The sequence below is a fragment of the Anser cygnoides genome, chromosome 1 (assembly GCF_040182565.1).
Source record: "Anser cygnoides isolate HZ-2024a breed goose chromosome 1, Taihu_goose_T2T_genome, whole genome shotgun sequence".
NCBI lineage: Eukaryota > Metazoa > Chordata > Aves > Anseriformes > Anatidae > Anser > Anser cygnoides.
Genome location: NC_089873.1, coordinates 179,575,876 through 179,636,823, shown reverse-complemented (window position 1 = coordinate 179,636,823; position 60,948 = coordinate 179,575,876). Strand labels below are relative to the sequence as shown.

Here is a 60,948-nt window from a genome sequence, read left to right as displayed (position 1 = left end):
TTAGTTTATGTCAGATAGAGAAGTGGAGGAAACCTCCTACAGACAATAGGAGTCTATTGTCAGCCCTCTGACGTGTAAGTGAAGGCTTTTATTCTTTAGGCTGCAGTGTGTGACCCTGGTGTACCCATACTCCTGGGGTCTCCTCAGTGCCCCAGACCCCCAAAAGAGGAAGGAAGGCAGAAGCGGGAGGCGACCACAAAATGGGGGCTCGAGCAGCTCCCCTCCCGCAGCCGCCTTCCTCTGCGCCGCAGCAGCGGCCAGGCTACAGATGCAGCCTCAAAACCGGCTCAGAAATTTAAAACCAGAGGCTGCGGGAGAGCAAACACCAAGGGGGCTGCGTGGCAGGAGCAGAAGGAAGGTGTCTGCAGGAGGTCAACGGGGTCTAAGCGGCCGCCATCTTCCCAAGCGCCAGGCGGGGCGGGCGGAGCCTGCGGGGGGGGGGGGGGGGGGCGCTACCCGTCAGGCCTCGCGCGCGGGGCGGCCTCGGGGCGCGGCGGCCGCGGCCTCTCGAGAAGTTTCCTGGGGGCAAGATGGCGGCGGCGCCTCCTCCTGCTCGGCCCCCTGCGCCGCAGCCCCCCGTGCCGCCGCGGTGAGCGCCCCCCGGCCCCCCGCCGCCCTCCCCAGCCTCGCCTCGCCCTCTCACGCCGTTGTGTTTCCTCGGCAGGTTCTCGGACGGCGACATCGACCGCGACCCGGCGGCAGCGGCGCGGGTGAGAGGCGGGGAGAGGAGGGGAAGGGGGCGTGAGGTGGCTCTCCCCTGGTTTTCCCCCGGCTTCCCCTCAGCTTTCCCTTCTCCTTTCCCTTCTCCGTTCGACGAGTTGGGGATCCGCAGGGCTCCTTCCCGTCAGGTCCCCCCGAGGTGCGCCCTGGTGCTCCCTGAGCTGAGGATGCAGGAAAAAGGCATAAACAACCCTTTCTGTGCCATATAATTAGACTGTAGTCCAAATTTCTAAGCTATCTACAGTTAGAAAAAGAAGCTTATTGGAGAAACGCCTTCAGTCTTTATTAGTTTTTATCTTCCTGTCTTCTGTTTTCCTCCTCTCTCTGTGTTTTACCTCTTAACTCGTGCTGATGTGTTCTCAAAGGCTATCTTTCTTGAAAGAAACAGAGGTAAAGAGAAGATAGAACTGGCGGATCAAGTCTTTACGTACCTGGAAGGGAGGAGGATGTAAATGCGTAGTTCTGCTCGAGTGCAGTAGGTGGTAGAAGCATAAGGTAATACGGAATTACCTTTCCCTAAATAAAAGGTGCAGCTCAGTCCCATACTTCTCTGGGGTTTCCTCTGTTGCTTGCAAAAGTTTTTCAGAAGATAAATGGCATATAAAAAGGGATTTGGAATAACCAAACATATTTGGCCTAGTGAAAATTAATTTAAAATGAAAAAACACCATAAGATCTTTGGAAGTATTAAAGAGTATCGTCACAATGTGTCAGTTTTTCTCAGTATTAGTATAGGTGCTCCACTTGTCTAGTCCATACTTCAATTTTTTGTGTGTTCAGTGACTTCGAGACTTTTTTGTCAGCTTCAAAATACCATTTAACATTCAATAGTTGTTATTTAATACGTATTGCAGTAGTACTCATGTCACTGGTGTACTTCAGGACTTACCCAAAAGTACTGGTTTGAGCAGGCAGATTGTACTTGGTAATCTCTGAAGTGGTAAGTCCCATGGCGCAGCGTTGCGTTTTGATGACTTGGAAGTTTGGATCTACACGTGGTGCACCGTGCTTGCATGGTCTTAGGTGTGGCTTTTTGGCTCATGTAATTAATATTAATAATCTGGGACGTGACGCACTGTAAATGGGGCCATGTGGAGTCTCCACACTTGACAGGACTTACAGGGGCATTTCTGCTCTGTGTCCTCAGGACTTTGGGTTCCTTTAATTCCTGAAGCGCATGATTTGGCTTCTCCACCTGGATCTGATACAACTGGAAGGTCGTCCCCTGTGTTTGAATACTGCCTGAATGATAAAGCTGCCAAGTCTTTAATGGCTTCTTGTGTCGTTTTAAGTTGAAAAAGTAGTCCACTCTGTGGAATAAGGATGCTTTCTATTTGCTTTTTCCTTAGAAAATGTTTTGCAGTGTAAGTGGTGATGATTTAGGAGAGAGTCAGAAGTAACTTGAAGCAAGCTTTCATCGTATTGTTTTGGTGAAGTGTTGTCCAGTGAGGAAGAAGGGTTGGTGTTCCCTTAAATTCAGGCATAGGTGAGACAGGAAGACTGAAAGCGCTTTTAATTCATACAAACTTAGTGTGGTCAGAGCCCTGTGAATCTGCAAATGCATTTGCAGCTTGGTCACTGATGAGGGCCTGGAGTGAAGTTTCGAGTCAGGAAGCGTACATTTGAGTGCTTGTGAGGGCAAGGTGTAAGCTTGCTCTAAGTAACTCTCGCTGATGTCCATAAGCTGGAATTGGTAGTAGCAGTCAGGTATTTTCTAGCTGCCCCTTGGCTGTCTTCTCAAACAGCTGTGCTATAGGATTCATTTTGGGGAGGGATGTGCACGTGTGTAGCTGAACGAGGTGTGATGACTTGCTGACAAGCCATCCACACAGTGAGATCGAGTGGTTTTTTATGACTGTCTACTGCATCCCTTTCCCTCAGATTCCTCCATGGTTTTAGATTTATGTACCACGCTTATGTATACATTCGTTTATCTTATGCTGATAGCTATTGTGGCCACTTCATTCCTAGTTGGCATAAGTGTTTATGTGACAGCAGTGAAAGAGAAGAGGGCACTGATCTGAATTAAAACTAAGGCAGGCCCTTCTGCTCTTCCTTTTTATCTCTGGCTTGGTGGGACTGCGTTCTGGCAGCTTTGTTGTACTAGCATTTATGCCCAGTTAAAGCCTGTATCTTGGCCACCTTCAGAATTAAGCAAGCATGAGTGGAAATCCAGTCAACTTAGCAGACTTAGTTACTGCACTGTAGTCACGTAGTGTAGTAGCTTCAGAAAACTTGCCATCTTCTAGCAAAGACAAGAACTTTTCTCCCTCATAAAGAGAGAGTTGGAGACGTTTTTTACAGGTATGTGCTTTGAGTCATTGCCATTTTATTGCTATGCAAAAATAATAATCTTTTCTCACAGAGCATAACATGGTTATTTCAATCTGTGTACTCAGTGATTTCCCTAGCAAGGGACTACTTTATGCTTATTTCCACTGTGCAGCAATGTTTCCTGTGAGCCCTGTGCTGCCAGAGTCTTTCGTTCTCTTACTTCTCTTGCTCAACATGCTTCAGAACAATCTCCCATGCTCAATAATACCATGTAAGGTAGAATTTCATCCCGTGTTACACTGCTTTGAGCGTGTTATTCCTCCACAAGCATTTTGACACATTGTGTATTCATTCTGAGTTCGTGACACAGCACTGCTTCCTCAAATCCAGCAGACCTGTGTACAAATACAAGAACTGTAGGAGAATCATAGGAACATACGGGATCACCTGTGCGCTAGACTTCATGTTTAAGGCATTTGAAAGTCTTGTTTTCTCAGAAAGAAACAGACTTCATGACTTGGATATAATTGGCAGGTTCCTTGTGCTTCAGGCTCTGATATTTGAGCTTTTTGGATGAAAGCTGATCTATAGGTATAGATCTATATTCATGCCAGTTCAGGGTATTTTTTTCCCCAAAATCTTAGTTGACGAAGCTTGGTATTGTATCTTCATGGTGACTTTTGAGGTGCCATTTCACGTCTTTCTGTGTCGTTACAGGAACTGACAAGAGCTTTGGAAAAGAATCCAGATGATGCCGAGTGTTATTGTCAGCGGGCTTATGCTCATATTCTTCTTCAGAATTACACTGGTAACATCTTCAGGCAACACTGAGAATCCTCTTACAAGTGTATTATGACACATTCTTTACAGCAGATGTCATAAATGTGCAGACAAATTAGTAATAACAGAAAGCCTTATAGATAACTTAGTTTGCTACTCCTACGGTAGGGCATACTTTAAAAGTTGTCTTCATCTTTGAGTGCTTTGTACCTGCAAAACTTCCAGTGAATTGGGTAGGCTGCGGGCCCAGTTTTTCATTTGTTTTTAGCACACTGCTATCTTGGCAGCATTATTTTTAGTATACTTCTTGGGCAAGCTTTAAGCTTTGTGTTGTAAGCACCTTCAATCCTCGTGTGTTTTTTTTCCTTTGTTAGGGACTGAGTATGGTTGTGGTACGAGGGTGGTAACTGAATAATGCCTGGGAAACAGATTAATGGAATTAATTAAAAAAAAAAGTCCTGCTTTGTCTTTCATGGAGCTCTGTGGCTGAGTGAAGGCTTTGTCCATAGCAGTTGCCTGAATTTAATTAAATAGTGCGATGTGTGCAAGCTAAAAAAGCTAAAATAGTAGTGAATTTTGTAAGGTGTACTCTAAGACTTGAAGTTCACTGCTTTTCGTAACGTGTTATAATGTTCTTCACCTGTAAACTGACTTTCAACAGATGCAGTTGCAGATGCAAAGAAGTCCCTAGAACTCAACCCCAGTAATGCTGTAGCACTTCTTAGGAAAGGGTGTGTATCATCATATATTGTGCTTTGAGAAAATTGTGCTTATCTGTAGGGCAATAGCAGCATTTGAATTATCACTTCATACAAGCTTTTTGCAACCCCATGAATGAGTAAATTCCATGTCGCAGTGCTTCTAAACCACCTGTAATAAAGCTGTGATTATAAGAAGAAATAGTATGGGTTTTTTAAGAAATGTACCTTGATTTTTGGGGTGATTATCTTAACATTTTAGCTGTTTCAAAAACAGATTCCGTACGCGATATAAACTCTGACACGTGTACTTTTAACCGATAGTGTGTGTAATCTAAGGATGTTGTTATCTTCAGGATGTGGATTAGATTGAAAAGTAATTACTGTTTCCTTATGTTTTTCTTTGTTCATGTCAGGTTAGGAGAATATCACATCAAAAACTATGCATCTGCTTTAGAGTCGTTCAAAGAGGGACAGAGGCTGGACAGTAAGTATTAAAATGTGTGCACGGCACTCCTTTGCTAATGTCAACAAAATTGCTCTAATGTGTTAGCAGAAAGTGAAGAACAAGTTGGTGGTTTGTTGGTTTTTTTTAAAAGGCTAATGAGTTGGGTGCCTGATTTTTGAGGTATCTGGAACGGAACTGGCTTTTGGGAAGGCTTGATCAATCCCTACTTGAAAGTATAACACTGTGTAAAAATGTGTATCAAAACTGTTAGCCAGTAAAATCTGATTTTCTTGCCTTATAAAATGGGGGTGTTTCCCTGCTCCCCAGAGGTCTTGCAGATAAATGATGTTATTGGTATGGCAGTAAGTGTCACAGAAAAGTTTCTGAACAGAAAAGGCTTCGTGTATGTAGCTGAGATTTTTAGTTGTTAAACCATTTGGTGGACTGGTCTTCAAAAAGAGTGTGCAACTTGATGGGTATTTGAACTGACAGTGGATTTTTACCTCATGTTAGATACCACTTCATTACAGAAGCATATTTATTCTTTTTTTTTTTCTTAAAGTGTTGGCTTCCCAGCTCCAACTGTGCATGTTTTATTTTGAGGAGGATTAGAGCTTTTAAAAATAACTTCTAGAAGCAGGAACGGAAAGCTTCGGTATAAGATGCAGGGAAGCACACAACAAAGTAATTGCAAGATGGCTGTAACTCCTTTCTCTTCTCCTGTCCCCCATTTGAAATGCAACTCACCTTGTTCTCAACAGCAGGAAGAAATTATAAGAAAAGCACCTTGAAAAGTTACACAGAGCAAAGTGTTCTAAGCTGATAAGCGTTGTGGTGATCTAAGATCTTCCTGGTATGTTATCTGTAACAATGGCAGGGGCCCGAAGCTTTATTAAAAATGTTACTGGCTTGTTGTTCACAAATAAGTAACCTGCTCCTCTGATCTAAAACGTGGGTTTGATGGGAGCGTAAGCTAATGAAAGTTCTTTGTGCGAAGTGGTTGTGCCCCTTCCCACTACTGCACTTGTTCAGCCTCTTCTTTCAGTGCATTAAGTCTGCAGAAAACTGCTCTTTTTAAAGAAAAACATGCCTGTGAACTGATGTGTTGAAACCGACCTCTGAAGGGCCCTGGGTGCTGAATCCAGCAGAATTGAAATGGTGATGGTGGTGAGGTGATGTGGTGGAATTCCAGCAGCTGTAATCTTCAGTTCAGGGTGCTCTGGAATAGGAGCTGAAGGATTAGCTTTAATTGCTTAAAGTTTTTTCAGGTTTGGTAGCTTGGGTAACTGGGTAGTCTCCCCTTTTTGGTACGCTAGAAAGACGGATGAGTTTTCATAATCTAGACAAGTTTTCTTGGATCATCCTGTGAAAGGGAGTGCTTCCTTCTTGTGATTTCTGTAGCTTTCCTTACTTGATAGGTAAGTTTTCTTATTTCTGAAAACTAGTAACTCCTGAATTGAATCTGTAGTCACTTTAATTTCGTGTTAGTGGCTGACAGGGCCAGAAATTCTCCATATTTTTTCATCTTCACCGCAAGTAATTGCTATCGATTTGAGCTTTCTGTGTGCATAGATTTTGTCGCTTTTCTTGTCAGTTGGAGTTGTTCAAAATACATGGTATGCACAAAAACTTCTGAAGCCAGAGCATCACTTTTTCATTCTCTTCAGCCTTGCATCCCACTGACGTTGTAGGGTAGAGCAGCACGTTTAGCTGCAGATGTCTTTGTGGCAGTGAATACCAGCATGCTTCTGGCTAATTCAGAATCCCTGAACTACAGCATCACCTTTTCCTGTGCTGTATCGCATGACTTCTGCCTGTTTGATTTTAACATGTCAATTTTGCTGTTGACCCAGCTGAAATGTTTCTGAAGGTTCCCAGTACTTCCTGATTGCTTCTCATCCAAAGCTTGCTTCTAATGTTCTTTGTCATTACAAATCCCATGGCCTATTGTGAGATGAGGGGTCTCCTGAAGACTTCTTGAAAGATACAGGTTTTTAGGTGATTCTCTTCAATATATTACCCATCTTGTTGGCAAGTTGATGCCAGTGACAGAATTTGCAGTTCTGTGGAATGTTTGCTGGATTCCAAGTGACAATAATTGTGAGCACGAGCATTTTGGCAGAGCAGTTAACTTCCAGTTAAGCACAGCGAGTGCAAAATGAACACAGCACAACGGGAAAATTACCCATGTACCACTAAGCAGGTGATAAAGAGATGTTAGCTGTTGCTGCCTTACAGGGAATTGCTGTGGCAGGGAATTCGTTGCTGACAAGGCTATTTTCTTTGCCACACAAGGGGGCAGAAGTACACCATTACACGTTCCTTGCTGATGTAAGGTCTGTTTTAAATCTTTGTCTGTAATGCTAAGGGAGATGGGCTTGCTGCTTGTGCTCATTACTGGTAGTGCTGACGGGCCCAGGGAACTACAGCAAGCTTCCCATTACCCACCTACAGCGATAGCTAAGTAGGACTTGACACGATGAATTACTGAATGTGCAGAGTTTCTTTCTTTTATAACATAACATTATGAAGCAAGATTTCTTCCACTCAACCATGTGACGACGCATGTGAATATATGGAGTTCACTAATTTGCCTCAGACTGAAAAAGCAGCGTAATCTGCTACTCTTCGGTACATCACGGGGATTTAGGACAATTACACTTGAGAAATGTTCTTGTTTTTTGCTGTGACTACCTAATGGATTTAGTAAAGGTGAATTCTGCCAACTTTTTAAAGAAAATGTCTTGGTAGGTGCAAGTGAAGACCCAGTTAGTCTTTCTGAACTAGAAAGTTATTAATAGGAGTTGTTGTTAAGTTCCTTGGGGGAATACTTTAATTACTGAGTAGTAAATAAATTTGCCTCTAATTGTGATGTGCTGGTATGTAGGAAAAGAGGCAGTGGTTGGCAAGGAGATCTTTTAGGGCAGTAGGGCTGAAAAATGGACCTTTCTATTAAAGTTTGTGTTGCATGGCAATCTTGTCATAGGCTGTAGTTAAAAAGAATTCATCACTTCCTGGTGAAAATCTGAGGTTGGATCAGTGTAGACTTGTCTCAGTTTCCCTTTGCTTTAGGCTCTTGAACCTACTCCATTTCACTTCCATTTTAATTAATAAACTTTGTTCCCAGGTGCAAAAATACAGAGAGCTGTTTTGGGGGGCTGTGGTGTAAAGCTTTGAAAATTACAGAATAATTTTAAGTTTCAGGGAAGCTCTGGAGCTCAGGAAACTCCATGCCCTGGCCAAATTAACTTTAAAGTTTGCTTAGGTTCTTTGACAGCGGAGACTGAAGATGTCACAGCCTCTTTGGGCAATCAGCTCCACTGTTGTACTGCCTTTTTATTGAAAGTATTTTCCTTATCAAATCAGAACTTCGTATGCTGCATCTTGGGTCTCTTTCCTTTCCCTATATACTTGGAGGAGAGTCTAGGTCAGTTGTCCATATGCTTTAGGTATACAGTAGGTAATTGAGGGCAGCTTTTTGGATCCCCAGCAGAACCCTCTGCTTAATGTTGGAGATTTCCATCTGAAAGCAGGTATTTTATTTCCAGGATTTGTTAGGAACATAAAAAAGACTTACCAAAAACTGATTGCCTTGTAATGTCAAGATGGCCGTATCCTTATTTGCGTTTTTATCTTTTCCTAACAGCATCTGAGAGGTTACGTAAATGTTATGTAACTTAAAATTTCAGCAACTTTGAAGATGATTAGCAGGGATGGCAGAAGATAAGAGAGAAATGGTGCTGAGGAGTTGGTAGCAATTTTAAGGCACACCTCAACATTTGTGTACACTTCCTATCTGAAAGGATTGAGGTGAATACTTTGCAGAACTGCAGTGGAGCCACATTTAGTGTTACGAGCATGTTGGCTGGGAACAGCGTGGTGTTTTTCTTTTTTTAAGCTTCCTCAAGCTCTCTGCGGGGATTTTTACTGTGTGAACTCCCTCAATGTGAATTCCTGCTACTGCAAAAAGATAAATTTAGCTAGTCTTAGTAGTTGGTCAGTAATATTGCCACTTTGTTTGTAACGTTCCTGACTGTGAAGGGTTTTTCTGGGAATTCTGCTGAAATGAGATGATTGTTCTGTCATTGTACCGCTACCTTTTTAGCTATTTTCTAGTGAATTTGTTTGTGGAGATTGTTTCCTAGACTTATAAATGTCTTAATAAATTTTTCTGTGGTTTTGATTTGTAGAGTGGAATTGGCATCTACGTATCTCTAACATACCTGAAACTGTAGATGTGTATGTAAAGTATGTGTGAAACCACCAGGAGAAAAGGAAATACTTGGTGAAAACTTGTACCACTTTGGATTGTCCACAGAACAGACTGGTTTTTCTGATACTTCTCTAGAGAGGCAGCATGTGACTGAGTGTTTGGGAAAAGGATTTTAAGGATAATGGAGAAGTGTGTGAAACAGTATTTCTTGCTTTCCAACTGCCATATAAAGGTTGAGCAGGTTGGAAAGCAGTAGTATAAATGGGTCAGTTCAGACAAAAATTTGTGTGCTACAAATTAATTTCAGTTAATTAAATGTAACAGAGTTAAATAGTAGAGCTGTATAAAAATGTTTAAAGCTTAATGGAAATGGCAGAGGTTTTATGAGAAGATACTGGGAAATAATAATCACAATTTAATAAATTGATGCAAATTCAGATGAATTTGTTCCAGCTGGTGGTTGAATGAAATCGTTCTTTATTCAGTGCATGTAGTGCTTGAAGAGTCTTAATGTTACTGTGTTTGATCTCTCCTAGATGTAGATGATACCTTTACTATTTGGATTAAAAGATGTGAGGAAACACTAAACGGTAAGAAAAAGAGCATTTACTTGATGCAGGTTTTGATGTGACCTGTGCTTTGAAGCTGTGTTGTTTATAGCTTGCTTCTTGAAACAGAGTTTTTGTGTTTTTAAAAAAGTTGCACTTTCCTATCCCTTGTTTCTCTCAATTATATGTCCTGAACTCTTCCTTAGTTCAGAGTTAATTTAATATTACAATTTTAATCTAATAATAATACGTGACAGAGGAGTACCTATTTCAAGTTCAGACAATTTTAACTCACTTTCATGTGCTTTCAAGCTTATTTTAAGTGTGGAAGCATGTCAGCTTTCTTTCTAAAACCAACATCAAAATAAGTTCTCAAGTTTTGCGGAAAATAAAGTTGGAAAGAGCAGTGGAAATTTGGTGACATTACTCTTTCATTCTACATGGAGAGTGCCTTCGCTGGGTACTCACTGCTGCTATGGTGTCTTACCGTGGCAGTCAGCTTCCTTTTGTATCTTCCTACAACCTGATACCCCAGGGAAGAACTTACCCAAAGTGCTTAAACTGCCTGCTGGTTTTAATGAGGTATATCAGAATAGCTGACTTTTTTTTTCCTCTGCCTGTTAAAACTCCCCCCCCTGCAGTGTTTATTGGAGAATGGGGCAGTAGAAACAATACAAGAGTTCATGTCAACCTGTTGACTAAAAAATTATTAGAGGAGAACCCTTTTGTGTTATGTAGGAATGTACAAATCTATGCCTGGTGGTACTTTTTACCAGGTTTAGGTTTGTTTGAAGAAACTATATAAGTGATAGGCATGCACTGTCTTACCTACAGAGAGTTATCTTGAGTGAAAACTTTCTCTGCCTTCTTAGAGAAAGAGTTTATAATACACATTTCTCAAATGACATAACTACTTTTTCCAGTTTGTTTTGTTTGGAGAAATGAAATTGCACTGTTTTATCTTGGCTCTTCATTTCTTTTCTTTTTTTTTGAGCTATTTTCTTAATTCTCTGATATTCCAACAACAACAAAAATAAAAAAACGCAGTTTTATTCGTTACAAGTTAAAATTATTTTTTCATTATTTCTACCTTTTTAGGAGTACAGAGTATGAAGGACCAAAGGAAAAGTTGGTTTCTTTTGAAACATTTAATCTGAAACACTGTCAGGATTCTATCTCATTCGCCAGCTGTGGCTGCCTAGTATGACATACAAATTTGATGAGAACTTGGTCCTATTTCTATATATGCGTGACATCCTAGTACAGACTTGTAGGAAGTATTTTTTTTTTTGTGCCGTGGTTTTGATTTCATTAAAAAAGGTTTCTATAGTTCCCTAATAAGGAAAATATGGGAAGCTTATTCCTCCTGTTAATCAGAACATGTTTTGTATTAGTTGTGTCTTTGCAGATGTTGGTGATTGAAATGGGTAGCATGAAGAAATCTTGAATAAAAGTAAAGGGCCATTAAAGCAAAAGACTAGAGGTAGAATTGTCATGTCTTTAACTTTTGAACTGTTGAGAATGGGATAAATGCAAAGTGGCTAGAGTAACTGAAGAAAGATGGAGTAGAAGTCATGTAAGTCAAGTGTTTTTTTCTGAAAGTACAACTTTTTTTTTCCCTGCAGGCTCACAGACAGAAATGGTAAGGTGTCTTCCTTAATATATTTACTGCTTTGAATTTTGTCTTTAATTGCTTTTAGAGTTCTGTGGCATCTTGAAACTTCCAAATGTTTTAAAATAATCTCTTCTGTTGCATATAATTCTGAAGGATCTAAACACGTTGTTTTGCAAACAGGGATGCAAAATTTGAATGCTGAAAACCTAGGAGTGGTGAACAAATCTGGAAATTACTGTGCACTAATTAAAGTCAATTTTAACTTTCTTGTTTGCAGTCTGTGGCCCAATTCTAAACAAATTAACCAGCTCATCTCATCAGTGCCAACTCACTTGTAATTGCTAGAAGATAGCTTCTTTTTCCCCAGTAGCTTGCACATGGTGTTTTTCAGACTTTCTTTGGTTTTGTAATTCAGCAGTGTCTTTTTCTTTTTTTTAGTTGGAAATTAGAAGAAATATCAAAACTGACCCTTCTTGTTTGGTTATTTTTTTTGGAGACCAAGATGTGAAGTTGCTCTGGGTGTTATGCTCCCTCCTTCATAGTTACTTCCATTTTTTATGCCTTAGTAGTAGGATAGAGGAGGAAAGTGTACAGAAATGATGAGTGTATGTAAAGACAAACCTTACCATTAGAAGTATTTTTTTATGTTTGAAAATCGTGCCTGAAGTTCTCAGATCTATTTCAAGTTTTCTTTGTGACTTAAAGATGAGCAACACAGCCACTATGCATCTTTCAGATCTCCTTATTCAGAAAGGAAACGAGTTGAAGCTGAACTCAATTGCTGTTTCTCAAATGTGTGACCCCTGTATTGTAAGATACATTAAATATATGCACTGTCAGTCTGTAAACTGGTAAATTGTTTGAAGTCTGTCATAAATGGCTAGGAGAAGAGTGAAGAGTTTCAGCTTTCTTTTGTACGTTAATGCACATGCATAAGTCAGGAAAAGAGAAGTGATCAGTATGAGAGTGATTTGTGTCTTTATGCTTATATATGTCTGTTGTATTTTCTCTTACTGATACGACTTTCCAATGCAATGTGTTTCAACTAGAGTACACAACAGCAACCTCTGTCATCAAAGATCAAGTAAGTTGACTTTAGTTTTGCTGTGAGAATTAAAATAATTGACATATAACTGTTCTTTGCTGACTTGGGATTGGATATGCGAGATAAAGATTGTAGAAATTCTGCAGAAACTTCAGAAAGTGGCAGTCTAAGTAAAATGTTTCTCCGAGTCATGGTCTTTGTTCAGACTGAAGGTGCAATTCTCTCTCACTGGGAGAGCGAGCATTCAAGCTTCTGTTTCTGGTCCTATTGCTGAGCTTAATTCAAAGACCTGCCCGTAGTGCCTGGTATAGGTAATTTTTTGAGCTATTTAATTTATTAAAGTCCAACAATAATATGAATTGGTTAAGAACGTGGCCCACTTTTTACAAACTTCTCGATTTTTAAAAAAAGATACTCTGTTCTTTAACTACTTGTCAAGTCTGCAACTGTGTTGTTAAAGGAAGGGGAAGAAGTCTAATTTTGTACATCTCTCCCATCCCCCCCCCTTAAACTACACAATAATGTTCTAACTTTTGTGGGTTTTGTTTTTTTTGTTCTTAAACGTATCCTTGCAGATAACTTTCCTGCTTCTTTTTCTGAAGGTATGACTGGTACCAAACAGAATCTCAAGTCATCGTGACTATAATGATCAAGAATGCGCAGAAGGACGACGTCCGTGTGCAGTTCTCAGAGAGAGAGGTGATTTATGTTGGTTATTGATACGCATCCTTAGATTTCAGAAGGTGTAGTTATTAAAAGTGAACATCGCTTGCTGGAACAGCAGGAAAAAATGGCAGAAGTGGTCTTCTGCCTGAGCATTTTTATGTACAGTGAACAGGGAGCTATTGCCACAGCAGGGTCTGTAGGATTTATACACAAGCGTGTTGTGCATGCTGCAGAAGGAACAGCTGTCTCTTCAGCTGCTTGGGTGTTTGGAGGGTTGGGGGAGGAGGTGATCTGAAGTTAAAATGTTTGTGTGCGCATGCATCTGGAATGTGAACAGACAGAAACAAGGTACTCTCAAAATAGTTATGAATAAGTAATATCTTGCTTTAGTACGGTTATGGAAAAACAACAATGGGTGAGTTCATCTTGATTTTCATATCACTACAATTGATAATGGCAACAAAGTGTGTTTCAAGGAAGTACTGTAATCACTGTTGTAATGCCATATGCGGTACTGACAACTGTTTAATTAAGGGTGAATATTGATTAGGTAGGTTCTCAACTAAGTTGGTACTTGGCAAGCTGCAGAAGTGTCTGATACTGTATGCTTTAACTTGCGGCAAGTGCTCACAGCAGTTTAACATAGCTTGCATGTATTAGAAGGGAAGTTGCAAATTGTTTTCATGGTTCATTATAAAAGTGTTGATAGTTCATTTGCCATATTTTTTCCCTAAAGAATGCAGATCAAGCTGACAAGATAATAGGCTTTTTGAGTGCATGCTGGCTAAGAATTGAAATCTCCTGTTCATCTTTGTAGTGTACTGTAAAACACCCTGTTGAATAATGCAATAGCATAGTGGTGGTACCTGAAATTCTGATGCCTGGTGTTTTAAGTATCCTAGCGAAGGCTCGTTAATTTAATCACTTAATCTTGGTGCCAAATGACAATCCTTTACTTGGAAAGGGAAAACTTCTCTTAAAGATGACCAGGGATGTGTTTTTGACTGTTAACAGATGAGTGCATCAGTGAGACTTCCATCAGGTGAAGACTACAACTTAAAGCTTGTTCTTCTTCATTCTATAGTGCCAGAGCAAAGTACATTTAAAGTGCTTTCAACAAAGGTAAGCTCTTCTTAGTGTAAATCATTTCTTTGTCTGTTTCTGACGTTGAAAACTTTTCTGCTCTAATGTCATGTCTCATTACCACAGTCATAATGTCTTGCTTTTCATATAGAAATGTTTTTCTTTCTTCAAGGTGCCTTTCAGCCAGTGGAAAGCTTTCTAAACTTGTGCAAAATTCAGAAATAGTGACGTGATATGTTGCTTACTGAAGTGCATATCACAGTTACGTTGAGGATGCTTTTAACTGTTGCTGTTGAAAGATGACTGTGGTCTACTTGTACATTTTGGGTATTTGGAAAGCGTGAATGATTTTTTTTAACTCAACTTTTAGGAGTCGATACTGTCTTATGGAGTATTGTCATCTTTATGTGCCTAAGAAATAAATGTCAGACCTGTAGGATTTCAGTGTTGAAATAATTCTTGACCCTTTCATGACTTTTTCCTGCTGGTAAAAGTTACTCACTCATAGTTACCTGTTCTTGGCTTTTCACAAGGCTTTTCATAATGCTTGCTTGGAGACACTTGGAAGTTGCATGGCATGAGAGAGAATGCTTTTACCTCAACATTTTGTCTTCCAGAGTACAGGTACAGAAAAATAAGGAACTGACTGTGGTCTGGTGTAGCATATCGTAGCATAATACGTAGACAGACACGTTCAGACTTGGCTCTGTGGACAACCTACCTCTGAAGCAGGAGTAAATGTTTTTGATTCTTCTATTTCAGCAGTGGTTTTGTAGAGCTTTTGAAAATTCCATTGCTTTCTCGTGTTCCACTTTACCTGTTAACTTCAGAAAGGTACCTGTAGAAGTTACTGCATGTTTTCAGGGAAGAGGAACTTCAAGATGACATGAGAAGGTTTCCACAAAGTTGGTCTTGTTTTCCACTCCTCACGTTAAGGAAGCTGGGCAGGTTTTGTGGTTGAATCACATGAATCATAGAACGCTTGGGCTGGAAGGGACCTTAAAGATCATCTAAATCCAACCCCCTGCCATGGGCAGGGACACCTCCCACCAGACCAGGTTGCCCAAAGCCCCATCCAGCCTGGCCTTGAACACCTCCAGGGATGGGGCATCCACAGATTTTCTGGAAAGCCTGTTCCAAAGTCTCACCACCCTCAGTAAATAATTTCTTCCTTTTATCTAATCTAAACCTACCGTCTTTTAGTTTAAAGCTATTCATCCTTGTCCTATCACTACACTCCGTGGTAAAGAGTTCTTACAAAGTGGTAATGGAACAGAGTGCTTGAATTAAGTACAAAGTCTGCTACTCTGTTATTATATATATAAACTGAAGTAGAATGAACCCCTACCCTGTCCAATGAGTAACTGTGAGGTCCTGTTTGCTTTATATTCTTATCTAGCTGGTGTTAGACTTCTCATAGCTCTTGAAGTTTGCCATTACTTCTGTGAAGTATCAGGCCTGTGTCTCAGCACTGTCGAAATTATCACGGCTGTGCCTTCCTATGCTACCATCTGCAGCCTGGGTTAATTATTTGAATAATCTCTAGTAGTCTGGAGCATGGTTTAGGCTGAGATTCTTAAAGTGGTGCGAAAGCTTTAGTTGTGTTCAAGCAGCGTCTGAAGTGTAAGTACTTTGCGTTTATTTCCGAATGTTACAGTTTCCATGTAGTTTTGAGAGAATAATTTTAAGGCAAGGCGGGATAAGTGAGAATACAGGAGGAGTTGTAACAGGTGAAGTCAGCGCTTCAGTGCGTACTTCCTCGTGCAGACAAGAGAAATATAGGGGGGGACATTGGTGAAAACAGTGAAGGAATACAGTTTGAATGATGCATCAGCTAATTCCAGTACTGACCAGCAGATGGAGACTCAGTGAAGAAAATATTTTATAGCAGGCCTGCATTAAGGATGGTTAAGCATGCAAAGTGTTCTTTAAAGACTTAGAATATCTTACTTTGAAAAACACTAAGCGCTGTAAAGGACATGGTGTAGTGTCAGCGTTTGTCTGAATACTAGAAATACTAGAAATGTGAGCAAGATGGAAAATACATAGTTACTACTTTGAATAAACCATCTTATTACTTCTCAAATGTTTTGCAAAGATATGTCATTTACATGAAGTTATTCTGTAAGGACTTGAAAAGGGAGACTTAATTTTATTATCTTCCCAATTTACAAACATTTTACTGTATCGAGTTCTTTGTTAGTGAATATTATTCCTCAAAGTTATGAATAGACTGGAGATGTTGACCCCACAGCCCCCATATACATGAGGGTTGCTGATCTGCAAGATCTTCCATATTTGAGTCCTTGTGTGTCACTAGTGTATCTGAAGCTGTCGCTATTCTTGAGAGTTTTAAATCGTTTGTAATGGAGAATGGGAGGTTGGCCTGTGAGACATCAGGGTCTCTGGCATTGGGACAAGCCTCTGAGCAGTTGGGATAAGAAAGCTTGCTAGATGTGAAAAATTGAGCAATTGAGGTGGATGTTTGAAGTGCTTCCTTCTTAAACGTGCTTCATTTTTCCAAGTAGAGGTATTGAGATCCAATAGGATCTGTTGCAGCCACCTTGGCCATGTGTGCCTTCATTCGTAGTGGTGTGGGAAGACGAGCATTTCCTTGGATATAGTTGAGGGATTACTTCAGACAGGCTCTGGTCTGGTCTGGTGGTCTGAGGCCTTGTTAGCAGTGGGAGCAAGTTAAGTGTGCTCCTGGAATGCATTGTCTTGTTGACTTTCATCCGAGAGGAATCTGTTCACGTGCTCTTAGATGGTTTTCAGTGTGAACCAGGATGGTAAAAAGGAATGCAATGTGAAAGGAGACTCGCTTCAAAAACATGTTCTCAGTTGGAACAAAACCATTCTCTGCCAGGCAGTTTATTTGGAGTACCTCTCCCATCTCTTCTCTTTCTTACTACAAACAAGAAAAATCCACCACCAAAGCAAAACAAAATCCCACCTAGAGCCCTGATAAGAGTCTGCAGACTGGGCCAAGGGGAGGGGAAAGGCTCCCAGAGTGTATGTGCATATCGCAGCTAGATGGGATTTGAAAGACTCAGAGGAGTGGCGACAGGAGGCTGAATCTGGGAGGACTCTTGTCTTTATGGCACTGACAAACTTAGTGAAGTCTGTTCATCTTGCTGTGTGTTGGAAGGTTCTTGAAGACTGTTTAGCTAAGGGCTAGAGAAGGGTGAGATGTTGGTTTTTTTAGCGCTGCTGATAGCAGTGCCTGAGATGTGGGTATTTAAGCTAGCAAGGTAAGTACAGATAAGAGATTAGGACATGGCTGGAAAAAATCATTCTCATGTTCACTGCCTCTGGGATGAGCTCGCTGGCTTCCAGCAGTGGCTTTTTTGTTCTCCCAGAACTATTGGGAGCCACTGGGTTCAGCCAGGGTCTGACTGCTGGGATGGTTCCCTGACTCGCAGTGGTCACTGGCTTCACCTTTTCAATGAACTTAACCCTGCCACAGCTTTCTCAGAGTACCTTTGTGATCTGCTTTACATCGGAAGGAATCCTGTGCGCTTGGAGTAGGCTGTGGCTCCTTCCTGCTTAGCTGATAGCCCAGCCTGGATCTCTGCAGCACAAGGGTTGCAGGATTGCTCCACAGTAAGTCTTGCCCTGTGATTTGTCTGTAGCATGTGAGATGCCAGTTACATCCCGTGATTAGAAGCTTTTAAAGAAACCGTGTTTTCATGAGATAGAAGCAGATGTTTTCCTGTGGATTAGTAATTTCAGATAACACCTGTGTGTGTTCACACAGCTTTATTTTGTATTGCTGTACTGAATATGAGAGGCACATTGCCATTAGCATATTGTAAGTCTTCACTGGGCAGTGAGCAATCTGGTCTTTCTTTCCAACATGATGAAACAGCGTGACACGCAGGCAGGTTTTGCACTGGGTAGACTTTGAGTTTCACATAAACCTCTTAGAACTAATAAATGTAATGGATAGAGGATGGAACACGAGAACTGGCAGACGATAAAGCAGTTGTGCATGTTTTGGTAAGAAAGAGATGCTGGAGATGAATCTCAGTACTGCTTAAAATTCAGCATCACTTGACAAATGCGAAACAATAAAGGTAAAGATGCAAATTCCGGAGGAGAAAATAGCCTTAGTTTTATTTGGAGAACTACAGATCATAAAGTGACTGCAAGCAGCAGACAGAACTTAAAGACTCTGGCATTGGTTCTTTCAGAGAATGTCAACAGTAAAAAAATGCAATTGATACATTAGGTGTTGTTTCGTTGACGTTGTTGGTTAACTTCCAATCTGTCAAAGGTGTCCGAATGCTTGGAAAATGTTACTATGTTAACCTGATAGAGCAAAAAGTAGCAGCATCTCAAAAAGTTACATATAAACTAGAGATTTGTGTCTCATAAATAGAAGCTGGTCTGGTCTTTGAAAGGAGAAGGGATTTTGTACACCGTATGTAGGTAGGATTTGTTGTATTTTGGTGGCCATCCCCAGTTGTGTTCAGGTGTCAGGTGAGGTGGGGAAGACCTGTACCACACTGAAAACTGCATGTTGTGTTCAGCAGTTAACAGAAGGTACCTGTTAGTGGTGCTACTTGTTTTTTTTATTTATTTCCAGCAGAGGGAGCCAAAATGTAAAGGCTCGAACGAGTTCGCTCTTTGGAAGTTGCCTGTGTGGAATTATCCTTCTGCTCCCATCAGAACAGGAAAAAGGCCTTGCTGTGGTGTAACCCTGGCAGGCAGCTCAGCCCCACACGGCCACTCTCTCTCCAGGTGGGACTGGGAGAGAATCAGAAAGGTCGAAGTGTGAGGATGCATCGGTTGAGAGAAAGGCAGATACCAGGTAAAGCAAAAGCCACCATTCCAGCCAAGCAAAACAAGGAATCCATTTGCTGCTTCCCGTCGGCAGGCAGGTGTTCAGCCACTTCCAGGACAGCAGGGCTCAGCACACATGGTGGTTTCTTGGGAATATAAATGCCACCGCTCCAGACATCCCCCCTCCTCCTCCTTTTCCCCATCTCTTATTGCTGAGCGTGACACCATGTGGCACGGGACATCCCTTTGGCCACTTGGGGTCAGCTCTCTGGGCTGTGTCCCCTCCCAGCTCCTGGTGCACCCCCAGCCTGCTCACTGGCAGGGCAGCACAAGGGGCTGAAAAGTCCTCTGCAACAACCAAAGTCAGTGTCTTATCACCACTACTTTCATCAAAAACCCAAAACACAATTATATAAACCTCTGCGAAGAAAATTAACTCCTATCTCAGCCAAAACCATGGCAGGCATACAAGCTTAAAATGAGTGACTAAATACGTTTAAGGCAGAGGAGCTGACTTGGCTCTGTCCAGCAGATAGAGCAGGGAATAGAAATGCCAAGTAGTGCAAGGGTTTCTAATGTTCTGAAACAGTTCTTAGTGCACAGTCAGCCCCGCTTTCTTTTCCCTCTGCTGTTCTATTTGTCAAGCAGTGCAGTTGGGATTCCAGGGGAATATTTGGCTATGTTCTCTTGGAAATGTGTGTTGTGTGAGAGTTTCTCTGGGTCTTCATTCATGTTCGTGATGCTGCTCAGGAATTTCTCAGACTTAGGTGAGGAGAGTGAGGATGAGTGTCTGCTTTTTCGTGTGTCCTTATCCTCTTGAAGGAAACCTGACCTAGTGCTTTCTCTTTTCCTTCTACTCTGCTCTTGCATTTCCAAATAGTCTGGGGACAATTACTGTGAGTTTTCACTTTTTTTAGTGGTTTGGGCTTTTTGCAGACAATGGCGGTTTAGAGCCATTTGAAAAAGTGGCTAAAAGCAGTTTTGTGACCCCAGAACTTTCCTTGAATTAGATATCAAAGTTGTGCTGCAAACAGGGAGGTGTTAGAAATCCTCAGTGTTTTTTCACAATTGACATTTGTTATAGAGGTGTTTGAGGTAGGAGCATACTCGCAGCAGCTTCATGGCAAGAATATGGTAGTTGGTGTGCATCAGGGGAATGTTTCTTCTCCTCAAACCAACATTTTGCTTTGCAAATGCTGAAACACCCAGAGCAACTTTACTGGAAAAGCACACTGATGCTTGTTGCTAAATGTAAAGGGAAAGGTTGAGACTGAAATTGTTTCAAAAGTGTGTGAGTCTTTACTCAGAGGTAGGTGTACACAGATAGATAAACAGAGGGTATGGATTTATTTTAAATGAAATCGGTTCTTGCAGTCATACCCTTAGAAGAGACTTTCTCATTTCGGTTATTTTTAGCCAGTTGTTTGCAGTGGCTTGAATGCACTCTTCCCCACTCGCTTGTAGTTCTTTTCTCTTTGAGGCTTTCATGCAGATTCATATCTCCCTAAACTTTCTGGGTGTTTTCTGTAAACTGTAAACCGATATTTAAGATAGGAGTTGGATGCTTTTCTGAATTTTCTTGCATCTCTTAGGCAGGGCTAGATGGAACAATTTCCTGGCGAGACCATAAAGAAACATTCCTGATGATTGGTGTGATATTACTTGGCTCAGAATAAGTTTAATTTTTTTGTTCCTTGTGAGTGCAGGTGGGTATGGGGCAGATTTAAACTTGTTAATATTGAGAAATATATTTTAAACAAGCGTATGAATCAATGCCCATGCTTTATGTAATGCTGTTACATAAGACTGTAAGAGTTTTTCTCTCTGTCTTGAGAGAAGGTGGATATGAGAACAATTGGCTTTACGGGAAGGATGTGATGGCAAAGAGCTTTAGGCTACCAAATTGATCTGTATTGCTAGCTCCTTCTGTAAAAAAAAAATCTCAAATTCTAACAAGTGGTTGATATATAATGTTAGTGAGGTGGAAACTTTGATCATTGTACACTGTTATCCATGGTATGTTGCTGGCAAAGAAATTGGAAGGTGCATGCTAAATCCCTCCTGTTAGGACACCTTCTCTACAGAACATTTTTTTTAATTATCAGTAATTTGTGGTTACACTGGAAAGTTATCCTAATCTCAGTATAATTTGTTTAAAGTTATGGACAAAAGATTCTGGAATTAAGAATACAAGCAATTTATAAGAGATCTTTGAATAACTAGGATACCAAAACTGTGCATATGATTTTTAGATAGAAGTTTGAATAGGTCATACCTTTTTAGAAGATGGTGATAATGGGTCATCACCTTAGAGTTAGTTTAAAAAAAATGCCGTGATTGCAAAATAACAACATTTTGAATTTACACCTCGGACAAAACTGTCAACAGTTCAGTAATAGTCAACAATTCAGTAAAATAACTAAGGAGATGATTGGAAATCCTGATTTCACGTTTCCGTGTATTTAATACAGCAAAACATCCAAATTTTAAAGGGTATTTTTTTCATGTCTTAAAATCAGTGGCTGAGCTGCTGCTCAAGCTCTGCCAGTTTCGATTCCCTTCATCTATTTGATCAGAGCTCGACACAAATTTGTCAACCAAACTTTCCCTTAGCGTGAATTGTGAAATATAAAATATACTAGGAGTTAAAAGAATTTCTCGTAACTTGTCAGTGTATACCAGATTTTCTTTCAAAGACGACCACCAAAATTCTTTTAATATTTCTCAGCCAAACTGGTGAGATCTGTCTTAGAGCATGAGTTCGCGCAGTTTGTCACAAGTTTGGGTGTTGTTTTTTTTAGCAGTAGGCTTCTACCTAGAATCTTACTGTTCATAACTTACTGTTGTATTTATCTCTAAGGGGATAAATTCTTTCTTAAAATTAGATTATATGCTCTTCTATTCCACTCTTCTTGAAGTAAGATTTTTTTTTTGGTGCCTTTGTACTGCCAATGAAACATTTAAGATTGCTTCTGAGGTCTTTTCTGGCATCTTTCCCATACATAGCACTTGGATTTAGATGCAAACAAATTTGTCTTAATCTGTTGTGTCTTTTTTTAAAGAATGTTACTTTTATGAGTAGAAACTCCTGTATCCTTTCACTGCTCATGTGGTCTCTTCTCGATGATGATTCCTCGATTTGACACTCATCTCAGCAGGATGGGTTTCTCAGACAGAATTTCAAACAAGTATTGCCTGAATTGCTCTGTCAAATTTCCATGTGTCTTTTCCTTTTTACTTTACTCACTTTTAACCCCAAATCTGGGGAACTTAAAACAGGAGAATATAACAATAGGTGGATTATTTCTGCACTTGAACTTTTTACAAATCTGGAGCGTTGTGTCCTATTTTGGGCTTCCCAGTGCAAGGAAGACACCAGTGTAGTGGAGGGCTACCGAGATGGGCAGGTGGCTTGAGGGCATGAGCTACAAGGAGAGGCTGAGGAATTGGGCTGCTTCAACCTTTAGAAGAGGAAAATCTTTATTGAAGAGGAAAAATCTTCCTACTTGTGTGCAGCTACCTAATGGGATGGGATAGAGGAGGTGGTGGAGCCAGCCAGGCTCTTCGCAGAGGTACATGGTGACAGGGAGTGAGACGGTGGGTACCAGATGGGTGTAAAACAGCATTCCTCTGGGAATCTTACTGTCCTTCACTTCTTACTTCTGATGAATGCCAGTGTCAGGGCTTCTTTGCTTTTGTTGCATTCTGTAACTAGCTGTTTCAGAAGGGAGTAACTGTGGAAATGGGACACAGGCTCAGTATAACAGTGCATTGTAGTGTTAATAGACAGTGAACATGAATTTGTAGAATAACCAGGACCTACCTTTTACTTTTTTACTTAAGCTTCATATGCCTGAAGGTTTTGAACCTCTTTTTTTTTTTAGCGGTGTTTTGTTACAGAACAAAGTTCTTGAAGTAGCATGTGATTAAATGGATAACGACCAGAGGCAGCTTCTTAAACTGGCATGCAAAGCATTTAATTTACAATCATTTTTCCTGTCTTATTCTAAAGTTGGCATGAGGCATACGTTTAATGAAATATAAATGTTATGTTAAAGTAGTTGGCAAAACATTGAGATGTATTTCTCTTGCCTGGGTACTGAATTTTTTTCCAAGGAGAGGAAAAAGCTAACAGTACTTGTGTGTTAGGTGTGACATCAGTGATGTGTCACTTGTCTGTGTGATAGCCATCCGTATCCGCTTTAAAATGTTCATTAAAATGCATTTATTGCCATTTGTGCACATAATTGAGACTCAGAGTTGTTTCTCAGATCAAATAAAGCTCTCAAGATGAAGAAATACGCATCTTCACAAGCAGAATTTTACAGCTTTATATTTTGGAGATGTGCTTGTATAATGGTGCACAGCTAATGATTTTGCTTGATTTGCTCCTGCCTGCAACTTTGCCTGAGTGAGTTGAATTGAAGTGGATGGAGTAGATGGGCTAAAGGATTAATTATGTCATAAATGCATTCTGTCTCAGTTTCTCAGCTGTATATACTTCTGGTTTGAAATGTTTAGACTTCAGGAATCTGCATCTTACACTGGGAATTAGTTTGTAGCATTTCCTCTTCCTTGGGGATGTTTGTCATACGGCACCGGCTTAGGGCCAGTTGCGGAGGAAAGTGTAAGAGCTAGCAGAGGAAAAAAGGAGAGGGGGATTATTGGAGCAGCAAAAGTATAAAGATTTTTCTTAAATGTGTGGGCAGAGCAGTCTGAACAGCCAAAGGGATCTTTGAGGAGGGTTGTATTCTGTGAAGAAAACATCCGTGTTTGGTAGTTCACGTTAAACATTATGTTGCATTAGAGATCATTCTTTTCAGTACAGATGAAAGTCTGTGGGGAGATTCTTAAAGATGTTGGTGGAAACCTGGAGCAGGAGGGCAAGAGGAGATAGCAAAGGGAGAAACAAACAAGGAAGATTGAAGTGGTATAGATTTGAGCAGTCTCAGCATTGTGAATTTGCTTTTTTTTTTTTTTGTTAAGGCTGTTCAATGGGGATGCATTGTTAATTAGAGTATTAAAAATTTTGAATTTAAGGCCTCCTCGATTTAAACACACACTGGAGTTGATAATACAGTTGCCACAACTTGATAAGAGTTCTGTAGGAAGTGAAGGAGAGACAGGTTGTTTGAAATCAAGACTCAGTGTTTTACTTCTAGCTAATTAGCGCCTTTGTTAGTGGCTAATTAACTTAAATGTTTGACTCATGAGATCCAAATCCATTCAAAAAAAACTACAAGCCAAAACAAACAAAACCAACCTGCCAGTTCTGGCACTTATGAAACTACCTATTTATTGTATATGTAGCTGTGTAAAAATATTTTAGTTTCTTTATGCTCATCACAAAGCATTCGATTTGTGAGTGTAGCATTCATAAAATGAGCTTTGTGCCTGTAATTTCGGCAGTGATTTTAAGAGAGTCCAGTGAGGGAAGATTTGCTGGTTCCTCTAGTGTTGCTGAAGAGTAATAATCGTTGGCACAGTTTGAATGCTGCTTCTGCACAGTTAAAACAAATCTGTGTTCATAGAGATTAAAATATTAAACTTGAATGAGGGATTTTTTTAGGGGCAGTAGGTTGAGCAACTAGAATAATACAGTATTTTATTTTTCTTTGACTATTTTTGTTCTGTGACTGATACCTTTCCACATTTTGAAAAATTGATACTATGATGCTCCCTTTGGGACTTCAAAGGGTGCTAAAAACATTGGAAATTCAGCAGACATAGGAAGTGGGGAAGTCATCTCCATGTAGTTGTTGTGCTTATTAAGACTGAAGCTCTATCCTGCCTTGAAGGGCATTCATTCTGTGCCTCGTGTCTTAAACTTGTTGTTCTCAGTACAAGTTAGTGGTAGAAAATGTATATTTAAACTTGTCAAGGGAAGTGGTAGTTTCCCCAGGAAAGAAAAAATGGAGCAGTGGTAATTAAATATTCTGTTTCTTAAAATGCAGCATGATTCCAAATATGGCAGCTTTGAAACTTAAATGAGCTCATTTCTTTATTTTTATAAGGCATCTTGGGCTGTTACTCACCAGTGACAGATTTGAAGAATCGAATAAATAAAGTTCAAATTTCAGATCAACGTGATGCTGTGCAAGGAGCGTGCTGCTGGGATCTCTGGGGTTAGCTTTACAGAGGTGCCTTTGTTCTCGGGTCTGCAGGGATCCCCAGGTTGTAGTGGCTTTAGGTAGAACTAAGAACTCCCTTATGCTAAGCTGTGCACAAATAAGGAACTGCTGAAGTTTAGCAAGCAGAGATTTAAGTCAATTGATAGTATCGTAGGAATTTTGTGATGCTTCCTGAAGTGAGTTTGTCATCTAGAAGTGACACTAGACACTCCTTGTTTTGCAGTCTTTGTTTTGCAACTTTGTAATCCTCTGACCAAGGATAAGGTTAATTATGAAAAACTACTTCAATATGGCTGTCTAAAGGGATTACGGGTAGTTGTGAATAGGGGCATGACATGCTTAACTCAATTTCATTTCTCCTATGATAATTGCAACCATATCCCCTTTTAATTGCCAGTTTTGTCAATGAGTACTAGGCAGTTTTCTCTGTAGCAGTGTGTGTTCGTTGAACCAAGTGAATACAGCTTCTGAATTTCTCCAATGGGAAGATGAGCACTGTCCATGGATGCTTCTCTGGTTTGTATATAGCACACATCAAATACGTCAGGTTTTGTTGGATGGGATGTAAACCTAGCACTTGGATTTTGCAGTCATTCGGAAGTACTATTTAATTATTAGAGCTGACTGACGAGAAACAGATGCTTAAGATGCACCTTGGTGCCTGGCAGTGTAGACTTTGCAGCTGATTGTTACTTCTGGGATGCCATGATTTGCAGAAAGTGAATAGTAAGCACAAGGAAGTGGTACTAAAACAAAAGGATGAAACTAATGCAAGAGCTGAGCAGCCACATAAAAGAGTTTAGTTGACGTGTCATTAAGTACTATAACTTCATAGTGTAAGGTAGGTATGTTTTGTTCTAATGCAGGCTTCATGTTAGACACAGTCTCTAAAACCAACCTAATTATTTTCTTACTGCTACAGAATCCAACTAATTTGAACCTATTTCTCAGAACTGTTTGCCATCTGGATTAATTTGTTCTTTGTGTTGTGTTTTGTAGGTTGAAATAAAAATGAAGAAGCCAGAAGCTGTAAGATGGGAGAAGCTAGAGGGACAGGGAGATTCTCCAAAGCTAAAGCAATTTACACCAGGTTTGTTATCTGAAGGAAGTGTTAAGTGCTTTATTTTTAGCAAAGTACTTGCAGATATTAATAATAATTGGTATGTTAAAAGCTGTTAATAAAATCACAGTGTTGTATTTACAATAAAAAGGCTCACTCTTTTTTAATACCAGAAAATGACAGAAATGGTCTGCAGGGCATTACGAAAATTCAGTTAGTAAGGCTAGGCATAACTTCTATTAATCTGATGAACTGTTGAGGATATATGCTTGTCATTAATTCCTTTAGGCTTTTATCTGTTCAGCTGTTTATTTCAGTCACTGTTTTGCAATTCTTTGCATTGTTGTGGGTATATTGCTACTTAAAGAATTAAGTATCATTAAGTATTTCACCTCTCTTGAAAAATAATGCTTTTGCAGTGTTTCAAGGCAGATTAACAAGGCATCTTTGAAAAAAGGTGGACATCCTGATCTACTAATTTCAGATATTTTTGCAGTTTAACTTAAATTTTCCTATGGCTGTAGGCTCTTGTTTTTTTTCCTTCCTGTCAGCCAGTGTCTCCTGCCTCGTTTTGACTTCAGTTATTTTTGTTGTTGTTGTCATCCAGAATTTCTTTGTTGGGTAGCTAAATTATGTAATTATTTACCTGAAAGTAAACTTTGCAGCTGCTGAATGTGGTCTCTAGCATTTTCTTGTTCCCTTTCTATTTTTTTTATTGCGATGCTTGTATCTGGAAGGAGGAATCCATTTGCATTTTCAGTTTCATATTCCATTATTTCAGATTCATTAAATACATACATGTCTGTTCTGGAAACTGCAGCTTTAAAAGTCATGAGGAAATGCTTAGCTAACTAACATCTCCACTTTCAGACACCCAGCACTTATATCCATCCTCCTCTCACTACACAAGGAACTGGGACAAACTGGTAGTTGAAATCAAAGAAGAGGAGAAGAATGAAAAGTTAGAAGGAGATGCTGCTTTAAATAAACTCTTTCAGCAAATCTATTCAGATGGTACAGATGAAGTGAAACGTGCCATGAACAAATCGTTCGTAAGTCTCTATTCTTTGTCTCTAAAGAAGGGTGTCGCTTTGGCACAGTGACTACTGATACTAAGCTTTGCATAAGTCAGGAGGCTTCTACCCACCAAAATCTTGGGCCTCAGATAGATAGATGGCAGTGGTTCAGTGGGAGTTGTTGGTATAACAGGTCTCATGGAAAGATTGTGCTTTGCTGGTTCCTTTGTTTCAGTTAGTGTTATCAAAGGGAATACAGCTTTTGCTTCCTATAAGGCTTGGAATTGTTGCCCAGGATGACAGGATCAAATTCCTCTTAATTGTTTATATATAGTTCCTTTGCAACAACATGACTGAGCATCTAAAAGCTTCTTTTTATCAGCATCTCATAATGTCCAGTATGGAAAACAAGTACTGCTAGGCTGAAGATCATGGAATGATGGCTTTTTCAAATTTTATTCAACATATGCACGAAATTCCTGTGTAAATTGCTCCTATGTGAGTTTAAATTCATCAGGTTTTCCAGAATTCATTAATCTGTTGTAAGAAATGTGACTTCTATATTACTAGCTATATTTACTATAATTCTTCTAGGAAACTAAACAAGCCTTTTCTTATATTGCAGATGGAGTCTGGAGGCACAGTTCTGAGCACCAACTGGTCAGATGTTGGTAAAAGGAAGGTAGAAGTAAATCCTCCTGATGACATGGAATGGAAAAAATTCTAACCCTGTTTTTAATCTCTTACCATCTATGTGTTGCCATAAGTCACGTACTGACCACTGTGTATGGACATAGCGTTCTTGGATTCAAAGCACTGAATGCTCCCCTGGAAACAGGAATTGTCTTTATATTTTGCGTGCTTTAGAAATTCCTTCACCTGCAGATGTTAAAGGTGTATTCAAGAGTGGAACCCTGTTTTCATCATCTTTGTCTAAATTTTGGAGATTGAATCAAACAGTCTAAATTTTCTACCACCTTTATCAGCTCTGCTCTTTGGGGATGGGGTGATCTCTAATGGGCTGTTCAGGTTCATTGCCTTATGCCTGCTATTTCTGTTCAATAACTTATTAGATCTTGGCAACTTTGAGTAAAAACACTTTTCAACAACAGTGTTAAAATTCTTCGCTCTTTAACTCTGCTAAATAAAATTGTAAATATAACTTTTTCTATACAGAAGTTTCTTCATTTCATTTTTAGTAATATTGGGTTTCGATAGAGTGGAATTACTTGAAGCGTACAGCTAAAGTAGTAAATACATTGCTTAAAAACAGAGATGGCTTGTTCAGGAGAAAAACTTGCATTTTGCAAAGAGTGAGGTTGCCCCTATTGATGCAGGTATAAAAAAAATAATCCACTTAGGGATTCCTCCCACCTTGGTGATAGGTTGAACTGCAGCTGTATGTGATGAAAGTCGGTCATGGCTGGAAATTTCTACAGGGGAATGAATCCTCTGTCTGCCTTCTGTATTCAAAAAAGAAGGATCTATTGTAAATTGCCTGAAGTTGAAGATAGCATGCAGTTGCTTTAAATCCCGTTATTTCAAAATATTGAAAATTCCTCATATTTTAGAGAGGAGCATGTGCATTCTTCATTGTTTTTATCAGTGCAGCTTTTTCATCATGGACAAATTTTAAATAACACTTCCAAAAAAAAAAAAAAGCTGAGAAACTTAAATAATTCCCATGCCTGTACCTCTTGGGTACAGATCTGCAAGGGCCCACAGTCACCAGACTTGGAGATACTCGGAAGCCATCTGGACGTGGTCCTGAACAGCTGGCTCTAGGTGGCCCTGCCTGAGCACAGGGGGTTGGACAAGGTGACCTCCAGAGGTCCTGTCCAACCCTAGCCCTTCCCTCATTCTGTGAGGGGATACGGACTTGCAAGGTTGAGGTGCTCTATGTGCTGATGTCTCCTGGGGATTCAGGAGTACCCGAGTATTGTAAGATTCTAGAAAAAGCTGTGACTACTTGCAAATACTGGCAGCCACCTGAAAGCCACTTCATTCCGTGCTAATCATTGATGCAGTTTTTAAATTCACTGCTCTTTTTCTTGCATTCCTAATTACATAGGCTTATCTAGGTTGTTACCTTTTCTTGTTTCCTTATTTGGTATGTTCTTTTGCTGCTGTGAGAATTGGATAAGCCAGTTAAAATGTAAGGGTTATTAGAACAGCTGTTTTAATAGGATGAGTTAAGTCTACAGCTGTTATAAATGTATGTAAAAGTTTATCCACAACTGACTTAGGTTGTAGGAGGAAGAAAGGATGTGTTCTGTTTTCCCTGAGAACTAGGCATTTTGATTTTGCATTGATTCTGTGAAAGCGCAGTGGCTTTTTTTTTTTCATAGTACTGCTCTTGTGCCCTTGGGGATAGCACCAAGATTTTAAAATCTCACAAGTCTTCAAAGAGGGGTTGGTTTTCTACGTATACCATAGCTAAGAACTTCAGAGTGCTGTAACTGGTAGCTGTAGATTATGACTACAGCCTTGACATAACTGCAGTTTCTTGATGCACTCAGATCATGTTTATCCTGTGGTGCAAGCTGGACGGTGACTTTTTTCCAACTACTTTTAGCTTAAGAATTGAATCATATTTTCCAAAGCTTGAATTTGATGACCTTTAGAACTGAACGTTATCCTCTGAATGTGATGAAGGGAGATGGATTGAATTTGGGAAGGCTTTTGAGTGTGTCTTATCCCTGACTCACTAGGTAATATCTGTGTCTTGGAAGAGTTTTTCAAAGGGCATGTGTGTGGCATATTTCAGTGAAGAATTTTTAGCTTCAGTGGGGAGATGCTTGCCCTTCAGGGAATTCTGAGTAACTGGTTGCCCAATATCTAGAGCATTTGCTGTCTATACATGGTGCTAACATTCAAGTTGACTTGATTTGGAACAGGCTTGGACCCGATTCTCCTAGATGAGTGCCTTGCTACTTTTTAGCTATGCTCCGGCAAGCCTCTCTTCCCTCCTTAATGTAGAAGGAAGACAAATGTCTGAGATTTACTTTGTCATAAAATTGGGTTCTTGTCTTCTGGCCAGCCGTGCTTAATATGTGTTATTCAGAGCACTTAACAGTGCTTAGTAAAGACTTGCTATGGGAAAAACCTAGATAAAAATCTCTTAAATAGAAAGGAAAATGTAATTTGAGGATGTTTTCTGCCAGTCAAGTTGTTTTTACTTACTGTAGGGAACACAGCAGGGGGTTCCTCCGTCTACTTTCACTTGCAGAAAGTCCATGGGAATACTTTGTCAGATAAGCACGATATATTATTGTATTAAGTGGGTACTGTTTCACTGCTTTGGCATTCAATTCACTTAGCTTAAGGCAAAAAGTAAAATGAAATGCATTGGTACTTAAGTACTCTTGAGGCATATGTAATGCAAATATAATGCTTTAGCTTCGGGCTAAAACTTGTAGCAATCAAGTGCTAGACCTCCCTGTCCATCTCAATCCTGCGAGCCACGTTTGCAGGTCTAAACATAATAACTGGTATGTTTCTGAACACAGATAATGTGTGTGTGTGTGTTCCTCCTTTAAAACTTAGGTGAACCCATAGTGGCAGCTTTTGTTGTGTTATGGGCAGTTGTTTTTTGGGGGAGGGCTGGGGGGTGTATGTTAAAGGAATAGGTAGAAGTTTCTTGTAAAGTTGGGGATGAGGAAGGTGCTTTGAGCTTTGTGGACAGTGTATATTTTGTTCTTGACAAAGCACAGAAACACACAGAAAGGTTCCAGAAGCTGTTGGTGAACGGAAGGATGGCGGGGAGCTTGGAGGTTGAGTGGAGATGCTGAAGGTACTGGGGACAAAGGGAATTTCCATTGGAACCAGGCAGGATGAGGCAGCTGTTTCAGCACTGCAGCCAGCTCATTGTCAGTGTTTTTTTTTTTGTTTTTTTTTTTGTTTGTTTTGTTTTGTTGTTGATTTGTTTTAGGTGATGTTTTACTTGTTCAGACTTCTTTTGAAATATTTCCTAAGCTTTTTGGTCAGCTGTAGATATACTTTTTAGAAGACCTGGTGAGCTCACCTCAGAACTCTGACTGCAAATCAGAGTCCTGTCCCAAATACTATGGGAACAGGACAGCAAGAGGTAAGAGTAGCCTCACCACAGGTGGGATTACTCTGTGCTGCTGTTTTGGGGATCATCCAAAATGCCTGACTGTTGTAGCTTCAGGCTGACTTTCTCATCTTGGGTATATGTGCAGTGCTGGTAAACGAGGGGGGTGAGCCTCTCGGTGGTGGTGTCACTGGTTCAGTCCAACTTTTTGCCCTGTGCGAGCAGAGATTCGGTCCACCCTGACGTGCAAATCAACAATTCAGTCTTTGCCAACTGTAGTTTTATGCTTCTCTGCATCTTTTTTGAGCTGTATTGAACAAGTAAGCAAATGGCTGTGTAGTGTTTAGCTGCCTGCTGGGTTAAGCCCTAACACTCCAGCCTTCCCATTACTTTCAGTCTTTTTTTTAACCCTATAGTTTTGTTGTCTCTTTTCCTTCTTTTTCACCAGTCTGAGTTTATCCCACTTGTTTCCTCTAATTTGCTCTGCCATCCTAATCCTCCTAGTACACATTCACATGGGTAATTAAATTTTGAAGATAGTAGGATTGCAGTGCTCTGACATTTACCCACCTTTGGTGACAAACATCCATCTTTCTTTCCTTCTTCTCTAAACTTTGGCCAAAGAAAGGATTTGCACTGGTGTCTGCTAGCACAGGGTCAGATTCAGGGAATCCCCTTCCACCACCCCCAAATAAATACAGGCAGGTTAGAAATCTGGTAAGTGTTCTTACTTGTGCATGCTGTAACTCTGTCATGCAAGGAACTATTTTTGTGGTGTCAAGGGGAGACTCATCTTCCGCAACGGTAGTAAATGCTGCACAGTAGTCTGAGCATCCACTGTGGGGAACAGTGCTGCATCTCTTCATACTGTTGGATCATTGGTCTTACTGCTATTGTTATGTTGCCTCAAAACATCTCCTTAAAAAATAGTTGTGTTTAAATAAGACTTTTTTTTTTTCAATCTTGCTGTAGCAAGACCATTAATTCTTTTCTTTCAATATGCTACATAGGTAAATATGTTCGCTTACTTGAAGCATGAGGTGGGGAGAGGACTTTGTTGTGTGTGGAAATGGGTAAGATACACAGTCTATGTAATATGTACTTGGTATTGTAGTTCTGGCAATTTTACCAGTCACAAGCTGTATTACTAGTCTGTCTGCTTCTTCTGTGGCTACTGGAGCTTTCTTGGTGTTCTTGCACACAGAATAGTTGAAGATGTATGTGCCAGTGTTTAAAGCATCCATGAGAAAGATGCTTTTCTTCCTTTTTACTTGCTTTGTGTCTGCCTAAGAAAATAACTGATAGGAGCCTTCTGTTTAGGAAGAATTATTTTTGTTAAGCCTGTATAGACATGAAAATCACCTACAATATTGTTTTTTTTTTTTTTCCCCTGTCTGCAGAAAAAGACTTTTTAAACTGGGGGGACAGGGAGAAGCGAGTCATGATTTGCCTCAAGATGGCCTAATATGCAAAATACAGTGACAGTCTAGTTCACATATGTATAAACATTTCCTTGTCTTTTTAAGTGTTTTCACCTTGCTTTTTCTCTCCAGACAGTTCTTGAACGTGTACTCGAAGGTACTGCTACACTTTCTACATTCAAAAGAGCACAGAAAGCAATTGCTGTTTTTAATGTATCGGTTTAATCTGCGGTAAAAAAAAAAAAAATCTAAGCATATTGAATGATGTACTTGTAAAAAACATAATGATCAAGGTCATTTTCATTTTAAAAAGCAAAAAAACAAATTTAACAGGCCTTGAAATCCCACTCTAAGAAGTTTTTAAAATTTAAATATTTCAAAGCAAGTCTTTTCTTGAGATTAAGGTGAAGCTTATATGAAAAAAAGAAGTTACAATAGAACAAAATACTGAATTCTATTCTCATCTTTTCTCATTTAACACTTTGCTTTTTAGATACGCTGTTTAGCATTCTGCATGAAGTTGTCTTTATTTTCTTTAAGCCACGATTATGTCAAATTAATTCCTCTTTTCTGTGTCATGCAGTGTTAATAACATTACTAGGCTTGCAACATTTCGAGAGCTGTTTAGTCAAAAAATGAATGCTCCAGAAGGCGAATTTAAAGAAAATGGGACCGTTCTGTTTGTGAAGCCCATGTAGATGGCTCCGTAAACTCAGTGGTAGAGTTCAAGACGTGTAATAGGGATGAAAGCAGTATAATACCTCTATTTCTGTTTTCAAAGACTGGGAATCCTAAGTCGTACTGTCTTCACGAGTGTTTCAGCTTAGTACCTTCCTTAAAGATTTAATATATAATAGGATCAATCCCAATAATTACAGGGTTTGCCTGAGCAATAAGGGTGAAGTTAGGAAGCTTTTTTTTCGTCCTTGATTACTGGTAAGCAGTTTCTCTTGTGGGGAACAGAGGTTAGCTTCAGCAGAGCTGGCATGAATGGCTGTTATCTAAGTGGAATAAAAGGGGTTGTAATCTTGTGTCAGAAGTGTCTAGTTCAAGGATTTATAAATACAGGGCCTGTTGTGGGCTCTGAAGGGTCTTGAGACTCTTTGGCCTGCAACTGCGTGTAAATACTTGCGCTATAGTAGCTGGAGAGCAGATAGTTGTTAGACACCGCCGTGGTATCGTGGATACAAGATTCTTGCTGCCGGGGCGGCTTTGATGTTGGGATGTGCGAGGGGTTTTGATTCTGCAGCCACGCACATTCCGTCCCGCGGCCCCTTTTCCTGCCGTTTGTTTCCGATCTAACACAATGTGCGCTTTCCCGCGTCCCCTGGAGCAGCTTTGTGGGAAAGGTATGCTGTAATTGGTTTATAACCATTCATAATGACCTGGCAACTCTGTATGAATAGCAACAGGGAGCAACTTAACTTGTGATTTATTTAACTAAGCTACATGGATGAAAGGTACTCCCGAGTGTACAAGTTTAGCCAGTTGCCTAATTGGACATAAATTTTCACATCTAGCTCAGAGGGTTTTGTTACGAAAGGCTGAATTTGGATTTATGAGCAAGCTTCTAGACTGCTAAACCAGTTTGTGAGCAAAGTTAGATGTCCCAAAACAGACGATACTTAGTTGTTGAATTCAGTAAATGCTAGTATACACTTGCCACTGGCAAAGCTAATGGACTATTAATTTAAGATTTTATTTACACTGAATAACTGACCTCGCTTTTGGTACAGTAACACACACTTTGATTTAAAAGCCAGGATTGGTGATGCCCCTTCGGCCGTAGTCTTTTATGAGTTTATTGTAATGTTTCTGCTTATTCTGACAAGGAACTGAAAGCTTTTTCTCACACAACACCCATGATGCGAGCGACCCACCAGCTGCAGGGCATGATGATTCGGCAGGCGGTACGACAGCCTTGGTAGTTGTAGGGCCACGGGTAGTAGCCCAGGAGAGGCTCGCAGATCCTCTGGCACTGCGTGTAACTCCGCCTGCATTCGATGCAGCACACGCCTAGGTGATCCAGCATGGGGTCAAAAGCCATCCCTTCACCTTCCAGTTGCTGAAATTTAAAATGGTAAATGTTATCCCTGTTATTAAATGTTATAAAACTCTAAGGTATAAATATTAGTGAAGGGAAAGATTTGAAGATAGTCATATGGGTCTTTAAGGTAGATGACCATGTCTGAAGCTTATGCTGCGTTTTTAATGTTTTTTTTTTTAATGCTTTTTTATGGTGTTCCAAGGAAACTCTCCAGTAAGCTCTAACCTGGCAGGTGTGTGTTTTGTTGTTTTCTTTTTTTTAAATTCATAATATTTCTCCCTTGTCTTTCATTCAGCTTTTTTTTTTCCCCCGTGCCACACTGGGTTGGCTTGTGGACAGCGAGATTTCTGCCTGTTCTGTACCTGACATTAAGCAGCTACATGGAGCACAGCACGTATGGAATATTTAAAAGCAGGCTCTTGCTTCTGCTTTCTCTCTTCAAAGTTATTTTCCTCATTTCTGGGGGGGAGGGGGAAGACAAACTGAATATTCTGCTTTTTGAAGCTAATTGGTTCTTTTTCAAGAACACTGAGAAAAGCAGCAAAGAGTAAGTGCTGGCATCTAACTTTGAACAAAAACACTCGGGTCAGAAAACTGGCAGTGCGCTTCAAAGGTGAGGCACAGAAGGGCCTCAGAAAGGTACAGAGCTCAGGCCTTTGGTGACCAGTTCCTTATCCTGATAGCAATTGAGGGTCTTTTTTTTCCCCCCTTGGGTAGGATTCATCTTCCTTTAGTGCAGATACCTGCAGTGTGAACTTCCACAGCTGAGCTCATCATCCTGACTCCCTTTGAGGTGGGTGAAGAGAGGGAGTTCTAGGCATGATTTACTCCACCCTGAAGGGAGGCCCTACAATGTAATGAACGGTCCTTTTGAACCAAATGAATCTGCCTCTAGAGAAAGCCTGGCTACAGGCAATACCTGCTGGTGGAGGTGAGTCCTACCCTAGAGGTGCGGGGAACTGGAAGCTCTGCATCTGGCACAGGGTCCCTCTGGGGCTGCAGCGATTGCTTTGCCTCTGCTCCACAGGGAAAAAAGGTGACTCAGGTCTTTTGGACTTCACGTTGGTAGATGTGAGGAGAAGCTGAATTCCAGTGCCACTGCTACATTACTGACCTCATGAGAGAGTCAATTTAGATCCGCTTTATTTGGAGTGATTAATTTGAGTTTAATTAAGGGATGTCAACTTTGCTGAACGCTGTCACAGTATAATGATCTCCCGCTGTTGCATAAATGTCAAGTCAAAGCTGGAACTTATTTCCAAGGCAGGAGGCATTTATCTTGTGACAGTGCTGTATTAAAGTGACTTACTCCTGCTGCACCAAATGGGGGGTGTAAATTGTCTGGCGCTGGTGCAGCAGACTGGAAGCTGCCTCCTGTACACTCGGTTCTCCTGCAGCGCTGCAGGGACGCGGGGGCAGCTCCTGGGGGCTGCTTCATCTCAAAGAGCAAGAAAATTCCCTGATAGGCATCTTCCACCCGCTGCTGCTGTCTCTGAACAGGTTCTCCTCTGTGAACTGCTTGCCAGGGGGCCTGCACTTAGAAGTAGGCGTGTTTTACTAGGTAAAGGTTGGACTAGATGATCTTGGAGATCTTTTCCAACCCAAATGATTCAGTGATTCAGCTCTACTAGTCTGTGCTTTCTGGAGGAGAACTGAACAGACAGAGACAGTGCAGATTTTAAAACTGTGGTGTGAGTACTTACATTGTATGGGTTGTCTGGATTAAGCGTTTGGTCGCCCTCTTGTCCGACATCGGTTTCTTGTCCAACTGGCCTGGTTTCATTAGACTGCTGATCGAGCTCTCGAGTCAGCTGGGTGGTGGGTGGCCTGGTGTTGACCTCTTCAGTAGCAGCTTCCACGTCTTCTGTATTAAAGGTTGGTTCTGACTGGCGTTTGTTTCTCTTCATTTCTCTCCTTTCCCGTTGCTTATCTGAAAAAAATAATCAGGAAAATAATCATATTTTGAATGAATATGTCCGTGTATTTACCCACAGATTATTCTTTTTAAAGAAAAGCAGGGGCAGTCAGAGTGAAGGCCAAACAGCTTAGTGGAAAACTGGATAAGCATCCCAATCTGGGAACTCCTCGCTTTCCTTGTACTTTCTAAGCAGCCAATATCAGTCCAGAGGGGGGTGAGATTGCCTCTCCTCCCCATTTCCTCCCCTTGAAGCTCAGCAGGAGTGAGGAGATGCTTTTTGACTCACTGTATGGTCACTGATGTTACCTCAGCAGCACTTGCCAGCACTACCAAGAGCAGTCGTATGTGAGTCTCATTTTTGTGAAGTACTTTTGTGACAGGCTTGTGCCCTGCTCCCAGGTTCAGCTGGTGGACCTGGTGGGAACAGCTTCTGGGCTGCCTTGACACTGCTCTTCTGCTGCCCAGTAGGGTGTGCAAGGTCATGAGAAAAAACAAAACATTGGCAAGTTGGATCCACTGGTGCTCTAAATTTTTTTTCTCTCATTGAGGGTTTTAATCACTGGTCTGAGAAGGTGTAAATCTTTTCAAGCCCTCTCCTCTCCTTCCAGGCCTGGAAGTTACCTGGAGGAGCTGCCATCTCCCTGGTAACTCCTGAACACCTTTGCTAGGCTTGGCTGCATGTGACAGCAGTACTTCAGCCCTGGGACTGCCTCCAGGACCTCACAAGCTTCATCTACCAGTCACCAAGCTAAAGCATATCGTCCTTGCACTCCACTGAAATCCTCTTTAGAAGCAGGTTGGGAAAGGAGACATGGTATGGTCCTCAATCAGGACCTTGGTGGTCCCCAGTCCAGCTCTTGGCCAGGTATGGTGTTCCTGCTGCCTGGTGTCAGCTGCCTGAAAATTGTAGGGAGCTGGTTAGAGCTGTTGTCTTGTCCTTCTGTAGTAGGAATCTGACCTCTGTGGGAGTGATTTGTCTTGGAAATCCCCAAATGGACTACATAAATTGAGTAAAGGCAGGTATTGAAGACCAAATGTCTAGGTAAGTGTGGTTGATCTCCACAGAGTCTTGACACCAATGAAGGGTGTAGGAAGATGGGTGGGAGCTGATGAAAGGATACTGCTGTCCTGCATGGGTAAATCGTGGGGCAAACCTCATTGGGAAAGGCATTTAAGTGAAGGGAAGGATAACATACTTTTCAAAAGCGAGAATTTTTACCTTTGGGATATGTAGGTCGAAGCCAGAAAATTGGAAGATCCCCACACAGCTCTAAAATCTTGGGACTTAGGAAGCCGTTATGCTTGATAGGTTCATCTGCAGCCACCCAGATAAGGGAGTTTTCATCAAATCTAACAGGCATGATTTCATCTTCCTGGGGATAGAAGAGCACAAAGCCTTTGCTAGTTGAGTGAACAGTCATGGGCCTACCTGCTGTTAATTCCTGAGCATCAAACTGCGTAACCGTCAGCTGCAACTCGTACCACACATCCTTTTATTTCGTATGAGCTGATTGTACTGAGACAAATCAGGACCAACGGCTGCCACCACTGAAACGAGTGGCAGAGCTACTGTCGGGTTTTGCTGGGGCTGAGATTTCACCTCTCCTAGGCTTTTTCCCTGTTTACTAGAGATCTCTCAGTCCAAAGTGCCAGATTTTCAAGTGGTAAAAACTGAAGCTCTACCACTTTCAATAGGCCAGCTGAAATGAAACCCTGATCTTCTGTCACGTCCTGGTCTCATTCGGCATGCTCCTGAGATAGAACTGTTTACAAGAGAAGAAAAAAACCCAACACCTTGTTCAGAAGTGTCGGAGTGGATTATAGTTGGAGAATGATTCCAGCTTCCAGTTTTAAGTCAGTGTGATCGGCCCGATTAAAGGTCTTGTTCAGTAAAAGCAAAATTCAATTGACCAAAAGCTTGAAGTGCAAGTTAAAGGAGCCTGCCTTTTTGAAGTGTACCCTGCAGGTTTTTGGTTTCTATCTTCAAAGTAACGTAGGAAAATGCCAGTGATTGATTCTTTAAAGTTGTTAGTTCAAAGTATTATTTTACATAAAATGTGTAAGTATTCTACAGCAACAGTGAAATATTAAAAGAAAACCAACTAGTGAATCATGGAAACCAGTATGATTTCAAAGTTAAAATTCCAAATTGCTTCCATAAAAGTCATCAAAACTTGTTACATAACTGACTAGATCAATTTATTCTGTCAAGTTGTTGTTCCTTTAATGTGTTTATTGATTTCTTTGTAGGTCTCGAGTCATTTAAGTTCACTATCCAATCTGTCTAGTGAGAACTGCTCTTTATTTATTTCCTCCCAGTTTCGTTTTTATTAGCATCAGAAATAACTGAATCTAGCTTTCTGAAATAAAAATATCCTTTGTTCCTGTTTGCCTGCTTACAAGCCAGGATGACTTCAGAGTTTGGGTATTGATGCAAATTTATTTTAATCGACCGTTTTTATAGGTAACGCTGGTTATACGTATTGTTAGAAAACAGCATGAGTACTCACAAGTAGACGTTTATCAGAGGGAGAACTTACTCTAAGTAGAAAAATAAATACTACTTTGCTATTCCAGTCATACATCTAGCCAGGAAAGTCAAGCAGCAGAGAGAGGTTAACATTCCAGCAATGCCACCTCTTGGTTTGTCTGCTACCGCGAGTTGTATGCAGCGAGATGTGGTGCATCTTCGTAGGAAATGCCCAGAAAACAAGGCAGGAAGGAAGTTTGTTGTAGCCAGGTGGAAACTAGAAGTAACTTTGGCCTGCGTTAAGGTGATCGCTTCAGGACTGCAACCTTATTCTTTAATGAAAAACTGGAACGTGGGGTTTAATGCTAATTAAGTCAAGAGCCCTAGTCTTCCTTTAAGGTAAGGTGGAAAGGATGTGGGTCTCCGACCACCTGGAATTGGGGTGGGATCTTTTTGCCATCGTAGGGAAAATCACACCAAAATCAGGGAGGGTTTGATATGGTCTCCTGATGCTTTGCTGATTTGTGTTTAGAGGGAATTATTTCTTCATTTTTAAGTAGACGTTCAGCAGTCACAGCATGTAGGTGCATCAGGAAGGGCAAGAGGAAGATATCGAAGAAGGTGTTTCCATGTCTTCTCCCCAGTTGTATAAGGTGATGCTGGCGTGGGAGCTGGGGCTGTGCAGCAAGTTCACTTGCAGCAGGCTGCAAAAGTCCCTGAGACGTGGCGGTGAGGTTATCTCAGCCATGGCCTCGCAGTGATGACAGCAATTCCTAATCCTGTCCTGCGTTTCCCATCCAAGGAGAACGATAGCCCAGGTGAGCAGGGGTGCCCTGTACCAAGTATTTCAGCCTGGGAGCGTGCCGGGCTGATGTAGCTGGCAGATTTAATCCAAAGGGCCCCAAGTGCTCTTTATAAAGCTGGATTAGCTGGGACTGCCTTTGGTTTAAAAAAATACATATGAAAAAAAAATTAATGTGCCTGGATATCCATATAGGATATTTTAACTTCAGTCGCTGCTGTGAAGTCAGGATTTATCAATCTATATTAAAATTGCTGTCATGGCAAAGCCCGCTCTGCGCTGCTGGCAGCGCTCTTTATTTTAAAATAGCTTCTGCTCCTCGTATCATGGGAGCACGCCAAGGCGTGCTCGGGACCGGCTGCGCCAGCTTGAAGCCATGTTTTCTACCCTGGGCCCATATTCTTGCCCCACAGAGCTAGGGACTGGTGTGTAGTGGGGGACACAGGGCAGTGGGGCTCGTGCCTGCAAGGGACGGGGTGTGCGAGCCATCTGTAGCACGACCCAGAGCTAAATCCTCTCCCTTTGCCTGGGGGACGCGTCCCAAGGGAGGCCCTGACCTCCTCCATCCCCACGTAGCCGTGTCTTGTTGCTCTTTGTCAAGTGGAAGCTACTGAACCCTGCGCTGTAAGCTTGTGGACAAGCACTGATTAGCTTTCTGCCTTTGCCTGAACGGTGCCTCTCTTCCAGCGGGTTGTGTCAGCTCCTCTTTTACTGAGAGCGGAGCAAACACGGAGGAGTGGGCTGTGGGTCTCGCGTCTCCCGTGTGCTCCTGCCAGGCTCTGAGCCACGAACCACTTGGCTGTACTTGAATAACTGGAGTGGGAAACTCAGGTTTCGTGCACCTAAAGCAAGAGGCTTCATATGAATGAGGTGGGGAGAGGCTTGGGCTGGTGTCTGGGTGAGAGTTACAGCTTTTGTGATATCTGATGTGAATTCCATGAAACGTAGTTGACGTGATGTCATAAAGCGAAATCAGATGTAGGCTAAGAAGGTAAATTATTAATAATTTTTTACCGTTACTACTTCTGAAATGAATTTTTGCAATAATGTTTTCCCCGTATTGATTATTTCCAAAGACTTGGCTGCTGGAGTTGCCGCTTGTGCTGATAATGGGTAAGTGTTGGTAATTAATCTGTTGGGATCTGTCCCTAACCCCCTTGTAGTGACTAAAGCCACTGCTTCCTCTGTGCTTTCCCATCACAGCCTTGTGCACGGCCTGATATCAGGCAGATCCTCGTAGCACTGATGTCTCCTTGCATCCTTTGCAAACAGGACTGGGGCTGGCCCTGCTCCCCTCCTGCCATGCCCCTGACCATGGGGTGATAAACGCCCCTCTGACACCGCTCTGGCTGTCCTTACCTTTCAAGGACCCGTAAAGATCAGCCACAGACCCCTCAACTGTCCAAAGATGACTTGCTCAGTGGTGTTCATACCATCTTTATTTGCGTTTAATATCCCTCTAAGTCCCTCTCTACACAAAGCTTTGCCTTTGAAAACAAAAGGGTTAGCCCTTACCAGGTCAGAGGAGAGGCTCGCCTTGGTCATAGCGTCCACCTCAGGGACGTGAGCTTTCGGCTGGGCTTTGATGTAACACTTCTCTCCTTCAGCGAAGCGGATGCCGGTTATGCCCTACAAAAACAGGACGCACGTGGTTGGGCACAGCCCTCCGCCTCCCGGCCGCCCCGGATAGAGCACTCGAGCTGGGCTAAAATTGCCACCGACTTATTTTTTTTTTTTTTTCAGCCGGAAAGTTGAATCTTAATTAAAAAACAGATGAGATGCTCTTCTCATAATTTTAGCGTTGTAGTTTTGGTGAAACAGGGTCTGGGAGTTTTCGCTCTGTTTCTGACAAACGGAGGAGTTTTATGTAAGTGCCTCCGTGCCAGCTCCGGGCAACTTGGAGCAGCTCTGCCGAGGAATTAGTTACAGCGATTTGAACTGTGCCTTAGCACCCAACGTGGGCAGCCTTGAAGTCGTGCTAGCTGGCTGCATGGTACCCCCAGCACCTTGACACGGATCCGTGCAAATACGTGGGCAGCTGGGTCCGATGTGTGCGCTTGGAACGGCTGTGACAGTGAGGGGGAGCTTGTGGGGGGGGCTTGGGAGCAGGAATCTGTTCGTGGGGCTTCCTTCAGCTGGGCTACAGGGGTGAAATGCAGTTCCCTAACCATGGGTGTTGAGTTTTGAGCAAGAGAAGGGCACCCCAGCACCTCCAGGGGCTGCAGGTCTCCTGCAAGTCCTGGGTCGCATCTGCCAGTACCACGAGCACTGCATTTGTGCAGGTGAACCCTGTCTGTCCTTGCGGTGTTTCTGCTGTAGGTTTTGGGGTACCTGTAAAAGAGCTCTCTCTCCTGCACGTGGACAGCCATCAAAATAAAATGACCAATGCCGGAGCAGCAAGAGAGGGGATGGCTGTGCAGGGCTAGATGCACAAAGGAAGGAGACTTCGCGGTGCACTGAGCACGCTAGGAGCGTTTCGGTGTTGCCAAATCCAAGTCTTTGCTGACTATGCAGCCAATGGAGCTGTGCCAGTCCATCCCAAGCTGCTAATGGAAGCACTTGGCCTTTGGCAGTGCCTGCCTTTACTTTATTTCTCCTTCGTGTGCATTCTTGGCCCCAACCCCAACTGGCAGCATCCCTTTGCTCTTGCTGAGCCCGTCCCTGCAGTTACAGGCAGGCACCACCCCTGGCAGGTGGCTCTGGTGGAGCTGGGGCTGATTTGGGTTGTGCTGGGTGTTATCTTAACCGGCAGCACGTGTGGAGGTGATGTGAATTTGGCATCGATCCAGTGGCACGGTGCTTTCGTACAGATGTGAACAGCAAAGGCAAATCGTAAGAGCTCGTCACAAGTGCCCTTACTCAGCTGCTAATTAATGTTGCTATGGTGATGTTTGCGAGGGCTTCATCGAGGCTGAACCACAGCTGTTGGATACGTCCGAGTCCTGTGTCTCCTGGCATGGATTTGCTTGTGCTTTCGGAGGAACCAAGGAGCCAAATTTCTCCTTTCTAGGCTCAGCAGGTGGGGACTGGCTGCTCCAGAAGCCCTGAGCAAGTCCTGCTGGTGCCCTTTGTTTGAGGTGCTGCTTTGGCTTAGGACTTTGAAGTGGAGAGTTTTGCACCTGAGGTCGTTAATCGCAGGACCTGAGCCCTGAAAATGGGTTTCTGCAGCACTGTGTGGGCAGACCTTCCATGCAGTGAGGGGATGGAATGGGCCTTTAAAGCTCATCTAGTTGCTTGGGCAGGGGCACCTTCTCCTACATCTGCCTGACCTTTGGTTCCTTGGGTGTGGTAGAGCTCAAAGAGCTGTTTAGCTTTGGGATTTGGCATCCGCTAGCCCAGGCTGGGTGCTGAGCTGCTGGGGTTACCCAAAAGCGTTTGCTGCTGGACCACCTGTCTAAGCACAGTGCGTTTGGCACATGGATGCATCAGCTGTGCTATAAATGCCTCTGTTCTGGGGCTGAACCCAGGCCAAGCAGTGGAGAAGAGCTCCCATCCTTGAGCATCTTGTGTTGGTCTGTCCTTGGTGTCTGCTTGCCTTATGGGGTTGACCCTTAAATGGTGATGTTTTGGGTGGGTGGCGGTGCTTTTCCAGTTCAATTCCCTGTGTCACAGCCTGCCAGAGGGTTTTTCTAGCACAATCCTGAGGGCACATGTTGCAACCCTATTTCAATGTTTTGGAAATGCAAAGTGTTGCACGGAGCCAAACCTGTTGCAGCCTAATCCATACTGGGATGGACCCTGGCAGGAGCTATCATCTCCAAAAGGCATTTGGACTTTGTTTTGGAAGAAACTCTTTGGCTTCCTGTGAAAGCAAGCCAGGAGGGCATGGATATTTGTGTGGGCAGCTGGGGGACAGGGAGCTCAGATCAACCAGAGCGGAGAAGCTGGGACAGGGCAGTGTAGAGACCAGTGCTGGAGCATGTTATGTGGAAGACCAGAGTGGAGGTACTTACAATCTGAAAATCATGGACTTCAACAGCCTCCTCACTCCCGCTTCCTGTTTTGAATGTCTCCAAGTTGTTTCCAGCATCTATTTCCATTGATCCATCTTGTACTTTTCCGTTAATGCTCATGGTATAGTGAACATTGTACACCTGGGATTGATAGCAGAGCAGTAACACTTCAATAATTGTGCATTGCCTTCTTCCTAAACCACGTGATGGTCAATCTGGCCATCATATCCCTATTCAGGGGATCACAGCATGGCTGAGGCTGTCAGGGAGCTCTGGAGGCCCCCAGCCCCAAGCCCTGCTCCAGCAGGGCCCCCCAGCGCAGGGTGCCCAGGACCCCGTCCAGGCGCCTTGTGCCGCTCTCCCAGGAGGAGACCCCGCAGCCTCTCTGGGCAGCCTGGGCCAGTGCTCAGCCGCCCGCCCAGCACACAAGTGCTGCCTGGTGCTCAGAGGGAGCCTCCTGCCTGCCCCTTGGTGCCCACTGCCCCTGGCCTGGCGCTGGGCACCCCTGAAAAGAGCCTGGCTCAGCCTTCAGCTCTGAACTTTTAGCTCTGTAGGTATTTGATAATGTGGTCCTCAGCTGAGGATTAATACACTGCACTTCACCATCAGGGCAGTCCCCCTGTGGAGTAGGTCGCCCAGAGAAGTTATGCAGTCCCCATCCCTTGAGGCTTTCAAGGCTTGAACAGATAAAGCCCTGAGCACCGTGCTGGGCTACAGCCCCCCAGGGGGCCTTGGACCTCTTCCTACTGCCTGGTTTCCTTCAAAACCAATGTGGGCTGAGTCCGCATCCAGGCTGACTCCAACTTAAAAACCTTCTAGTTTATAGTTGAGGAATTGTTTCGTACATTGGCATGATTCCCAATGCGAGTGAATGTCCTACTCTGCAGGAGACCAACCCGTATTTATTCCTTAGGATGTCCTGCTGGGGTGCAGCAAGGACAGGTTTCCCTTGAATACAAACACGCTTCCCAGCTTGTAATGGACGTGAGCTTTGTTTAAATTGGGTATAGAGGTATATAGATTTGTCAGCATATTTGCTGTTACCCTGTTATTGAATGAGGAAAGCAACAGCCTGGTTTATATTTTCTGTATGACCACAATCGGTGGGGAGGGGATTTTGTCCCTCTTGTGCAGCCTTGCTAAAAGTGCTACGCAAGCGGTTTACTTTTGTTCTTAAAAAAAAAAAAAAGCCTCACAGCATTTTAATGAAAAATTTACACTGACAGCTAGAGACAAATTTCTTCTTCTCTCACCTTCTCTCAGGAAAATCTGAGGTGCTAAAGATTTATGGTTCCTCAGTCAGACACATTCAGTCCCATATTCTCTGCTGTCCTGGACTCCTACTGAACGTGGTACCATAAACCCAGACCTTTGTACATGGTGTTCCCTCCTGGGGGCTGAGCCAGAGCTGAGGGCTTTTGTTACCACTGTCAGTTATGGGAGAATGTGAAGATTTAAACTAAATTTATCTTGTTTACCTAATTAAAATTACCTCTTTTTTTTTAGCATTGCTTCTTAAATGCTTGTAAGTCTCAATGTAGTTTTTTGAGCTTGAAGGCAGCTTGGAGAAAGGCCTCCAGGCTTTCCCAGTGTCTTCACCTAGAGATTGACTCTGAACCTTAATGACAACCATGTATGTGACAGACTTTGCAAACCAGAAATCAGATGGTTGGAGCAATAAATAAAGGCAAACTTTGTCCCCAGATCCATATATGCATTGCACCCCCTTCCTGGCTCTGTACCTGCTTACATCCCTCTCTCCTTTCAAAAACCCAGAGCAGCAGATAGCACTTGCAGCTGTTCCAGAAGGTCAGCAATACGTCTTTTTTTTTTTTTTTGTCTAAAACCTCGCACTTTCTCCGTGATTATCAGAATTATTCCTACGTGTATGCATGTATTTCACAGGGGACTTCTGCTCTGTCTGCTGGGGCTTGCACAAGGCTCTCCTTGATGGTAACTGGTGCGGGGCTGGCAGCAGCACAGAACTGCTTCCAAAGCAAATCCTGCACCTATGGAGCAAGTTAAATTCAAATGTGCACAAGCATCTTTAACGTGTTCTAAACCAAAATCTTAGGTAAATAGAAAGTAAAATTAATATATAAACACAGTCCAATGCTTGTAATGTCTCTGAAGGTTGATCCTTACGCTGATCAGCAGCTTCTCAGTTTTGTCCTTGCATACAGGCTCTTTCATGTACCCCAGAAAATGTAAATAAGAGAATGTATCATGACTTTAAAAATTGTTCCACAGCTGTTAACCACACATGCCTGTGTGTATGCACAGCCATACCAGCCACCAATGAGAGGACTGATCATGCCAATTAATGGGTTAAATATAGCATTACACGTCTGAGGGTCCAGGTAGGATCCTGCCCAAGAATGCAGCTGATGTGAAGAAGGAATGCATGCCTTTCAATGCTTTTTTTGTCCTGAGAGCTGGGGTTTGCCCGGGATGTGAATCCCTGGGGAGGAGTTGGGTTTGAGTTTGCTGGGAATTTGTGAGCAGAAATCAATGTAGTGCCTGTGCTCTTGGAGATACGCTTCACGTTCAGTAACAAATGTGCTTCAGGAGGCTCCATCCAAACCATCCAAACAGCCAATAAAGGTAATGACTATGGTGTGTGTGTGTGTGTGTTTTTTAAGGCATGGAAAAAAATAAAGATCTGCTTACAGACCTCTTTACCGACCTCGCAAGGAAAGTTTCTACCCCATGCCTCTACTTATATGCAAACAGTGCACAGGAAGGGGGCTTGCTGTACCGGTGTGTTTCCGTGCTCACCTGCCGCTCGGTGGCTTTCCAGAAGTAGAAGGCGCCGATGGCCCCGGCCAGGAGCAGGAGGGCCCCAGCGATGAGCACCGCAGCCCCTGCCTTCAGCAGCCGCCCTGGCCCTGGAGGGGGCACTGCTGCCGTGTACGCCTGTGGGGAGTGAGGTGCTGGGAGTGGGGCAGGGACCCCAGCCCAGGGAGGGTCCCCCAGCTTTGGGTGTTGGTTTGGACCCTTGTCCCATCCTGACCTGACCTGTCTGTTCTGCTGCATCCCAGTCCTGACCCACCCGACCCATCTGGTTCTGATCCAGTGCATCCCATCCTGACCTGTCCTGTCCTGATCTGACCCATTTGCTCCTGATGCGGTAAATCCCGTCCACACCCATCGCTTTCAATCCCAGTCCCATCCCGTACCACCCCACACCATTGCGTCCCACCCTGATCTGACTGGACCCATCCTGACCCGCTTGTTCTGCTGCATTCTGGTCATGACCCACCCGACCCATTTGGTCCTGATCCCGTGTATCTCATTCTGACCCATCCCGTGTCAGCCCACCCCATTGTGTCCCATGCCAATCCAATCCCTCCCAACCCACCCCTTCTGCCGTATCCTGGTCCTGACCCACCTGAACCGTTTGGTCCTGATCCAGTGCATCCCATCCTGACCCATCCTGTCCTGATCTGACCCGTTTGCTCCTGATGTGATGAGTCCCGACCCAACGCGTCGCATTCAACCCCGATCCCACCCCACCCCATCCCGTCGCATCCCGTCCCAATACAACCGGACCCATCCTGACCCTTCCGTCCCATCCCGACCCTCCCGTTCTGCCACATCCCGGTCCTGACCCACCCAGCTCCTCCGATCCTGATCCAGTGCCTCCCATCCCGACCCGACCCGTTCTCCCGATCCGACGCATCCCATCCCACCCCATCCCACCCCATCCCACCCCGTCGCGACCCACCCGTCCCGTCCCGTGCCGCCCCGCACTCACGGGCGGCAGGCACTGCTCCACGTCCTCGGGCCCCGCTCGGGCGATGGGCACCTTCTCCGACCCCTCTGCCATGGCTGAAGCTGCCCTGGGCTCCCCTGCTCCTGGCCCCGGCGGGGCAGCACCGCCCCGGCCCGGCCCCACGCACCGCCCCTGGAGCCCCCTGGGGCCGGGCCCCCCCCTTTCCCAGCCCCAATCACCCCCCCTCGAGGGGCTGGGCCGGAGCTGGAGGGGATTTGGGGCCCTTGGGCCAGTTTTGGAGAGCGGGGAGTGAAGGGGGGCTCTGGGGGCACGCACACACCGAACACCGCGGGCTGACATTACAAGATGTTAAAAAAAAAAAAAAAAAAAAAAAGTCTTGTAAAATAAAACTTTCACTGCTTTTACGAGCTGGCTGCAGGAATTTGCGACACGCGTCCCGGCTGGGATGCGGAGCTGCCCAGCCCGGCAAAATTTCATCTTCTCCTACAAGGTCACGGACACCACGCAAATTGACCTCTATGGGGGATGTGTCCCCGGGGTTTCTTCTGACTCCTCATCACTCGCACAGCTCAGTGTGTTTGCTTTGTAAGCGTATGGGTGCCTGCTCACCCCCGAGCAGTGGGGTTAAACACATCTGCTGTAATTTCTTTTTTTTTTTTTTTTCCCAAACTATACAACTTTCTTTGCATTTCTCTGTCCTGCTCTTCCCCGCATTGCTTATCTGACAAGCCCAGGGCTCCTTCAGTTACTGAACATGTGTCCCACATCTTAAACCCATGGACCTCTATGGCAGTGAGCCTGTCCCATGCCTGCTTGTCCCACCGAGTGCCACATCTCCTGCTGAGGCAGGTTCAACCGGTACCTTGCAAAGTGAAAAAAAAAAAAATTAAAAAAAAAATTAAGAACTTGGAGGCTTGTGCCCTTTGAGCCTCACGCCTTGCTGACACGGGACTGGGGAACAAATCCCGGAGAAGCCCATCCGCATTTTCTGTCCTGAAACCCAGCTTCATCCTTCCCGTTGATTTCTGCCATTAACAATCAGATCTTAGCCAAAAATTAACAGGCAGGGCTGCCGCTGAAAATAAACATAATCACGGCTCATTAAATCAAAAGCAGAGCATACTGTGCAACTTCCTAAAGTAGGGCACTTTCTAGCCTGCACTTGAATGACACACTGTTGTAGGTTGGGGCTAATAATAAGATTATGATCCTCTTCATTAGCAAGTATTTTGTTGCACCAAAATCTTGTGAATGGATATGTCTGTCTTGGCAAAATGTGCGAATCCCAGCCTTTGATCTCAAACCCCCCTTTAGCACTGCTGCTTTAAAAAGACAGATTTATTTTAAGGCCCCCCGTGCTCATCTCCCGTGCGAAAACGTGCCGGGGAGATTTCTTACACACTTTGCCACCTCCCGTTAACCCCTCTGTTCGTGCCTTACCCTACACGTGATCGTATATCTGTTTTCTTGGGGGTGTGGGGAGCACATCCCTTGCCACCGTGATTGATGAGGTGGCCGCGGGGAAAAGAGGGCTTTGGGCAGATGCAAACCCCTGCAAACAGCCTCGCATTCAGGGGCTCCGGGCACTCGCTGCGGAGCGCAAAAAGGCGAGCGCAACAGCCACTGTTTGCAGGGCTTAGGACAAAAACGTGACTTGCCTTTCACCGGCTGAATTCTTCATTTGCAATAAAGATGACGACGATACTAGTGTCTGAGCGCTGTCTCCTCTCTAAATAACGTGTGTGTGCTCAGCTGGATTAAGCCAACTTCTGAGGCTAGAAATCATAATAACAGTCTTTTACAGGACAGCCTTTCTGGTCGTCCGATACCATTATCCTCTGGGCTGAAAAGCATTCCAGAGTACTTGGAGCACTACAATGAATGTGAGGTTGCTTAGCTGATAGCACGGGCTTGTCTCAAGGAAGCACATTTTCTCATTATTTTTTTCACAGCTCTGAAAAAGTTTAGAAGGGGAAATGGAAATATTAAAAATGAGAACTATTTGGTGAAGCTGTGCACCCTGCCTTTCTGTAAGCCTCTTCTGGTTCCTTATGTGTTTTATCTCCATTTTCTAAGTGTCCCAAATAGTTATTTGAACTTCACGACGGCCTGAACTGAAATTCATGAGAGCTACTGAGACTGGGCACTTTCCCATGCTTTCACACCAGCACAGCCGCAACCTGGTGGTGATTCAGGTCTTGATGTCTCTTCTAAATAACCAGAGTCCTCTGGGGGAAAGTAAAAAGCAGTCCTATAGAAAAAGAGAAAGGAAATGTTGGCTTTGATATTTAACCCATGACAGCCTTAGGTTTTGGAGAAAATCTAAGGATTCTTTCCTGCAGTTAGGCCAAAGGATAAAATAATACTTATGTGTGCTACCCTGGACATTGCGGTGTTCCTCAGGGGTTTGCTTTTCCCCTTCTCCCCCTTGCCCATGCACAGGGTGTGCCAACACACTGCTCCCTTCCTTGACCAGTGAGCTGCTGGCAACACATGAAATTTCACACACCAAACCCGATGTTTTTTTTCTGTGAAATGCTCCCTGGAAAGCCCAGTGAGGTCCTTTGCTCTGGTACTTCAGGAGAAGCTGGGCATCCCCCTTTGCTGTTCTTGGGGTACCTCCCCAGCAGCCACACCACGTACCACACTGAGCAGCTGAGCTGGCCCCTCTCGAAAGGATGGCCTGAGATGCACTGGGGAAGGACCACTCTCAGCCCGAATCCTTCCTCTTCTCTCCTGCGGGAGGGTGAGGACATATGGCCCCTCACGATTTGCTCTTCCTCACCCCAGGACATGGAAGGCAGATTTGTTTTTCCCCAGGGCTGAGTCTCATCCACCCATATGTCTTCATCTTATTCTTCCTAATTTAGCTTGTGGCTGTGCCTTCTGTTTTCCTTGAATTAAAGAAATAAAATAAAATAACTAGCTGTCATTACATGCTTTCATTCCTACATTTCACTATGTGGTCTCTTTTGTAGCTATCCTGTGTAAATTGCTCATAGACGACTTTCTTTCTTAACCTGAAACCATGGCTTGGTGCTTTGGAGGTAGTTATTACCTTAAACAACTTAGTAGCATCAATCTCTTTCTTTCCCAGAGGCTTCTTTCCATTTTTATGGGAAATCTGATAGGTTCCTTTCCATTTTGTAGCAAAAACTTGTGACTTTTTCTTATCCAAGTGCACCCACAAATTAACTGTATTTCTATTTTTCGATCTATGCACCATTCCTCTAATAATTTCATGACCTGACTTGAGAGAACATTTCCAGTGAGATGGTCCCAGAGGCATCTCCAGAACTAGGATGTTTTTCACAAATATGGTCTCCTGAGACACGCATTTTACTCACCCTTCTGAAAACACTTTAAATGCCATTTTTTTTTGTCCTTCATTACATTTGTGAGACATTTGTGTGGGTTTATTTCAGTGAGTTCAGTCCCTATTCACCTACTCCTTGTTCTTTCATTTATCTGTTACATCAGGCTTTTCTGATCCTGTCTATAATACTTCTTCACCTGCATTCAGATACCTATTTAAAAAGAGTTTATTTTGGAAGAAACGCATCAGATTTAAGAAACTAAACTCAGGAGTGAAAAAGAACAAACAGCTTCTTTTCTCTTGAGATGGTTTGTCCTCAGGAATGACCATGGAGACCAGGACATGTTTGTTTCACAGCACCACAGCACGGCTGAGGCTGTCAGGGAGCTCTGGAGGCCCCCATCCCCAAGCCCCGCTCCAGCAGGGCCCCCCAGCGCAGGGTGCCCAGGACCCCGTCCAGGCGCCTTGTGCCGCTCTCCCAGGAGGAGACCCCACAGCCTCTCTGGGCAGCCTGGGCCAGTGCTCAGCCGCCCGCCCAGCACACAAGTGCTGCCTGGTGCTCAGAGGGAGCCTCCTGCCTGCCCCTTGGTGCCCACTGCCCCTGGCCTGGCGCTGGGCACCCCTGAAAAGAGCCTGGCTGCGGCCTCTTTGCCCCCTGCCTGCGGGGATTCACAGCCCTGGGTGAGATCCCCCTGAGCCTCCTCTTCTCCAGGCTGAGCAGTCCCAGCTCTCCCGGCCTCTGCTCCAGGCCCTTCCTCACCTGGGTGCCCCTTCTCAGGGCTCTCTACAGCATGTCCAGGTCTCTCCTGTGCTGGGGGCCCAGAACTGGACCCAGCACTCCAGGTGCAGTACTGAGCAGAGGGGAAGGATCGCCTCTCTTGGCCTGCTGGCCATGCTTTACCTGTTGTAGCCCAGAATACCATCAGCCTCCATAGCAGCAAGGCCACATTACTGGCTCACATTGAGCCTGGTGTCTGCCAGAATCCCCAGGTCCTTTGCTGCAGAGCTGCTTCCCAGCTGGGTGCCCCCAGCATGTCCTGGTGCATTCATTTCTCGTTGTTGAACTTCATGGCGTTTTGGGCAGCCCACCTCTGTGGCCTGCTGAGATCCCCCTGGATGGCAGTACCACCTGCTGGTGACTCCACCACTTCTCCCAGTTTTGTGTTGCCCACAGCCTGGCAGAAGACACAATCCGTCCCAACATCCAGATCATTAATGGAGATGTGGAACGGGACTGGGCCCAGTACTGATCACTGGGATATTCCACTAGCTACTGGCCTCCAACTAGACTTTATGCCACTGACAAATAGGGTGAATTTAGGTGGTCCACAGCCTCTCTGCTCCCCACTGAAGACTGCGAGAGCTGCATTCTCTCTGAGAACCTTTCAGAACTGCACCCTTTGCACGTGAAGCTGGGCAGCAAAAAATCACTTACTCAAAAGTAAAGGTAACTTTGGCAAATTTGGCCTTTGTCTAGCCAGCTGCTGTGCATGTCAGAGCAGGGCTTTGCCCCCATGCCACCTGGGAAGGTGTACGTCCTTGGGGATGCTGCTTCTGCTCCCTGTTCAAGTAGCCCTGGGCCCAGCTCTGCACTTGATCACACTGTGCAACCATGCCAGAGAAAGTTTGTCTTCCAAAATGCTTCAAACCCATTCTAAAGCAAGAGGCACAGGGAGGTGACAATTCCTGGCCAGGAGGGAAACGCACCTGCTTCATCAACAACATATTTCTTGCCAGCCACATAGCCAAGGAGAGTCGTATAGAAAAGGTCTGAGAGGAGACAATGAGGCACCTTTGGAGGTACTTGCAAGGAAATCTGTGCTTAGTTGGGACACCATGGAGGAGTTGGGTAAGGTCTTGCTGGAAAATTTAGCAGAATGGTTGTTGTTGCCACCATACCACCACGAACAGCAGCAGCAGCAGCAGCAGCAGCAATAATAATGATATTGGCCCAGTTAGGGCATAATCTCCTTTCCTGAAGATGTGAATGTATTTGATAAGTCAGGAGCAGCATGTCTTGTGTGGATGGCTAAGGGGAGAAAATGTTTGAGGAACAGCATGTCAAAAGCCGGGGACCTTATTCCCTGCAACTCCCTGTACTGCCCTATTTCCCAGGGATTTTTTTTCCTTGGCTCCAGGGGTAGTGAACAATTTTCCCTAACTGTTAAAAGGGGAACTGTCAAATAATTTAAGCTCCACGCTTTATAGCCTGTCTATATGGGGCTGTGGCACTGCATGGGGCAGAGCTGAGGAGTGTGAAACCAGACTAATTGGAGAGGGGGTGGAGGTGGCCTCCATGTCCTTGCAAGCAAAGTTTTCTTCTTGCTGGCATACATTGCTCTTGCTGCCCTAAGGAGCTTACCTGTCTTTGCATGGTGTTAAGAGAGACAGCAATGACTTATTTCTGGGAAATGTGGGGGCTGTTTGGTAGAAAAAAAATAGTTAATTTGCAGAGAGGTCTTGTTTAGGTAAATTTTCTGCAGTATTATGCTACTGGAGGTGGACAGGACCACCTCAGTACTCCTCTGTCTTGCCCTCCCTAAGGAGCAAATGGCTCCACACATGGCCTTGGTGTCCAAGAGGAGATGCTCAAACTGATTTCCTTGGAAATGGAAAGCCAGACTTGTCCCCAGTCATGACTAGATGTGTCCCCCTGCTTCTGCAAGAAGCTGGCTGCAGCCACCCCAGAGCTTCATTGCCGTAAGTGAAGTCTGCCCTTTCTGCCTGGGAGCAGCCGGCGGCTCTGTGGGGATGCTGTGTGCCTTGCAAGCTTGGCTCGATGAAAAGAGCTTTGTTCCCCACTGCCTGTACTTGTTTGCTCTGAAGAAACCTGGCCCCCAGCTGTGGTAATGCTGGTTTTAGAGACGGAGGTGGCTGGTATAGCTGTCACTCCATGGTCAAGATGCAACTGGGTGGTCCCTTGTGCAATGAATTAGTTAATGTGCGAAGAGATTGGAGGAAGGTGTAAAGTGCTGAGCATTTCTCTCGACTTCTTAGGATAATGCGTTTTAAAGATCATCTTGGGTTTGCCTGCGATGTGATTTGTTTAATTATTTAAAGCCCATTAGCATATTTTCCTCAGGGGATGGAATATCCTCCACGAAAAGATTCTTACAACAGAACAGAGATCTCTGTTGTACTCTGAAGGTCTGGGCTCACACCCAGCCACCCGCAGTGACCCCAGCACGTTGTATGGTGGAAAAGCTGTACAAATACCCACCTCCCTGACCCCAGGAGATGCCTCACGACAACCTCTCCTCCAGAACTACAAGATGTCAGTCACTGAGGGACACTTTGCAGGGCATCTAGGGTTATGAGCGGTAGGTTGTTGGTATGGAGAAGGCTTTATAAGACACTTGTCAACCTCAGGCCTTTCTCAACCCGTGGTTGGCTGGGTATATCTACATGGTGCAGGGCAGGATATTGTTGAGATACCTGGAGAAGGACTGCTGGGACTGCTGTCGATGCCCAGGGAAGAGCTTTCTGGTTCAGGAGTCTTATCTCTACATCGCTGTCTGGTGGAAGAGTCGATGACGAGTTGCTGAGAAGGTATGGAAGCAAATGGCTCTGCCATGGCAGGAGCATGGATTGCATCCCACGTGCTCCTCTGGCTCTGTTTGAAAACAGTCTCTTGTTCTGTCTTACTAAGCTTGCTGTGGTCAACAGCATGTGCAAGGCTGACCTCCCTTCATGTAAATACAAGTGGATGATGCCTCTCCTCTTCCTCTGTGCCTCTCCTCTTCCTCACTACCTCCCCCATGAAGCACCAGCTTAGCAGCTCTGGCTCATCTGTGCTGCTTCTGAGTCCCAATTTAAGGGGAAAAAGGTCTTGGTTGTTCTAAACTATGAGAGCAGCCACAGCATCTCATGGGAGCAGACAAGTGTGTGTGTGTTGGGCACGACTTCTCTTCATTATCCCCTGATCTGTGCGGTTGTCTGCAGCACATTTTTTTAACCGTAGAGTAAATCTCAGTGGTGTTGCTTAGATTTGCTCTGACATTGTAATGGGAGGACCCCAGAGACCGGCACTGTTGACAGTGGCAGGGCCTGACATCCCAGTGACATTTGCGCTGGGTTGCCTCAGATTCAAATTTTTTTTTTTTTTTTTTTTTTAGTTCGTGTTTACTGACGAAATCTGGGCTCGAGGCTCAACTGCAGCCAGTCTCCACAAGCCCACCCTTCGACCACTTTTACAGCCGAGTTGGCTGAGGTGCAGAGAGGTCAAGAGCCCCGAGCGAAACACGCTGGCCATGTGGCTCATTAAGAGCTGATCTCCAGACCTGTTTGCCCAGCCCTTTGCTCTGATCACCAGGCATTGCTGTACCTCGTGGGGTTGACGCTGATGAAAGAAGAGTCAACAGCTTCATTTTGCGGGTTTATTAGCAAAACCAAGCAAAAGCCACTGCGCTGGACTCTGTTGTTGAATCTGCAATCTGGGCGTTCTTCCATCCAGAGCTTCCCAGCAATTTAACTAGAAGGCTGAACAATAAAATATGTTAGGTCTGAAGTGGCTAAGCGGAGGCAAGGCAGGAGGTAAGCTGCCTAATTGGAGAATTTTCAGCGGGAATCTCACCCCAGGGATCTGTCCCTTGGGATTAGCGGTCTGCCGACGTCTGGGTTGCGTGGCACTGCTGCCTTGCCCTGGGTCCCACCAGAGCTGATGGCAGGGAGCCAGAGAACAACAACAACAGCAACAAAAAATTCTAAAACTTGCACAAAAGGGAAGATGAAGATTTTCTGCTGTCCATGTGGAGGCCTTTGGGAGAAAGAAGCTGGCAGCTCCTACCCAGAGAGGTACAGTGGTGACTTCTGACTTGCAGAACCACAGAAGGAAAAGTGGGGACAGGGAAATGCAGTCTTCTGCCACCAAGGCGTTGTCTCCGAGAGACATTCCTGGATATCTTGTTCTAGCCATTTTCAAAGGCCTGGCAGCACCGAACCCTTGGCTACCTTACCAAGGACAGCCCAGCATAGATTCATTTTTCCTAAAAGAGGTATATAAAAGAGACAGCAGCTAGAGGCAGGAGGAATTGCCATTCGGAGAGACCTGTTTCTTTCACTCTAGAAGGTACTGGTCACTGGTTCAGATGCAGACCTATAACCTTGGGTGGTCACCAGATGGGTGAGCTGCATCCCACCTCCAGCTCCTTACCTGTCTCCCTGGTAGTCGCCTCCTTGCTCCTGTCCCCCTGCCTCACCTTCCCTCTGTGGCCCCACTGGAGCCATTTGCTGATGCAGACGAAGAGCTGAAAATGAAGTTAAAAAAAAAATGCCTTCAAACATGCTGGTGCCAAGGGACTGAATTAGAGTGGCACCATGAAGGCTGGAGGGACGCCATCCCAGGACAGCTGCTCCACAGCAATGTGCAGAGCCTGATACAGGTTCAGAGGCTGCCTTAAACCCAACTAAAGTACTCAGCCTGTTTTGAAATCCACCCACAGACTTACTTTTTACAAACTCGGGAAGAAAATGGTAAATTAATCCTTTTTTTAAAAGGATGAGTCGGTTTCTTGTCACTCTCTGCACAGCTCAGGATATGATAGTTCCTTCTGCATAAATACAGATTGTTTCTTTTCACAACTTCCCTTTCATCAAACTGCTAGGAAGGCCCGGAGGTTGTTAAAATTGTGAAAGAAACTTGCTTCCCAATTAAGGTCAATCTCTTTTATCAGAGTCTTTGCATATAAACCTCACTTTCAGAGGGATTTCTATAAACTCCATCACCGTCTCTGACAAACTGGGAGATGCCCAAATCTCAGAAGGAGCCAGAGAAGTGGCTGACTTCTCCCTCGGCTCGCAGCACAAAGCAGGGATCTGATCTGTCATGATGACTGAGAACATGTCACAACAATCTGTTTGCATTCTTCAGGAAATAAAAACATCTTTCTCTCCTGGAGCTGTAAGCTAATTTGGAGATTTTGCAAGCTGACATGCAACCTGATTAAAATGACCTCAGGCCAACCATTCTTCTCAGGCAGCTCGACAATTAAAGTCTAGACCTATCTGTAGCCCAGCTTTTTCTTCAAATCCCTTTTAGGGAGGAAAAAGTTCTGTGTTTTTATTTTTAAATCTACATATTTGGAATTTTTCCTTTACACTTTGCTTCTACTGTAGCAGGATGTGCTAAGGGGATCTATATTTTTTCACATTTTGAGCAGATGAAACTCATACACAGAAGCCCCGGTTTCTTGCCTGCTGGAAAAATATACTGAATATCCGACGGAGGAAATAATAATACATGAATAAACTTGAGGACTCCAAGAAATACCCAAGGCAATTTGCGGCCTACATAAAGATGCCCTTCGAGTTTCCTGGGCAAGAATGTTGCGCCCTCAATTTTCCAGACTCAGTGGATATTTTAGTAATGGCCATTGTACAATTAAATCACTTTCCTTTTTGCATTTCACAATTAGTTAAGGAGTGGGATCACTTTATTAATTTGCCGAGTTTTTTTTTTTTTTATTTGTGAAAGCAGTGATTTGTAAAGCAGCAAGCAATGAAAAATAAATGGGCATCTTCTGGCAGAGCATTTGTCACCCCATGTGCAACCCCTGAATTTAATTCAGTGGTTTGGGGAGACTTGGCAACTGGTCCATGAATATTTTAGTGCCCATTACTTTCAAAATCACTGCTGCGATCCTTCATCCTAGGTAAGTCCAGAGGAGATTTCTCTTCTCTGTTGCTGATTTGGCTCTGCTTGGATTATCAGCTGGTTTCCAGCTTGTCAACTGGCCAAGCTGATTGACAAGCTGTGTTTTGGGAATGCTCTTCGCAGCCTAATTAGACTCCCTGAAGGGCTTTATTTTCATTAATTCAAATCATATACTTTTTAATTACATACTAAATTGGAGTGGCTTACAGACTAACTCTTCAGCATCACCAAAATATCCCATACAGCTGCCATCAGCTCCAGGCCATGGGGGCAGTGTGGGAGCTTCTCTGGGCACTGGTGGCTTTATGCTGGGGACCCAGGTCCTTGTGTGCCTGTCCCCAAAGGTGGGAATCGCCCCTGGGTGCAGCTCAGAGCCTGGGTGAGGATGGTTTTCCCCACCCTGACCCTTCTGCCCAGCTCCAGGAGGGGGTGTGGGAGGCATCTCCTAGGGGTACAGACCCCAGGGAATGTCACACGGAGGTTGGCAGAGGTGGTGGCAGGACAACTGATGGGGCCTTTCTTTGGGGTCAGGAAGATGTCCTGATGCTGCCATCCTCCTTTCCTGCTCTCCCTGTTCCCCTGGTGGGGGGGGGGGGCGGTCCTGGTGCTGGTGGGACCAGTCTGACCTTCAGCTGTCCCAGCCTCTTCCCCTGCTTGAGGACCTCATGTCCCTGTCCCGGTGGGGCCATGTGGCTGCCTTGCAGCATCCACAGGCTCCTTCCCCAAAGTGCCCCCATACTGCAGCGTGTCCTGTGTGGGTATCCCAGTGCAAACTGTGTCCTGTGGCAGGAAGGAAACCACTGGAACATCCCCACCGCTTCCACCACCTCTGGGCTGGGAGGACTGGGAGCACCGTGGCTCTCCTGGGCTTGACAGCTGCTTCAGCTGGGGACCTTTTTGGGGACCAACGCAGCTTTCAGTGAGTTTGTGCCAAAGGGGAAAAGGACAACCGCCCTGCCCCGAGGAAGCTGGCCACACTGAAGCCAAGCCAGAAGCTTTTAAAAAAGAAGCAGCTGGACCCTGCTGTGGTGGGTGTGAAGCCTCACATCCCCTACCCGGGCTGGAAACCCCGTAAAAATCAAGAGCCGCGTTAACCGGAGAGCTTCTAAATCTTGCAAGAAATCACAGCTTAGCAGAGGACGCTGGATTCGTGGCGTCCACCTCTTACCGCTGTGTTTGGGTTAAAATCGGGGGGGATTTTAGAGCCCCGTGCCCCCGGCAGGGCGGGGATTGCCGTCCCTCCATCCCCACCTAGCGGCCGCAGCCGGGGGCAGGGGCTTCTCCCCATCAGCATCCACATCCATCCCCCCTCCCCGGGCGATTTTGGGGGGCTGGTTTAGAAGAAAGCAACCCCCGACTTGGAGGAGCCCTTCAGAAAGAAGCCCCTCCGTGTACACTCAATAATAACGTATATATATACATATATATATATACTTTTTTTTGTGTGTGTGTGTGTGTACGGAGGTGATGGAGCAAATGCTTTTGGGGACCAGGCACGCTTCGGATCAGTCGATGTGCTTTGATTAATTTGTGTATGAGCTCCTAATGACAAGGAGGCCTGCCAGGGCGCAGCTTCGCCGCAGAGCTGGCACCAGCTGCAGGCTCCGGCACAGCTACCGACGGAGGCAGCTTCCTTCGCTATCTCATTTATCATCGCTGCTTCCAGTCCAATTTTGTTCACGCCTTACGTTTTTGATTGTCTTGGATTAAACATTACCAGAGGAAATAATACTAATAGCCTTTCACTGTGAAAAAAATCAACTTCTAAGGCGTTTGTTATGGAAAGGATTATAATAAATTAAATGCTTAAACTAGCACTGTGCAAGCATTTTTGTCTTGGATCAAAATGTTTGCACTGGCTGTTTAAACATTTAATTTATTATAATGAGAAATATCATTGTAAAAATAAGCATGTTAATTAAACTTGAGTTCTGCAAATGTGAGTCATCCCATGTGGACACAGTATAATGAATATAGACAGGTAGAGTCTGCGTGCCCTTTTTTTCTCATTAAGAAAATGAACATTTACATCTTTAAACCCTGCAGCTATTAGTTATTTTTAATGAACTGTGTTGCCATTTCAAAGTTAAGCTCTTATATGATGCAATCAGATATCGCTGGGTCAGGGAAGAACTTTGCTAATTAAGTTGCAGAGAAGTTCTTTGCCACAGATAATTGATTAAAGTTGTTACATGGATAATCAGTTTAGGTAGTTAAATAAATAAAAATAAATAACTGCTAATAAAACCCGGGTCATGAGAGGGTGGTAAAAAAAATAGCAGAGCCCTGGCCACTCTGGGTCCAACACATCCAAGAATTTGGAAGCTGTGAACTGAACCTCTTTGTGACCACCTGATGGCAAAGCGAGGGACCACAGGGACCCTTATAAAGGCAGTTCGGACAGTGGTGGTTTGCTGCCAGCATGGGCGAGCGAGGATGGAGGCAGGATCCTCTTTTCCTTTCAAGTGAAGTGTTTGAAAGTGTGTTTTTTGGCCTTCTTCTGCCACTGGTGCATTCTGCTGGTCTCGTCCTGGATTCACCGTCTATGCCAGGCAGTATGCTGATGCTTAGACAAAAAGCATTTGGATTTAGTCCCAGCTCTCTCACAGATGCGTTGTGTTGCCTTGAACATGTTCCTTTCCCTCCTGGGCCTCCATAAAGTGCTCGTATCTCACGAACCTGCAAATGGTAGAGGTAGTGCAACTCTATTTTAATTAGCATCCCGCCCTGCTGTGCGTTCAGGGGTATCTCGGATCTCTTGTTATCGTGCCTTACTCGAACAGGCAAAGGTCACAGCGGGCCGCCAGCCCTGGCTGAATGCCATTTCTGTAGTGGTCTAGCCCCCAAGGGAAGGAGGAGAAACATCTGTGGTAGAGCAGTGAAACTGAGCTCTGGGGAAGGAGGAGACCTCAGTGAGTTATTGCCCAGGAGCTGCAGCAAAGAGCTGGGGTGGGATGTCCTGCCCAGGGGCTGCTGGGGCAGAGGGACACAACAAATTAACCGTTCTCCCACATGCAGTGACTCAGGCAGTAACAAGTTTGTAGGGAAACGCAATTTTAAGATCTTGATCTGTGGAGGTGCCTCATTGTGCTGTTCTCTATTTGTCCAGTCTCTGCTTTTAGTGTCCGTTGTAGGGCTTTTGGAAGGTCGAGAGTCTTGAATTTCTTCCAAATCCAGTGGACATGTTTTGAATGAACAGAAAGGATGAAGTAAGCTGAGGAACCTTTGTTATGTTTTGTGCACAGATAGAATTGGTTATTTCACTGGGGAGAGTCCTTCAAAAACAACAGCCTCCAGACAACTTAGTTCCATATCACAGGGGCCCCTCTCTCCTGTCCCACCAAACTCTTTTCCTTTCACAGTGAGTGGGAGGGAGAAGAGTTGTCCATATGACGGGAGGAAGCTGTTGCCCTTTCTTCACTCTGTCAAAGTTTTACAGGGTTGTCCATCATCACAACCTCTGCCAACCTCCCACAGAGTTCCCCTCTTCCTGCAGA

At 43.9% G+C, this 60,948-nt stretch overlaps 2 protein-coding genes across 2 annotated transcripts; one reads left to right on the top strand and one right to left on the bottom strand.

Annotated features, from left to right (window-relative positions):
- Positions 1 to 430: 430 nt before the first annotated feature.
- SUGT1 (SGT1 homolog, MIS12 kinetochore complex assembly cochaperone) lies at positions 431 to 28,244 on the top strand. Its single transcript, XM_066988208.1, has 13 exons — positions 431 to 589; positions 665 to 710; positions 3,712 to 3,802; positions 4,436 to 4,505; positions 4,889 to 4,959; positions 9,670 to 9,723; positions 11,307 to 11,323; positions 12,346 to 12,380; positions 12,944 to 13,040; positions 14,022 to 14,129; positions 26,006 to 26,096; positions 26,937 to 27,118; positions 27,708 to 28,244. Exons 1-13 carry the CDS (start codon positions 531 to 533, stop codon positions 27,807 to 27,809), a joined length of 1,023 nt encoding a protein of 340 aa, XP_066844309.1. The 5' UTR covers positions 431 to 530; the 3' UTR covers positions 27,810 to 28,244.
- A 6,078-nt stretch (positions 28,245 to 34,322) lies between these two features.
- On the bottom strand, positions 34,323 to 47,761 carry CNMD (chondromodulin). The gene is made up of 7 exons (XM_048047700.2): positions 47,505 to 47,761; positions 46,526 to 46,663; positions 43,748 to 43,888; positions 41,310 to 41,423; positions 37,742 to 37,895; positions 36,308 to 36,534; positions 34,323 to 34,622 (listed from the first exon to the last, which is right to left on the bottom strand). The coding sequence occupies exons 1-7, from the start codon at positions 47,574 to 47,576 to the stop codon at positions 34,407 to 34,409; spliced, it is 1,062 nt and encodes a 353-aa protein (XP_047903657.1). The 5' UTR covers positions 47,577 to 47,761; the 3' UTR covers positions 34,323 to 34,406.
- Positions 47,762 to 60,948: the final 13,187 nt, after the last annotated feature.

What these genes read in the sequence shown, in the direction of transcription:
- SUGT1 (XM_066988208.1), top strand. Translation starts at nt 531, where the DNA reads ATGGCGGCGGCGCCTCCTCCTGCTCGGCCCCCTGCGCCGCAGCCCCCC. An exon ending in TTAAAGTGCTTTCAACAAAG is followed by an intron (nt 14,130 to 26,005) that starts GTAAGCTCTTCT and finishes TGTGTTTTGTAG; the next exon opens with GTTGAAATAAAAATGAAGAA. An exon ending in GTGCCATGAACAAATCGTTC is followed by an intron (nt 27,119 to 27,707) that starts GTAAGTCTCTAT and finishes CTTATATTGCAG; the next exon opens with ATGGAGTCTGGAGGCACAGT.
- CNMD (XM_048047700.2), bottom strand. Translation starts at nt 47,576, where the DNA reads ATGGCAGAGGGGTCGGAGAAGGTGCCCATCGCCCGAGCGGGGCCCGAG. An exon ending in CGAGCCTCTCCTCTGACCTG is followed by an intron (nt 37,896 to 41,309) that starts GTAAGGGCTAAC and finishes TTCTATCCCCAG; the next exon opens with GAAGATGAAATCATGCCTGT. An exon ending in ATCCAGACAACCCATACAAT is followed by an intron (nt 34,623 to 36,307) that starts GTAAGTACTCAC and finishes TTTAAATTTCAG; the next exon opens with CAACTGGAAGGTGAAGGGAT.